This window comes from Pavona decussata, unplaced genomic scaffold (genome assembly GCF_977016875.1).
Source record: "Pavona decussata unplaced genomic scaffold, jaPavDecu1.1 SCAFFOLD_322, whole genome shotgun sequence".
NCBI classification, from domain to species: Eukaryota; Metazoa; Cnidaria; class Anthozoa; order Scleractinia; family Agariciidae; genus Pavona; species Pavona decussata.
The window spans coordinates 1,352,856-1,424,944 of NW_028145712.1; the positions used below are offsets into that span (position 1 = coordinate 1,352,856).

The 72,089-nt window shown below is 40.2% G+C and overlaps 2 protein-coding genes, 1 long non-coding RNA gene and 1 pseudogene across 5 annotated transcripts in view; 3 read left to right on the forward strand and 1 right to left on the reverse strand.

The window, feature by feature from the left end:
- Positions 1 to 727: 727 nt before the first annotated feature.
- LOC146453874 (androglobin-like) lies at positions 728 to 47,425 on the reverse strand. 2 transcript variants are annotated; one of them, XM_085096108.1, is made up of 34 exons: positions 47,281 to 47,425; positions 41,722 to 41,845; positions 40,754 to 40,804; positions 33,042 to 33,140; positions 31,456 to 31,536; positions 30,592 to 30,873; positions 29,768 to 29,907; positions 28,915 to 29,004; positions 28,008 to 28,225; positions 27,488 to 27,600; positions 26,206 to 26,474; positions 24,907 to 25,084; positions 23,820 to 24,165; positions 22,910 to 23,198; positions 22,123 to 22,186; positions 18,934 to 19,234; positions 17,590 to 17,864; positions 16,638 to 16,790; positions 15,346 to 15,667; positions 14,767 to 14,995; positions 13,890 to 14,043; positions 13,277 to 13,464; positions 12,550 to 12,631; positions 11,959 to 12,076; positions 9,024 to 9,172; positions 8,010 to 8,087; positions 7,105 to 7,216; positions 6,237 to 6,361; positions 4,987 to 5,046; positions 4,813 to 4,908; positions 4,185 to 4,308; positions 3,709 to 3,823; positions 1,942 to 2,128; positions 728 to 1,390 (listed from the first exon to the last, which is right to left on the reverse strand). In XM_085096108.1, exons 1-34 carry the CDS (start codon positions 47,349 to 47,351, stop codon positions 1,181 to 1,183), a joined length of 5,493 nt encoding a protein of 1,830 aa, XP_084952234.1. In that variant the 5' UTR covers positions 47,352 to 47,425; the 3' UTR covers positions 728 to 1,180. The 2 variants fall into 2 exon arrangements, with proteins under 2 accessions (XP_084952234.1, XP_084952233.1); XM_085096107.1 differs by having other exon boundaries at positions 8,010 to 8,090.
- LOC146453875 (uncharacterized) lies at positions 34,810 to 36,655 on the forward strand. Its single transcript, XR_014859404.1, has 2 exons — positions 34,810 to 34,929; positions 35,233 to 36,655. It is a non-coding gene; the product is annotated as an uncharacterized LOC146453875 (long non-coding RNA).
- A 9,899-nt stretch (positions 47,426 to 57,324) lies between the features above and the next one.
- On the forward strand, positions 57,325 to 65,187 carry LOC146453876 (snake venom 5'-nucleotidase-like; annotated as a pseudogene). Its single transcript, XR_014859405.1, has 8 exons — positions 57,325 to 57,345; positions 58,243 to 58,624; positions 60,570 to 60,778; positions 61,305 to 61,513; positions 61,956 to 62,218; positions 62,842 to 63,046; positions 63,625 to 63,780; positions 64,348 to 65,187. The product of XR_014859405.1 is annotated as a snake venom 5'-nucleotidase-like (transcript).
- A 1,419-nt stretch (positions 65,188 to 66,606) lies between these two features.
- The window catches only part of LOC146453877 (snake venom 5'-nucleotidase-like), a 9,409-nt gene continuing 3,926 nt past the window's right edge, over positions 66,607 to 72,089 (forward strand). The window contains exons 1-4 of the mRNA XM_085096116.1: positions 66,607 to 66,979; positions 68,288 to 68,496; positions 69,431 to 69,639; positions 70,518 to 70,780. Of these exons, the coding sequence (XP_084952242.1) occupies positions 66,635 to 66,979; positions 68,288 to 68,496; positions 69,431 to 69,639; positions 70,518 to 70,780 (1,026 nt within the window). The 5' untranslated portion in view covers positions 66,607 to 66,634. The remainder of the gene's footprint in view (positions 66,980 to 68,287; positions 68,497 to 69,430; positions 69,640 to 70,517; positions 70,781 to 72,089) is intronic.

Consider the following 72,089-nt stretch of genomic DNA (forward strand, 5'->3'; position numbering starts at 1 on the left):
ACCAATCATTGTCATGCATTTTATATTTTAAATCTTCTTTGTAACGATCCTTTTATGTTTCTCACTTTTCTTTTTCGTTCAGCCCCCGAGGAAGGTTTGTATTGCAAACCGAAATATCGGGCAAAAATTTGTTTTTTTAAAAAACAAATATATTTCAGTTATTCTAGCTTTTGTTGTTTGTTCTATCAAGCTCGTCACCTCCGCCGTTGGGATCAGTCTGCCGTTAATATTTTGTACCCAGATCTCAGTCGGTTCGGGGATGTCGAAATGACCGTGGGAGAGCTGGGTACGAGATTAAGGCGACACAAAATGAGGGAGGATTGGGCCGATTACGCCTACCACGCAGGCTATCAACAAGTATAATTAGGGGACACTGGTATGTACCTCTTCACTGTCTCGATCCTGTTGTTCAACAATTTAAAGCGTCCAATAAAGCAAATTACTCCCAACTAGAGATAGCATGAAGGGGACTCCTGTATAGTGAGCACAGTGCTGATGCTGATAGTGAGGGCAAAAATTGCATTTCGGGGATAGGTAGCACACAACCACAGCTTATTATACTCACTCAACTACCCCACCCCCCTCCCCTATTTCGATCCCTGGATGTGGTGCTCCCAGCAATTTTTTCTGATACTCCACCATTCGTGCACCAAGGAAGGGTGAATTCTGGTGTAAGGCCCGTTTTTAAACTTCGCGTTACCGTCGTAATAGAAATGTAGACTTGAAATAACACTTCTTTGAAATTCTTTTATTTCAACTACAGCTATTTGACTATTTACACAATTTCTTTAGTGACCGCTGTACAAATAACTTAGTTCTGTATAAAAATAACCATTGCACAATTCCAATACTGCACGAATATGTGTATTTCAGAATTTTCATTGTTCACGCGGGAAGTGCGTAAAATATACAATCGAACCAATTTTACTACAGGTTTTAGGCAACAAAGCCCGCCGAAGTGGTTTATGTAAATAAAGAGTTTATTCAAAGTTTACAGAATGTTGCTCTCGGACCTTGAGTCAATTCATGTTTCTTACTTTAAGTCCGTAGCAATTTGTGGATAAATTCTAAATGGTGAAAGTCCTTAAGCAGCACTTTCAAATAACTCTGTATGTTTGTCAAAGGAATATTTTCCATTTTGTTTTCAATGTAAGACTTTTAAAGTATCTCTAGTGGTCGATTATTTCTTCTTTCCTTTGGAAGGTGTCTTCCTTCCTCCCTTGGCTGTAGACGCACTCTTTCGGCTCTTGCTGGGTGATGGCGATCTCTCTCTTTCTTTAGCGGCTTCCGCTGCTTGTGCTTCTTCCTTCTGCTTTTCAGCCTCCAGGAACTTCTGTCTGTAAGCTTCTCGTCTCTGGTTTATCTCGCTTCGGGCTTTGTCCAAAGCGGCCTGGTAAAAGAGAAATGAGAAAAACAAGTTTCCTGTTGAAGGTTCAGATAATCGTTCAAAAATCTCATTGGTAGTATATACTTCGCGTAAAGTCCCATGCAACTTGTCACTGAACAAATTGTTCATAATGCGTTCGGTCTTGTGGAAGCAAAGTGGAAGGAGGGAGGGTGGTGGTAATGGAGAGGGTGGGCCAGGGGGGTTGGTTAAGAAAACACTTGGTTACGGAATGATTGCGACAAATATCTTACATATAGAAAGGATCACGTATAAACAGCTGCTGGCTATGAGCAAGCGTGCCTTGACTAACTCCCAACAAGTAGGCTATCGACTTTTATAATGTATCAAATATTTTCGCTGGTTTGTGATTGGTTAAAATGTGTCGCATGAATCAAAACGCCCCAAAGAAAACAGGGACGTATCGTACGATATTCCCCAAGTGCTATCCGCGAGTTTGCAAAGCTTGATATCACCAATTCTCAGACCGATAACATTTATGGACCGTATACATGCAATACATGAAATTCCGGCTTCAAAGACAAGGCTGTACATGCCTGCATTTCTTCAGCTTCTTGTAACTGTCTTTCCTTAGCAGCGTTCCTGTCCATTCTGTCTTGCTCTCTTCTTTTCTCCACTACCTCTTCACGCATGGTTTTGAATGCCCGCGCTAAAGCCGCGCGCTCTTGAAGCCGCGCTTCCTTTTCTTCCTCGTCCAGCAATACGGGGACACCGTCACGTGACCTGAAAACGAAAACACAATGGGTCAGTTATTTAATAGTTTAGACGGTGTTTAACAAAACCACGTTCTAAGCCATTTTCAATTTTGCCAACAATCATAGCTAAACATTGTCTACTGCCAACGGTAACAAAAAGCCTTGCATACCAGACTAGAAAACTATTTATCTACTCAAAATAAACCACTAATAAACAGATTTGGAGGCCCACTGATTGTCTTAAGCCGCGGCCTAAGTTAGCCTCTGTTTAAATAACTGGTCCAAAGTTTCAGTTGGGACACCAAGGAAATCGGTGGTCCGAGGACTTGTCCCAGTAACTCAAAGAGCTTATAAGGTCTCTGCATCTTGTACATCTTGTCGTATCCCAGATTAGGCCGTGTATACGAGAAGATTAAGCTGAGGCTTGTTCAAAGAACGAACGGGGCAATTTATACGAGCGAAGCTTACGTAAAACGCGAAGTGTTCGTACAAATGGTTGGCGTTTTAATAAGGCCGCACATTGTAATCGAGGCTCCATGTATCTGGGAAAAAACTTCTTGGTCATTCCAACAATATCGGACACGGCTGAAACCCAAGTCGCAGACCCTGAGTGCAATAAGGCCACGCCTGAGAGTTTCTCGGATATTTTGCTATCGATTTCTTTCCTCCACAAGCTTCTAACGCGGTGTTCCCGATATTGATCCCGTCTCATAAACGCTGCGACCAAGTCGCAAATTATCCGGCTATAGAAGCACTTTTGTGTAGCCGCGACTTGGATGAGACCAGCTCAAGCCACAGCTTATTTAAGCCATGGACTGTTTAGGACGCAAACGAGACAAATGTACCATTTATACGACCCACTTCGACTATCAAAACACCAATTCCCCCCACAGTTCTATATACTTTTCTTAGGATACTATTACGGAGAGTTTGTTTGAACATCAAGACATTTTATCTTCGGTGATCATTTCCCTTATTCTCATCACCTACATGTCTGATCAAGTAGTAATATAGTTAAGAGAAATCAAATGCTGGTCTCCATTGGAGATAAAAGGGTTCATTTACTACAAGCAAACTGCTCATGAACTGCTATCAAAATACTGTGATGAACAAGCTTGCATTGCAGGCAGATCAGGGATGGTGCAGTGGTGAGAGCACTCGCTTCCCACAAATGTGGCTCGGGATCGATTCCCGGACTGGGCGTCATATGTGGGTTGAGTTTGTTGTTGGTTCTCGTCCTTACTCCGAGAGGGTTTTCTCCGGGTACTCCGGTTTTCCTATCTCCTCAAAAACCAACACTTCTAAATTCCAATTCGATCTAGATAGTGCCCCCAATTAGTGCTCTGTGCAAAATCCATTGACACTTAAAAAAAGTGATACAGGTACTCCGATTTTCCCCTCTCCGCAAAAACCAACATTTCTAAATTCCAATTCGATCTGGAAAGTGTCTGTGTTTAATACATTGACACTTAAATAACGTGATCTATTGATTTTATTCTTTGAAGTCTCGATTCTTTTACCAACTGAACTCAAGTCCATTGCATTGTTAACCGACTTGACTGTCCTGCTATGACAATTTTTACTTGAAAAGAGATATCATGATCTAACCTGATGGTCTTGGGCGGGGAAAGAGGCTGCAGTATCTGATCTGGCTCCTTGGGGGGTGGTACTAGGGTCAGCTCTCCCTGGTCCGCCTCTGATTGTACTGGTGACGTCACAGTAACTGTAACAAGACAACACTAATTGGGACTGTCTTCTCACACAGAAACCGTTTGATAAATGTATGAGTAACAACATTTGATTTGTAAAAGTTAGCAGCTAACAGCTAGCAGTCAAGCAGGGCGCATGTCACACATGAACCTGATAAACCGCCTTGCACGTCACCAGTCTCCCAGTAACCAAGTGGATGGAGCAACCGACTGGTCTACGAAAAAACATGGGTTCGATTCCTCTCGAGGAATTCTTTCTTTTTCTTGAGTATAACGCTCGAAAAAGACTGAATAGAATTTACTTTACACAGTAATTGTACTCAAAATTAACTCGTCGAAATCAGTCCTATGTAAAGCAGTGTATGACCCACTCACATATTTCGCTGGACGAAGCGTCTTTCTCCTCGTGTTGTTCCTCGTCTCCGTTTTCTTCTTCGATTGCATCTTTTTCAATTTTCACCATGTGCTCGTTTAAAAACTTCTGGCGACTTTGTTGAGCCTTGGAAGGAAAAGAAAAGAGCTTCAACGCCACTTACAAAACGCAGAAATCGGTTGTATCAATTTTTGTAAGAAGAGAAACCAAAACGTCCTTGAATCTGCCAATAAAATTCTTGTCCAAAAATCACTGCATCTCTTACGAGTATTACTAAAACTCAGACCCAACGACCACGCCTCACCCCACTTCCCTATCCCCCTCCGCTGCCCCCCTCCCCCACCCTGCCAGAAACATACAACTCAATACAGTGCTGAAACAAAAAGTGTCCACTTTCGGCTTCCATTGCCTTCTAACACTCGTAAACACAATGAGTGTCATACCAGAAGTTTTTTTTAACACAACATTGCAACAAACACAGCTACCAGCCAAACTCTAAGGCGAAAAACTGGTAGTCAATAGATACTGTAACTTTGACACGACCTGCACACGAACGTTTGACCGCAGAGTACAGTTGGAGTTTCGTTGGGTTAGGGTTATGAATGACAATTCACGTGTGATTTGTTCTACCTTGGCGGCTCGGCCTGGTTCAGCGGCTTCCCACGCCTGTTTCATGGCCTTTATTTCATCTTGTCTTTCTGTGTCCTTCTTGACCTCAATTTCTTCCTGTAAAACAAATTGACCGACACATGAACGACATTCCACAAAATTCAATCAAAACACACACGACAGACTCACACGTACCCCACTGGCGTCTGACACGATCCTCAGTGTCCAATTAGGTTTACTGGAGTCAAATTGCTGCTGAAAAACACAAACAGAACGGATATAAGTATTGCTAGTTTCGAAAATATTTCGAAAAGGTTCACTATAATTGGTTGGAAGCTGTTTGGCAAACCTTTCGAAAAGGTTCGTTCTAATTGGTTGAAAGCTGTTTGGAAAACCTTTCGAAAAGGTTCACTATAATTGGTTGAAAGCTGTTTGGGAAAACTTTCGAAAAGGTTGGCTCTAATTGGTTGAAAGTTGTTTGGGAAACCTTTTGAAAGGTTCGCTCTAATTGGTTGAAAGCTGTTTAGGAAAATTTCAAAAAGGTTCGCTCTAATTGGTTGAAAGCTGTTTGGGAAAGCTTTCGAAAAGATTCGCTCTAATTGGTTGAAAGCTGTTTAGGAAACCTTTCGAAAAGGTTCCCTCTAATTGGTTGAAACCTGGGTCTCTACCCTTTTAGGGAATTATGGGGCAGGCCAGCATGACGAGCCGCATCCTTGAGGAGGTTAACGACCAAAAGATGTCGTCCTACTCACAGCCATTCACTCCAACACAAGTGGCCGCCATTAAAGAAAGTGAAAAAAACATTTTCCGTGTTATCATTAAGTGACAGAAAAACGATGAGGTCTTTTGAGAGATCGAGGTACTTTGCGGCAAATCAATGAAACACAGCTTTCAACCAGTCAAAGAAAACGAAGGGTTTTTCTATCAAAATGTGTACAAAAACAGAAAACTTCGATAGGATATTTTTCTAAAGGAAACTTGAAAACAATAGACGAATCAGAAACACTCGAGGAAGATTTGTTAAGTTTACACAAAAAATCAAGAAAAATAAAATCCAGGGCTCGGTTGTTCCTAAGCCGATTAACACTAATCCCCGATGAAAAGTTAACCGAGGTTTTCAGCGCGGTCGTTAAAAATGTTTTTAAAATCTAATTTTAAGCTAATGGTAAGGACAATTCTTAAGTCAAAACTGAGGGACAAAAATCTTTGGAAGAATATTTGATGAGTAGTCATTAAACTCGAATGAAACTTCACGTTAATCCAGGATAAACTAAATTGGGCAGTCGTTCAACGAGTGGAAAACTCTTTCCAGGGGATAAGCCGCTATTCGGCGGAAAAATGCAATGGCAATACACTGATTTTATCCGGTGGATAGCGACTTATCCGCTCTTTCAACAATCGAAGCCAGAAGGATTCATAATGATACAGCGTTTCTGCTGTGATACCTGTGAAGAGGGTCTTGATCCCGTTTGGCCTTTGCTTGATCTGCTCTCTTTGCCTTCCTTATTTTTCTTGCCTTTAGACACGCTTGCAGACAGCTTGTCCCCACGAGGAGCACTCTCTGCAGGAACTAAACAACAAAGCATCAGTTGACAATTCCAAAAGGAAGTTGCAATATACCTGGCCCCAGTTGTTTAAAGAGCGGATAACTCTATCCAGCGGATGAAACATACTCCAACCAATATACTTTATGCGCTAGATAAAGTTACCCGCTCTTTGAGCAACTGGCACCTGGTCAGTAAGGGGTGGTTTACTTGCATGCGCGATGCAAGCATAAAAGCACAGCAAACCTAAGCGAAACCCGATGCAATGCAAACATAAGCGCGTTATGTTTGTAACATTCTTGCATTTATTAAGGACGGTGCCTACTACTAAAGAAGCATTTTTGTGTGGTTTATGACTATGCGGGGAAAGTAGATCTTAGCAAGGGCTATTGAAATCCAAAAAGAAAATTAGGGGTAGCCACGCATTTTTTAGAGATAATTACGCAATAATTATTCTAAAAAACGGCAAAATACAAAGCCGCGTATGGCGTATTTTTTTTCCAAATTGAAGCTTTATTACCTCTGAAAAATGCATGGTTACCCCCAATTTTCTTTTTGAATACCGAGAGCTCTTGCTAAATTCTGCTTCAGTTTCTCCGCATAGTTTTAAACTGCGCAAAAATATCCCTGTATTAGTAGGCACTACCCATGGGAAACCCGAGTATCTCGAGATGCGCAGTACGTATGCGCAGTAACAAAAGTAGGCATTAAGTCTCGTAAATTAGATGAAACGAGTTAGTAATGTGGTGCAAAGAAACTGATGACATACCTTCTACATCCAGCCGATCAAGACTCTTCAGCATGGCTACAAAGTCCCAGGCGCTCTTCGACAATGGCCAACTGTCCCGCAGAACCTGGGCCTGAATAATGTACTTGTGAATCTGCAGAAAGAACAAGAAACGATAATTAAAGGAACTATGTCAGATGGGGCACATGCGCAGTAGAGTCCGGTTGAGACTAATTTGCAAACAACTCGTCGCGGTATTTTTGCTTTTCCACCATTGTAAAAGCTTTAAAAATATAGCAACAAACAGCTTCTGTAACTACTGAAGAACGTTTGTAAATAAAAAAATTCAGCTAACTTTCCGAAAATGAACGCGATTCAAACAGATGAAAACAGCTTCCTGAACTCTCCGACGGTATTTGAAAAAGTTGGGCCAATGATTTCAAAGTGCCTCTCATCAACGCGTGCATGCACCTGAGGTGACATAGTGCGCCTGTCTGGTTTCTTTGGTCCTGATATTAGAGAGCTCAAGCAACGACGACGGCAACGGCAATGAAAACGTCACCAGAAAATATATCTTTATTTTATTTGTGCTACTTCGCGATCGTTTCAACTCGCTCGACGTTTACAAAAAATGGCGAACTATCCGGGAACCAAATTGATAAGAGTGGCGTACAAGTTAAGAAAGAAAATGAAAAATTCACCCTCGTCTGTTGACGTTCTCCACAAAACCTTAAATGTGGTCATTTCACGTTGTTATTTTGCAGAGGACGGCAAAGAAACGTACCAAAATGTAAAACGCACGTGCAGAGCGATTGTTTTTGCTCATTAAACCTATTGTTTTGCGGCGTTGTCGTTGCCGTTGCTTAAGCTCCCTATTAGGTGTGTTGCACCTACACGGGAGGCGGGACGGGAGGTTCAGAAGTACTTGAGTTTACACCAATACAAACCTTGATTTCTGGCTCCGTGTCCTCTGGCTCCTCGTCTTCTTTTTCTTCGTCATCATAAAGAACAGGCCGGGAACCTTTCTGCTACAGGAAAACACGCATATAAAACAACTTAATGCAAACAAAGAATAATGAAAGTTCTGACGATTCCACCTACGCTCAGAAGGGGGTTGGGGGGGAGGGGGAGGAGGGCGTCAGAAGGGAGAGACGGGCAGTGTCTTTAAGCTTCCTCCTAGCCACATAGCAATGTTCCCCCTTACTGTAAAGGGTATGCTTTCAGAGCTCGAAATAGTATACATATTTGGAATTTAACCTGGCAGATCTGTCAATTCTTAACCGAAATTTAACGAAGTGGCTATTACTTTTGGTAATCACGCAACTGCTTTGACACTGATTACAAGAGCTTCAACACTTCTGAAAATCACGATTGTGAACTTTTACGGTGCGAGTTTTGGAACAGGCTTTTAGAATTCAGCGTAACTGTGTGCATAAGCAGTGAAAACTTTTAACAACAATACTAAACAGCTTGCCACGGCTACTGATTGCAGTGGCAGATGTCCCAGGGCATCGAGCTTCTGAGAGTCACACTCAAGCTTTGAACGGCAAAACTAGACAAAATTCAAAGCTAAATTCTATGTTCAAAAGAATTATACGCGGTTGGATAAAATGCGTGTGGACTGTGAACCTTGGTAAAATCTCCCTGAAGGCCAAGTAATACGGGCAAAGTTTTCTCGCAACTTGTCGCGCATTAAATGCTGCGTTGCAAGTTGCGATTGTTCGTTGTGGGTATTACCACCTATGCACTCAACAACTGAACTGTCATGTTGTAGAACGTAAACGCTGTTTCTACTCTCTGCAACAAGAACGTTTGTTGCGCACAAGGGTGGTGATACGCACAATAAACAATCGCAACTTGCCATACGCAACACTTGCTGCGCGACAAGTTGCAAGAAAATATTGCCGGTATTACTTGGCTTAAATTCATCCCTTATCGAGTAAAGGTTCTACGTCACTGACCGATGATCCTGGCCGAGAGGAGGAAGTACTGGACTCCTTGCCGCTCTTTTTGCCACCTTTGCCTTGTACTGGAGATGCTACCGCTTTGCGGCTCCCTGAAGGGGGCCTCTTGGCCGAGCGGGGGTGGGACGAGGTGGGAGGGCGAGAGCCTGTAGGGAATAACAATAAAAACAGTTAAGGGAACTGGTCATGACAAGTTTGTTCACAGAGTATCCACCTTGTCTGGGATAGGGCGGTTATTGAAGACACTTCCTGTCTCATGAACATTACCAGCAAAACTGTATTGGCTTTAAAATTTCAGTTTACACAGGAATATTCAGCTAGCAAGAGTCAGCATTGCTAGATAAACAAGAAAAGTGAGGTTTGAATCTCAATGCCATTTTTTACTGCTGGAGAGAGGGGTGGCTATGCAATAATGACACCCTCTTTTAAGGTTGAGGAAGGGGTTGCAGGGTCCTGTTCGAGTATAGCAGTTTTGACCTAAGTATCTTGTTTGGTTGATATTCTCGGTTACCAAAATCTCAAAAATTTTGTTTGGAACGACCACGGACCCGTTTCTCAAACTCCCTAATTTAGACATTTCGCGCCCGTTAAGTATCCCAAACAAGCACGGTGTGTTCTTAAAATCAGCCTTTAAAATCAGTAGTGGGCATCAGCCCTGAATGTTTCAGGAGCATTCTTAGCGTTTAAGGGAATAAGGAAAAAAGAAGAGGAAATTTTAACAGCCACTTCAGTTGGATTACCAGTCAATCTGAAAACGCCGTTCCATTTTGACAACAGATATTAAAGGGAATTCAATAGGCCTTATCACGGTTTTCGACGCCATTTTGACGGGTAGGCAAACAGGCTTGAAATAACAGTGTTTGTATGGAAATCCGATGTCAAATAATTTTCATAAAACATCGCTTCTGAAAAATTCATGAATTGGAAACTTTTGGCATTAGGAAAAGAATTGTAAGAAAAAAATTGGAGGGATGTAGTAGTGCCAGAAAGCGTCCAGTTATGTTTTGAACTTTCCATACATTTCCCTGTATTTTTTTTCCCGCGATCTATTTTTAGTAGCAGTTCACGGCTGGTTCGCTATACAGACAAATGCATGGAAAATTCAAAACACGACTGGACGCTTTCTAGCAGAGCTACATCCCTCCAATTTTTTTCTTAAAATCCTTTTCCTAGTGCAAAAGTTTCCAATTCATGAATTTTTCAGAAGCGATGTTTTATGAAAATTATTTGACATCGGATTTCCATACAAACACTGTTATTTCAAGCCTGTTTGCCTACCCGTCAAAATGGCGTCGAAAACCGTGATAAGGCCTATTAGTTTCTAAAGAAACTGTGGTGCTTGCTAGGGGGGAGTGGAAAAGAAACTTTAGTCTTATCAACAGAGTTGATAAGGATCGCCCTGACGAATTGCCTACGCTCGAAACGTTAACACTCGAATCTGTTTACAGTGGTCAAACTATCTTATCAACCAGTCAGTCAAACAGGTTGATATAATAAATAATCCGTCTTATTATATGGCAAGGCAGTCTTGAGGTAAATCCGCGCGTTCTGATTGGTTCTTTCTTGGTCGAGATTTTACCATACGGACCGTTTCCGTGGAAACGGTCATAAGCCGAGTATTTTTGTTTAGGACAAGCGGCAAATTTGAAAATTTGCAGCTAAAACTGCGAAAAGAAAATCTGAAAATACTTTCATTCTTTGCAAAGAAACTACCCAAAAGACTGATTCCAACATGGACGAAAAAGAATATTATTTACAAAGCAAATTTTACTATCCCAAAGATCTAGAAACCTCTAAAAACAGGCATCAGCGAAGGCCACGAAGCCATTGACGATTTCGTAAACAAACAGAGAAGTGAAAACGCAAAAGGAAGACGTCTACTAATATGATCACGCTACTCCGTTTTATTGAAGCTAATGGCTTAAATAGTCAAACAATTGAAAGCCTAACTGCGTCCGAGCTTGGCCACCTTTCGCCAATTTCTTTTATGAACGTACGCAGGAAAAGGCGAATACGAGCCAGCAACATTTTCCCGTTTTCAGCGCAATATACAGCGATACTTACCCGAGAAGAAATATCCATTCAACATACTCAAGGACGATGAGTTTGAAATATCGAGAAGAGTTCTAGCTGCAAATCACAAGTCACTAGTTCACAACTGAACACGACAGAAGAAACAAGCTGCAAGCCGCTCAGGCGATTGACGAAAACGAAGAAGATGCTCTTTTTGAACCAGGAGAATTCGGCGACTCCAATACAGTTGCACTCCAAAGAACTGTGTGGTGGTTTTTATCCCTACACTTGGGTTTCCAAGCCAGAGATGAGAGCGATGAGGACGATTGACTTAATGCTGCTTCTTTTAAGGTTGAATGTGATTTTCACAGCAACCTTTTCTTGATCCGTACTTTGTGATGGGCTAGTAAAGTTTCGACGAAACCAGTTTTGTGAGTTTCAAAAACAAACCGCAGTTGTTAAGATTTTCGTCAAATTCCGCTACAAATCGTTCTTGATGTCTTTTCTATAATCAACATGATTACATGTAAACGTTCAGTAAATTTGCTTTCAAACTCGTGGTACCGAAGCTTGTTCTTTCTGGGTTGCTCGCGTCATCAAAAACACGTCACGCGGGAAACCCTTTGAATTCAAGTGACCGAAAGTGCGTTTTTATAAATAAACAAGTTTGCTCCGAGTGCCATATAATAAACTACTTACTAACCTAGCTTGCTCGAGCCGTACTGGGGAATATTGGCCCTCGGTCGTTTTTGTACGGACCTCGCTGCGCTCGGTCCGTACTGCCACAACCTCGGGCCAATATTACCCAGTACGGCCCTCGCGCTCGGTTAGTAAGAGGTTAGTATTAAGTAAGCTTAAAATCCTGACCGACAAGCCTAACACTTGTCACTAACAATGTTTGTATTTCTTATATTCTCACCTCGTTTCCCCTGCTTTTCGTCTTCATCTCCTGTACGGTCACGGTAGAAAGTAAAGGCTGGAATCACTGCGTGAGCTTTTCCTGTCGTGCTCGCCACCTCTTGTTCATGATCAAGAATCTACAACAACATAGATAAAACAAGGTTCGCAAATAAACTTCCAAACAAAAATTCCATGAAGGGAGTTTAAACTCCATACGAGTCTCGATCTTGTATGGCAGGTTGAGAAAATACGAAAGGGACGGCGAAAAGGCGATTCTGGAGAGAACAAGCATGATTCCGGTTTGTACTTAAGGTCCTTCATACCTCCACCCCACCCTAATTATTTCGCTTACTACGCTGGCATTAAAAAGTTTGGAGAAATTTAACTGTTTTTTGTTTTTTTGCCTTCTACTTAGTTTACATCCAATTTTTGCCTCCCGTTTGGGTCAGAACGGTGATACAATTATCCTCAATTCCTAGCATTTCCATAACTTGAAAGCAAATATCAAAATTCCCCTCACACCGCTAAAGCTGCTTCTGGTACTAGTCGAAGAAATAATGACTATCCCGAGAGAAAAGGCTGTATTTGACACTCAAGAGGCGTCCCATACCTGCAGTTTGATGTAGACGTCTGATTTAGAGGTGCCTAACTGAAGGCTGGCCATGTGATCTTCCGTTACTTTGACTGTGTACCTGGTAAGGCAGAAATGTTAGCACCCATCCACAGACCTTCATCAATAAATGGCAGCCGATTTATAATAATAGGCCATTTCTGAGTTGCTGTGAACCTCAATATAAAAGCGAGGCTAAGTGCAAACCTTTTCATGTGAAAATTAGTTTTGTTTGCATATGAATGAAAACTAATTATCAAGACAAAAACTTTGCACTTAGCCTCGCTTTCATAATAAGGTTCAAAGCAACTCGGAAATGGTCCATTCTTTTCGATATATGTTAATTAGCCCTACTAACCTCATTTCGAGTAAAAATTCTATTGAATTTTGCATTAGAATAATTTATCGCCGCCATTTATGAATAAGGTCTATACGAATATATTTTCGCTCGATGTCATTTGGAAACGCAGATGTTCACAAACAAGTTTTCAAACCATTTTCCACCAACATGCATGCGTTTTTACTCGCTTTCGCTGTACACATATAAACGAACGAAAATGACTTGTCTCCATCTTACTTTTTTGGTTTTTTGATTTGATTTTTTGATTCGCGACACGAAAAAGAATTCGAACACCGGCCATTTCTAGACTTGTGGCTTCACGGCACAAGTAACAAGCGAGGCCTTTGTAAAACACTTATCTATAACAATTGCATTCCGGCAGCTTACCTGAAAATGATGTTGTACTTGTTGGGGATGTAATAGTCTCTGATCTCCTTGTTTATAAAGTGACTATTGACCCCGTCCCGTCCGGGGTATGGTAAGGGCTCTGTGGAACCAATCACACGCAGCCTGAACTTCCCTGGGGGGAGGATAGCGTTTGAGGTTCTGGCTTCAGCGACAAATGTGTAACCACGCTGATAAAAGAACGAGAAGAAACTTAGTAGTTATCATTAAAAGAAAACCAACGTGATCACTCTAAGCCAATCACAATAAACAAAACCAATACAATGAACCAATCAGAACTCGAAGCAAAACTGCGCGGGAAAACTGGTGCAATCAAGCCACGAGTGGTTTTGGGTTGCGTGTTTCTTTGATATGATAACGATTGAACCCAATCCATATAACAAATGCAGCTGGTGTAAGGCGCGGGAAAACACTTGCAAGCCATGCCTGCTAGTGATAAAAGACAAACACAGAGCTGCGGAAATTGAAACCAAAAAACAGACATACAAAAGAAAGTTGATAGGATGAAGGGATTAGGGCTATTACTAAAGGGAAAAAAAAACAAGGATGTGGAAATCAGCTACATGCACATTTTTGGGCGAGTAAGCAAATATACCTTGTTCTTCTTTAGGTTATTTGGCGCTACTTTCTGGAAGACTCTTGTTAATTCTTCACCCGAGTCATTGTCCACCACTCGCAGCAAGCACGTTGGCAGGGTAACGTAAAGTTTGGGGACCATTAGCACTGGCTCGTCTACAAAGAACACTTCCCTGCGAGTAAAACAGAAGGATGATAATGATGATGAAAACTGTAGAGTTATGTAAGGTGTTACTAACTTTTGAGTTTGTGGGTGAATCCTAAAGTGGCCGACAACTCAAACGTAAGCTGTTGAGCAGTAAACACTGTCTTGGTCTTTTTATGCTGTATCAAGTACTTTCACCGATTGAGTTTGGGTTCAAACTATGAGTGCTCTCTTAATTTTCTTAGGAATACTAACGCTAGCGATTAACGCGAGCGAGCGCGAGGACACACGAGGTCGAGGTCCCGAGGTCGCGAGGTCCCGCGAGGACACACGACTCGCGGGTGACGATTCTCGCGCGCACTTGCGTATTCTACTCGCTTCACTATTCCTGAGAAAAGTAGTAACTACTCATTGTCTAGTTTGGCACCCGACAACCAAAATTGTCAAAAATCACATGCAAACGAGTGATAAGTTTTTTGCTGTGGTGTAGGTTATGATGTTGTGCAAAGTAGTTTGACCGTCTGGGATCTGTCTATCGAAGTGTGGGTAACTCTAAAAATAACAACAAATATTTATATGGAGAAATTTGTTCCGTTTTCAGTTTTTCACAATTTGAAAAAAAAAAACCAAACAAACAAAGGAGAAAACAAAAAATAACAACAGCAACAAAACCGAAAAAAATCATACTAGTTTTCTAGTGATCATAGAGGGAAATTGTACATAGATCCAGAAACATGGCATCCTTTCTTACCTGAACACCACAAACCAAGAATTAGGCGGCTGTTCAGGGTATCCTCCATTGTAGTCAGTATATGCCACTCTGCTCCATTCATCCTTGAAGAAAGGAAACAATGGAAACAGTCCCGGGTCACGCTTGAACATCAGTCGGAAGATCTGAATTGCAAACCCCTCCAGGTTGGATTCAATCACACTCCAAGCTTTGGTTAAAAGTTCGCATACTTTCAGCTGCTCATCAGTTCCTGCAGAAGAAAATGAAACTGAATATTACATATACAGCCCTGGGAAATGGAGAATCGTGTCCCGTGAATGGCTCCCAGCTATTAAGCTTATCAGCTTGAATGTCCGACAGGTAGAAAAGTCATGTATATAAATGACAGTTAAAAAAAAAGTACCTTGAAGCATTTTTAGTGTAAACGACCCTATCAGCAATGCAGATTTGGATTATCGTGTATAATTATATAACTTAAATAAAATGCATCTGTCACAGTAAGCAAATTAACTTTCTCAAAATCCAGGAAATGTCAGTCGCATCCTATGACCTCGTGTATATTCAATTTTGTAGAATACATGCACTTGTTAAGAAACACACCTTTGACATATGCTCGTGCTAGTTTCCTCAGGAAGTAACCCCTGAAAGTGGCCTGGATCTTAGCTGCAGCGATCTCCTCTTCATTGTTTGACGTGCGATCAACCCAGGTGGGTGGAACCGCTGACGCACTCTTCAGCCGGCGCTTGTTTGTCATTGAACCAATTCTGGTGATCTCTGCTGCTGACAGGGGCCTGTGACCCACCCGCTGATGCAGGCAGAGGGACGCCTGGAACTGGAAGGCTTTCCAAGCAAAATGCATGGCTAAGTCATAGGAGTCGGCAAGATGGAATCTGACTGTCTTGAGGAGGCATTTGATAAACAGCTGAAAAAAGGAAAGTGATTTACGTTATAAAATCCAGCAACCCCTGATATTTTCAATATAGGTTAACCTTTATCCTTCACCTTCATCCATTTACGATACAGTTAAATCTGGATAACGGTAGGCAATTTAAAAGTTTAAGAAAACCGATTAAAGTTTTGAATTTGAAAACATGTTTCGACAGCTCTTCCGTCATTTTCGGTTTTAAATCGCAAAGTGCAAAGTTGAATTTATAATACGGTAAGCACATAAAAATGCCAACGAGAAAACAAAAAACGGTAACCGAATGTCTGTAGGGATAACACAGGGATCTGAAACAGACATGATGGTCCAATACCAAGGAAAACGCCGTAACAACAACAACAAACAAATATAGTCACATCATTTGTAGCTACCTCACAATTTTTCCAATTGGTGCTCAGTGTTGGTACAGGAAGTAAATTTGTAAGGGCAGTGTCCAAGTTCAGTTCAGAAATATTCCTTCCCGCATTCAGGTTGTCAATTGAACCGTTTCACGTTGTTGTCTTGCAGAGAACGGCAAAGAAAAATACTGTCATACACAACTCATATGCAGAACCATTGTTTTGCCGATTAAACAATTATTTGTTTTCGCTAATTTTAATACATACATAATGGTAACAAATTGAAATGCCAGTAAACTTCTCAAATATTGGTTTTAGGCTGTGGAAAAACGTAAATGACACGGATGTCGATAAGGGCTGGCTATCGGGGAATTTCACCCTCTAAAAGAGATCTTACCTATCACCGGCAGAAACTTCAACAGAACACAAATATTTGCGACTCATTTTATTTGGGGTGCAGTCCAAAAGAGCCGGCTGGGTTTATTAAGGAGCCTCTTGAGGTTTTCCTCGGCTACAAAGACTAAAAAGCCGGGGACAAGCACGAATGGTCAAATTTAGACAAGATTAAGATCGATTTTATCGACTTAAAGCCTGTCTTCTGGTGTTATCACCTTATAGTGTTTGTCTTGGATATCCTTTGGTTGATCCTTCAGCCCTAAATTCAGATCAAACTTCCTGTTTAATGGTGGATCAGCAAATGAGATAACAAGATTCCCTACTGACTGAATTACGGCCAGGGCATGCTCCAAGAAACGACAGCTCTCCTGTGGATAGAAACAATATGAACACTCAATGTCGAGAGATACATGTCAAGGTCGGGCCAGGCGTACATTTCTTAGAAGTCCCGAAAGCATTTCGGGCCCGGAAAACTATTTTACAGGGACAATGTTTATTCTGGAAAATTAAATTTCTAACACTTTTGGAAGCTAAAACGTTGAAAACTTTACAAGACGAAGAAACCCGTTGGGCATGTTTGCACAAAAACTACCGCCAATCAATTAGAAACGGATCAGAATAATACATATCCGGCCAAAGTTTTGAAGAACGCATGTCTGCTGAAAAGACATGCAGGCTGAAGGTAAGAAATACTTAGTAGTGGCACACATGCAGGCTTGGTTTAGTGGCACATGTACCATTTGCCAGAAAATTACGGACGGTGCCTCTTAATACAACTTAGGTATTTGTACTGATGACTATGTGGGAATGAGCAAGCGCTACTGGAATACGAAAAAGAAAATTAGGGGTAACTACACTTTTTTCGGAAATATTTAAACAACAATCATTACAAAAATGACATTTTCGTTTTCCACATTAAAGCTCAACTATCTCTGGAAAATACGTGGCTACTCGTAATTTGTTTGGATTCCAACAGCCCTTCTAAGACAAGCTTTTCCAACATAGTCATAAACCGCACAAAAACACCATCCCAGGGTTTTCCTCCCTCCATAAAAAACCAACACGTCCAAATTCTAATTTGATCAGGAAACAGTGGATGAAAAGTCATTCTGTGGATATACCACTGAAATTCCCATGTATTAGTTAAGTACAGTTGCAATTAAATACCTTGGTGAGACAGGCCATCACCGTGTCCTCATCCCCATAGACAAATGCTGTCTGTGACGCCATCTCTACGTGATACCCATGAGGGGCCTGTATAAGGAACCTTAGAACATGGCGCCCTGGTGGCAGGGTAAGAACAGAAGCCTTAGTTCCAGTGGAGCAGATTCTTAAGATGGGCTGGCCTGTCACAAGGCTCTTCCAAGAGTATGGCTCAGCAACAAGTCGGCCTGGGCTAGGTGGGACTGGCTTTTCTTCAACTTGTACCGTTTCCTTTGGCTCTGAAGACAGAACAGTAATTCTTCGATGAGTTAACGCTAGTAACTTAGTTGGGTAGTTACAAAGAACCCAGAAAAAAATGGCCGGTGGGGGTGGAGTAGGAAGAGCTTTGTCAATAAACTTTCTGTAGAAAACTAGTAAAATGCGCAGCATTCTAGAAAGGTGGAGAGAAAAAGCACCAAAATGTCTTGGCATGAAAATTATAGAAAAATCTAGGTGAACCAAAATTTGAAGACGTTTCGGCCTTCCTGTGCGGACATTAATATATAATGCGGTAATACAGAAATTGAGCCCGACACTTTCTTAGTTTGGCAAAAGATACCTTAGAATTTAAAGGAAAAAACACTAAATTCAAAAATACTCGTAAATTGAAGTAACGTTATTTCTTTAAGCGTTAATTTCCGTGTCCTTTACAAAGTGGAACGCTAATTTCAATTTCCGTTACTACGTTAACTTACATGCTGATTCCTTTACTTATCTAGGGTTAGCGCAAAATGAAAGGAAATGAAATCTCATTTGTCCGATATTTTCAGGATTTGGTTTCATCGTTTTCGATAATTCCAAGTAAAGTTCTTGACTTCAGAGATGACTGCTTTGACATTCCAACCACTGTTGTTCTCAATAATGCCCCTGGAATCAACACACGTTACAATGACTTTAAATTGTTTGCACCTGGAGTCATGTCATAGGTATGTAAATTATAATCATCCGGGAGCTGGAGTGTAGTCCTGAGAAGGACTGTTTGAGGTGTCAATAACTGATGTTTCGACAACCTGAGTGGAAGTCATCAACAGAGTCAAGTAAATCAGTGTGGAACGTCGGGAGAGGGTATAAATGTCTCTGATTATTGACCTGATTGGTCAACGGAGTCGAGATGTTATTAGTCATTTGTCAGGACTTCACTCACCCAGATTATCATAATTTGCATACTTATGATACTTTAATACGTTTCTAGTATACCAGACCTCCTCACTCGCATTGATTTCCTTCATTTGGAAGGTTTTCCTCCTCTTTCGCGTTGCTTTCCTTTAATTCGCTTTAATTTCTTGTAATAAGGTACCCCATTCTCACCTGTTATCACACTGCTAGAATCCTTTTCCTTTTCCTTATCCCTCTCTCTGATAATAGGTTGCGGGGGATCTAACCATCTGGAGAAAGCAGTAAAGCTCACCACAATCTCTATGGGCTTCAAGCTGTCTACAAACAAGAACGGCGGAGGGGGGTCTTGGTTCTGACTCGGACCTCCATAAGCCCCATGGTAAGGGGAGGGGCTCAGGGCTGTGGCCTTGCCAGGGGCAGGAGTGGTTGCTGTGACAGAGGACGCTGGAATAAGGCCTGACTTCTTGCCAACATGACTGGTCATGGCGACATTCTAGAACAGAGGAGTTACGCTAAATTTCAGAATACAACGTTGTGATTGATGTCAAGTAAAAGTGATTTGTGTTGTTCTCTGTGAGGTGCACATGGTTTTGTGGGCAACATAAATACTTCACAGGTTAGCTCCGTTGCCTTACAATCCCATCAGAATCAGAAATAAATTAGGTGGACAACCATCAGATTAACTAAACTTCTATATCTTCCGATAACAACAATTTTAATTGAATTCAACTTAAACTGAATGAATCAAGTCCATTGGGTGTATGTGAGAATGCAGCAGTGTATTAAACCTTGTACCAATGAACCAAAATACTAATACTTGCTGAAAGATGAAGGGTTAGATTTAGTGTTGGCCTTTCTTATGAGCAGGTGATCTGGGATTTCAGTGTGTTTTCATCTTCAAAAGAAAAATTGATGCGTTGCAAGCAAGGAAAACCAATTCAAGCACAGGAAAGTTGCCAGCAGTAGTGCGCGAGAGCTTCAAGTAACAGAATGCAAAGTGCAATTATCGATGAGCATCCGAGGTGAAGTGAATTGTGATAATGATGATGATGCACTCACAGATAGTGACAATTCACTGTCTTGTCGTTTAAGTCTACGTCCCATTACAGAGGACGTCTTCCTATCAGGTACCACACTAGCACCACCGTGAAGATTGATTGGAATGAAAACCCACCTCTGACAAATTTGAACTGTGGGTTAGAACTAGAAATAATGCGAAACATTACAATTTGTTAAGGATTAGTATTTGACATTATTATAAATAATGAACTGTGGATTAGTATTTGACATAATTATAAATAATGAACTGTGGATTAGTATTTGACATATCAAGTATAAATGATGACCTATTACCTAATTTGTGGGTTAGCATAATTCTAAATCTTTTATATTGAAAAAAGCTTCAAATATTGATAATGTTATAATTTTTGCAGTGTCAGATGTGGTTAGAATCATTAATATTCGGTCAAGTCCAGTCAAGAAACTTTATGGTAGTTAATTTTAAAGTAGTGAATAGCTGGCCAGTGTTTAATGAAATGGTATGAATTCAAACACAAAGAAGGAATAGAGAAGATGGTTGAAATTAACAGCCCATCAATGTATATAGACAAATTAAAGAGTGAAGTATCAAATAGACAGGTACACTGTCTTGAGGCAGTAAATAGTTTATGCATGTTTTGCTATTTTGAAAACAGTGTTTGCACCAAGGAGTAAAGAAAGCAATAATTTTATACATAGACTGAAGAAATAATTATGTACATTAGAATTAAAGTCACTAAGGAAAAGTTTTTATTTAGAAGCTTGTGGGTACCCTTACATTTATTGACCACAAATTGCACAATGTAAAGCTCCTTTTTTCAAGAAACAGAAACACTTTTTCAGGATAACTAGTTCCAAGAGTCCCGATAATTACTTATTCCAATGTGAAAGTTAGAATTGTGGAAAATTTAAACACACACAGAATTATGTCAGTATGGAGGAAAAAACTGGATACAAGGAAATTATTATTTTTTTATTTTTTTTTTTTTGATCTGATAACAAGTAAATAAGAAAGTAAACAGTGAGCAAAAGGAGAGAAGAAAGAGTTATACCTCCACAGGACTTGTGCAAGTTACTTCCTCTGGAGTTAGAGATGGAATTAGAGAAGGACAACACTTTACGATGAGAGGAGAAGAAAAATTGAAACTGTTAGAAATTAGTGCTGATTATCAGAGAAAATATGATAGAAGTTTAATTAGAACAAAAGACTGTTATTGATACTAAACCCTTGTAATAAGTTAACAAGATAATATATAGATAACAAAGTGGATAACAACAGCTATTTAAACATTTAAATTAGTTAGAAAGAAATACATGTACAGTTATGCACTGTAGAGTGTTTTCACATGACGTCACGGCGGCCTTGTTGGTGTCCCAAAACAAAGAAATGGCCGCCATTCTGAGTTCTCCCAACAGGATTCGAACCTAAGACCTTCCGATTACTAGTTCGGATGCTCTACCACTGAGCTACAGGAGACTCAGGGGAGCTATTAGGCCATTCCACTATTGTTTTGTTGCTGTTGCTGTTGTAATGTTGACTCAGATATATGAGTGAAACAGTGAAGAAAAGAATGTTCCCAAGAAAGAAATGAAATGAAAGAATGACTTTTGTTTTTGACAATTTAAATGACAAGGACACATAAAGGAGAAGATGAACAAACAAGTACAGACTTCAAAAACATCAACAAGAAACCATACAACCAGTGAGTGATTCACAAGTCAAGGGATATCCTTCAAGTTAATCATTGTTACCTGTTCATTTATTCAATACACCAACCAACATCTTACAGGGATATGAAAATTGACCATATTTTTAACGGCAACATAACAAAAGCCCACCAACAACTTGCAGACAAGTCACTAACATTTTTACCGACTGCTGGCCAACTGCCAGCCAACACTTCATTTTAAAACAAAGTTAAACTGTTAGTCTGCCAGCTGTTTGTCGCCAACTGTTGGTCATTTGTCAGCCGACAGGTTTATTGGGGATCTGTTCTTTAATTGTACCCAAATTAAATTTAATGTAGAGTAAATAAGAAAAAATTTGAAGAAATGTGACCCAGGCAAAGTTAGGTAGAGGTAAAGTAAAAGAAAGACTACTGTAATACGGTCTGAAAGTAACCCTTTATTCTTAGGAATTATCAGGATCTTATTTCTCCTTGCAATATCAATACATGATCAAACAAACAATTATTAGGTTATGAGAATAAAGAACATGTTCACCAGAGATGAATTTCATGACCTTCCAAAGAGTACCATACAAACATGGGGAACAGTAAGGCAAATGTAACCACTGATATTGGGGATTAAACTAAAAGGAATAAATCACAGTACATTCATTACCTTTAACTCAGAGTTTCCTTTGGAATAACTGTATGTGTTAGGCTTGTGGAACATGTACAAATGTCTGCAACATCAACAAAACAGAAGGTTCAACACAAATGAAGCTAAACCAAAATTGCTGGCCCTGGCTGTTATGTTGAGTTTTTGTTTCTAGATAATGTAATTTACCTGCTTAAAGGGTACAGCGTAATGGGCCAAATTTAGAGGGTTAATTTTATAATTTTGATTTATTTTACCACAAAATGAAGTAAAGAACAAAAAACATACATGTTTACATGAAAGAAAGAAAGTGGTGAGGAAGCCTAAAAGGGAACCATAAGGCTTATATAATTGATAGGTTTTTTACACAAATAGAGGGTTGCCTAGACGCTCATTGTTATGACTTTCTTTTGCGGTTTCCTGGTACCCATTTGTACACTCAAAATAATTTTGGACCCATTTACATAAGCGTGGAGATGAGTTTAACCTGGGAAGAGTGTTATCCCTGAAGGAAATATCATTCTGGTGGTTTCATCTTGGGATGATATCTCACCCAAGACAAACTTCATACCACCACAGGTGACACTCATCAAAAGGATAATTCTAAATACTGTCCAATAAAGATGAGAATAACACAGATGTGAACAGGTTGAGTTTCCAGGTTGAATTAGAATATTTTGGAATGTTGGTTTTTGTGGAGAGAGGAAAACTGTAGTACCCGAAGAAAAAGCCTCAGACCAGGGACAAGAACACAGTACAAACAAAATATTATGAATATATTATAAATTTAGCTACAACTTTTTCTGACCTAAAGCATTTACAGAAGTCAGCATACTCCATCCATATTTTCTTCCCTTTATTATTCTCCTCTTTACCCTTGTCGCCATCTTCTGTCTTGTCACCTTCAGTCTTTTCATCATTCATTTCTCCGTCTGTTCCGTCACCTGGAGTCTTGTCTCCATCACCTGTTGTACTGGGCAGATCAAGCACTGGGATTTCATCTTCACGAATGGTATCTACTTTATGTGAAGAATCTCTTTCTAATTCAACCTTAGCACTTTTCTCTACACGGGACATTCGTCTTGATTCAGGAGGTGCTGTGAAGTTGAAAGTCAAACATGAACTAACATTAACAATGTAAGGTAATTCTTGGAATTCTCAAGTATCACAGAGAAGTGTGGGTGACAAACTTGGGCAAATTATGTGCCATGGATGCCATGTTCTTGAAAGCATACGGTTTCTGTTTTACAGCATGAAACTGTCAAAGAACAAATTCCAATGACCTTCCATGGAGTGGGTAGGGACTTTTTCTGGAACTGCACATTGGAAATTCCAAAGGGAGGTCTATCAAAAGCCAACGTGTTCAAAGCAAAGTAGGTTAATTGGAATTTAAGGAGGGGTGGGTAGTCTAAACCAAAAAACCTTCCAGGGGAGGGGTGAGTACCATATTTCATTGAACAAAATTTGAAGGTAATGACTCTATAGGAAGCCATCTCCAGATACTGTAAGAAGCATCTGTGCAGTGTCTGAATAAAAATGAATGACACTGTAAAAGAACTTCATGAATCACAAGAAGAGAATTAAAAGACAAAGTTCACCAACAGATTACATGTAGAAACTGATGCTTTACTCTCTGGGGTACCATGCATTATCATGTAGCAGTACAACTTTGTACTGAGTGGTACATGTAGCTATAAAATCATTCCTTAGTTTCTTACTTTTTGCCAACAAATCTACACCAGGTCTTTCCATTCTGGACATTCTTCTACCCTTTGGTGATGGTGCACCAGACTTGTTCCTGTCCAGCTTCTCACTAACACTCAGCTTGCTTCCAGATCTACTCTTATCGGCCTTCTCAGCAGTCTTTGGTAATTTGTCCTTCTCTCCCTTGTCACTTTTTGCAGACTTCTCTCTATCTTTTAACTTTGAAGAATCTTTAGCGCTGCGTTCTCGCAGGCTTTCACGGCTATCTTTGCTTTCTTTCAAAGATTCCCTTTCTTTGTCATGATCTGCTTTGCCATCTTCACCTTCCAATCTGGGAGTTGGCGTCTTAGATTTCTCCTCCTAAAATAGTTGAAAAGTGTTTTTAAAAATATAAGCTATTTCTCTTGCAGTGTATAGATTTTGCTTCTAAAACATTGTACTGTATGATAATTAGCAGCAATAGTACTTTTCTGTGCTACAATGCTCATTATGTTCTACAAAGCAGATCTAACTAACTTTTGACTCTGCAGGTAAAATTCTATAATGGGGCCATTCAATGAGAGCCACGTGTCCAAATGTCTCTGACTTGCTTCTGACTCTGTTTCCAAGGAAATTAGAATATGTACACTGCCAGTATGGTTCCAAAAAGCATTCATACCCTCCACAGAAGGAGGTCTTAAAGTAGCCACAGTTAACAAAATTAATTGAAGGGCTCAGAGCATACAGATTTAACTGACCCATTGATAGTGCTTTTTGGACCACTTTTGGTTGTTTTCGCTCAGATTTGCAAGATTTTTTGCACAAGTATGGACCTCGATTCCTTTAGAAAATGTTGCCTCAAGATTGTTTCAGGGATGCAGGCCTATAAGACCTGTAGCTACATGGAAGAAAAACCTCATCAGGCTCAGTAATAAAGTAACCCAGCCGGTTCTTTATGTGCTGTGCACCATCAACTTAAGCCTCAAGTAATTATTGTGTTCCGTTGAAATTTCAACTGGTGATTTCCAATGTGTAGGTGGCCTCCAAACCAAAACCTCTGTGCACGGGCTAAAGATATTTTCTAGAACAACAGATTACAAGAGGCATGATTCCAAACAATACCTCTTTTACAACTGCAGGCTCTTCAGTGACCCCCTCTTTCTTCTCCATGGTAGCAAGGTTGTCAGCTCCTTCCTCACCCTCTCCACCCTCCTTCTTTTCTCCATCAGCTTTGTCCCCTTCTTCCAGTATTTCACCCATTGGCTTCTCAGGGCGAAATTTAAGCCACCTTACTGGAGTCCTAAAATTCGCAATGACCATTTTTCATTAGTTTATTTTCCATTTCAATCTGTACTAGTACTCTCATCCTGTGTAATAATATTGAACAGTTAACCTTCTCCTCTTCCAGAAACAAGGGGTCAAAAATACTAATGATACAAGCAAACTTTGTCTAACTCCTTCTTCCCAGCCTATCTGCAGCTGAGGACTCTAGATCTAACTCATGGTAGATTCTTGATCAAAGTGAATGTCATTTAACATAGGGGGCATCTGCCTCTTGCAGCTACCGTTACTATAATATTAGTGAACTTCAGATCAAAGTACGAATACGAGATTGAGTACGAGTACGACTTTCACATTTTAAGCCAGTCACAATTCACCAACAGTATCCAAACAAGATCGGTGTGACAAGTGGTTATCAAAACCATGCAAACTAGATTAGACAAGTTGTACTCGTAACTCAATCTTGTACCGTCTTGTAGTCAAGCTGAAAGTCCCTGATGTCTATCACTCTCTGATCATCACTCATCACTTAAACGACCTTGTTATTTGTTATGTCAATTGAGAAACAAAGCCTGATCTGGTAAAATTGCTTTGGTGCCTTGTAGTTTTCTAAACAACCTTGGAAGGTTTCAGTAGTGGAAGACCAGGGTCCTGTGTTTATTTGACAGGTTCCAGTTTCCTGAAGATCAATCGGGCAGGCCTCATATTAAGACTTTACAGGAGGACAAAGCTGGCTCCTTCTGCGATGCAGGAATGTAACTACTATTTCCAACAGGTTTCATTATGTCAATCACAGGTGGAAAAATTTGGTCAAATAATTAAAAAAAAAAAAAAAAAGAGTAAAACCGGGTGCTGTTTTTCAGCCACTGGGAGAAACCCAGCAACTAATACTCATGTAAAAATCAATATGACATTTTCAGTTAACAGTCCATTTAAAACTTATTTGCTGTGAATTTTAACCACTAGTGTAAAATTACACTGTACCATTTTTAAAAATCCAACATTGTAACTAACAATGATGGAAAATCCAAATAAATTGATGTTTCAGAACAATGAGAGCAATTTTGTAACATTCAATTTTCCTGCTTCTATCTTGACCAAACTATCCCAATGTATAAATTTGATCTGACTTGGCTATACCTTGCTCTACTGACAGGGATGGGGCTGACTTTATGGTTAAGAAATGGAGACACTACTTCCAAGAACTGTGGGTCCTTGGGGGGCTCAGGAGGAGTCAGAGCTGGTTCTACGGGCTGCTTCTTCTTCTTCTGCCGGATAAGCTTCCACCGGGGAATCTGGACAGGAGGTGGAGGAGGTACCAGGGGACAGTCTCTTACTGTCGTCAACATGACAGGGTGGGGGTGATTATGAGACAAGCCAGACTGACGCAGTTTCTCAGATGCATCCGCCTAGAAGGCACAAAATGAAAACAGTAGCTTAGCAGTTACAGCATTCCACTAACATAACTGTCATTAAAGGGGCAGTATCATGGGAGATCGATTGGAGATATCATGATTTTTGGCCAAAATTCACTAAATTTAAATTTTGAACACTGTGTTAATTAATTTCTCAGTCGCTTATTTAAAGAAATATTAAGTGATTCTAAGACGAAAGGTTGATCCAAAATATAGTACAACCGGCGATTTTTAGTGCATTATAACAGCGAAATTTGAAAACGTCCGCCAGACGTTTTCAAATTTGAATCCTCTCTATCTTGGTCATCTGCCAGCGAAAATATCCTTGGATAGTTTCTTTGCATTCTGATAGTCTTTTAATGGAATTTTGTCATTCGATGTGTTACTAAAAATAGCATGATACTGTCCCTTTAAGGGCCGTAAACTGGAACACCTGTTATGGCTGAATACCCCTGAGGAGACTCATGTTATGGGTGATCTTGACAGTTGTGGTTTTGTTTTACCCACAAAGCAGCAGAATTGTTCCAGGTGAGAGGTTGCAACACGTGTCTTAAAACTTAATGACAGTCCCACACCGTCAAGGCTTGGGATTTTCTGAATTACAGTATATTTACATGTATGGACTTCATATACATGACTGAGCGTAACCTTTTACTGTAAGCACTGATATCAACATGGACATTCCCTACATTGTTCTTCACACATGTAAGTTTTTTTATGGAACAACTTAAACATCACGACCAGTGTTGAGTACTCTATCAACTGAGCATTCAAACCTGAACTGGAAGATGAATTCAGTAAAAAAATAATACAATAAAAGAAATAATAATAAAAAGAATCAGAAAATAATTGAAGGGGTGCAGGCAAAAAGGCCCAAAGTGACTCTTGTATTTCAAGTCAAATTTTCCTTTTGTTTCACAAGCAAATACAATTTGGAAGGAGAGTCTGGCAATTTATCAGAAGTCAGTTAGGGCTTTCCCCCCTTCAATTTTAAAATCTCCACTCACCATTTCTTTGAGAACAGAATGTCTCATTGGTGTGTTTGGTGGATGAGAGTAGCTGGCAAATATGACAAACTCAGGCTCCTTAGGGATTTCCACAGGATATACAGCTGGTGTGGCTGGAATGAAATGATAATGCTCTTAATAGATGCAAATAATTAAACTGTACTTGTCTAGTAATAACTTGCCATACATTAAAACCTAGCCTGAAAGCAGACATCCAAAGAGGACTTCAAGTCTTGATATCCTTGATTACAAATGGATAACATGATCACTAACCACAGATAAGAATGATGTAGACCAAATCAGATTTAAACATATGAGCACAACTAAGTCCCAAATTAGTATGTCCTCTGTGGCCATTTGAAGGGGTACCTGGAACAAGGCCAGCGGTAACAAAAAAATTTGTAAATCCGAGTGACAAACTAGAATGTCAACGACAGTGAGAAAGCATTTACAAAAAGCCACTTAATACACAAGCACATACAATAAGTTGGTTATACACACTGAGTGCTTCAGCTGGTACCTTTGTCTGCCTTGTCCTTATCTTTAGCTTTGTTATCTTTTTCAGCCTTTTCCAGCCCTTTGTCAGACTTGGTTGACTTACGCTCCTTGTCTCTGTCATCCTTCTTCTTGCACTCGGTGTTTGGCTGTTTCTTTTCTTGGGGTGGAGGTGTGTTCTCCAGTTTCCACCGCGGTAAAGCTTGGAGAAGAAGCTTCCATATCTCACCGGTATGACCACACCTAACAACAACAGATATCAAGAAACAAGATTATTGTTAGCGTACATTTATTTTTTAGCCTAACTATGATTAATAAAACTAAGTAATATATTTTTAAGATTTACTGTAGCTCTGCCTTTAATTTTGGTCCCATGTGTATACTTTGTTCTAATTATTTAACTGAGGGAGCCCATTCCTCATAAGCCTGGTGGCTTGACCCATGGGCTTCTTCACCATTAAAAAATAATAATAATTTGCAATTGTAAACTTTTGTTTTTTGGCTAAACAATAAACTAAACTAAACTAAACTAAACTAAAACTACTTGCAGCGTAAGGTTCAATTTGTGATGAGCACATGCAGGTAATTTACTGCTGATAGTTTTCATTGTAGAGGCAGTTTCCCACACCTTGTGAGCGAGATTGTACAATGATAAGAAAAGTGTTTTGTTGATTTCAGTTTAGGATCATGCACAATAAGTTTGAATCGTTCATTCTTGCTGTTCATTCTTGTCCCAAGAGATGACCAGTGTAATTCATATGATTGTAATTTGATGTCAGTAATTTTTAAACAAATACAAGCTATTGTATAGAACAGAAGTCTACATACAGTGTATAGTATAAGAGGCTGAATTTCATATGGATCAGAACATTTTTTGTTTGTATGTTTGCTTTTGTCTCTACAAATTCTATCTGGTACATGCGTACTGTTACCTTAGTGGGATAATCTCGGGTAGCCATCCAGTGAGAGCGTGAACTACAGTGAAATCTCCAAATTCACTGGCATTATAACCACCAGCATAACTGGAAAGGAAAAGAAAGCAAGATGACATAACTTACATGGTATGGTATACTCAAATAATTATTGTGATTGGCTTCACGGTTTTGGCCTCATTTTGGTTTTTCCATGCACCACTAATTAAAATTAATTGCCAAAAGCGCAGAACTACACTTAAGCCCTAATTTTGGATTTTCCATTCACTGAATTGCCAATATCTGCCAATTGATCAGACCTAACCTTATTGAGAAATTTAATATTATTTATTTTAACACATTTATTCACTTACAATTTTTGCTGTTGAATAGATTGGCCACTGGGTTACAATGTATGTGCTATTAATTGGACTGTTTTACTCAACTTTGGTAGTTGACAAGGACCTATAATAAACTATTCTTTATATAATTTTTAATTATTTATTTTTAATACTTTTTTTTTTTTTTACCGTCAAACCACGTCATAATATGGACCATTGGGACCAGAAAAAGTGTCCGTGTTATGGAATGTCGTTAGCAAGTTAATTTTTATGAAAATATATGGGGAGGGAACAAGAATACTATCTGTAATATGAGGTGTCCATAAAGGGGGGTTCCAGTCTGAAATTAAAATGTTTTGAAAAAAATTACAAATTATTCAAAATAATATTCAACAAAAGTTGCCATTCAAAACTTAAATGGTAAGCTGATTAATGAATGTACAGTTCATGTTTGGTTAAATTTCTTCAGTGTAATTCTTTAGTCAAGATTACTACATGTAATAAGTTTATTTGAAATACTGAACATTACTTACTCTAATGAAGCTACTTTGATGAGAGCTTTAGAAAGTAGCATGGGCCACAATTCATGTTCATTTGGAGTCGCAGGCAACAAAAGATTTCCCTCCTCATTGAATGGCATCCAGTCATCAACTGTGACTTTCCTCCAGGTACCCTAAACAACAACAATAATTATACATGTTCAAGCGGTTTTCAGTCAGCGTGACAGATAATGCGTGACTCTCGCATTTTACATTCATTAACTTGTGAGGCCAAACAAACTTTAAACCGAGCTTAAAATCGAGATCTTTGGAGATGAACGTAGACCATGTAAGTTAAATCAACAGGTACATGAAATTCATGTAATAAAAGAAAGATTTGAACATGAATCTGTACTGTACTCTAAACAACATACTGTACATGTTAATTAAACCAGCTGTAGAAATTAAACAAAGTAATACTATGCCTTCCACATAAACAGAACCCTTATTTGCTTTGAAAATATGGCTGCTTATTTGCTTTGGATTTTATTTTGCTTATTTGATTTTGCTTATGGTTGCTTATTTGCTTTTGAAAATATGTGGTTCAGACAGGTGTGAAGAAAAACTGACATAAAAGAATGACTGGGACTCAGTTCGTGCCAAAGTTGTCAGGTAATATTTTGCTCAGTCCATTTTTGAAACCTTTCACACTTTTAAATCATTTGACACTTTTCCATCATAAATTACTTCTCACAATTGTCATTTTTATAACCTTGAAAATAAAGTTATGATGACTTCAAAACGTTGGATTTTTTTTTCTTATTTTCATTATTAAAAGAATGAAAAAATTACATCAATCTACAAGCAAGCGAGCCTACCATCCAGAACACCCTGACACAGTATTTCCCTCCAGGGTTATAAACAGGCAGAGGAGAGCCTTTTGTCTTTTCTTTTGGCCATATGTGTCCCCATGGTTTCCAGGTATTGTCCTCTATCAGAGCATCTTTGTCTTTCTCCTTGTCTTTGTCCTTGTCTTTATCCTTGTCTTTGTCTCCTTTGTTGCTTTCCTTGGTTTCTTTTGCGCCCTTTACCTCCACTGGTTCCACTTTGAAGTGCTGTTTCCACAGGCAAGTCACCTGTCCGATGATCCACCTAAGCAACTGAATATAAGAAATAAAGAAACATGTTATTCATTATGGGTCAGACAAGTAACTCTGCAGTGTATGTTAAAGTGCTAAAGTAAACCCACGAATTTCCCACGGCGAGAATAGAACCCATGACCTCTGGATTTGATTAGCCGTTTACTTTATTTTCAACAACTACGTGACTGCACCACTATGTGACTGTAATATTCTGGGCCCATTAAACCAGCCAAAGTTCGATAACACAACTTCTTTTAATTCTAACTGTGGACAACATGTTTCATAATCTGAACTGTTCTATTGGAAAACTACTGAAGGAGCAGTTACACAGCTCACAACTTTCCATAGTGAACCTGTATACAGCGCTACGGAACTTACATGTAGTATAGGAATGCATATGATGTTTGGTTTTACAGATTGGTAAAATGTTTTGAAATCAGTTTAAAAATCGTTATGAGAGAAAACTTTACAACCTCTCAATTTGCTTCGTACCTGGATTTAGATGAACCCTATAGTAAATTCACTAATTTTGTACAGTTTACATGTATGTAAGTTCTGTTATTTTGCTTAACTAAATTAAAATTTCAAAGACCTGTGTACCTCACTGTGAGTCAAGTGATCATTTGCAGAAAGTAGATCTATTTCCTCAGTCAAGCTCTTTGGATCAACAACCACTGGCGCCTGAAATGACAACAATAGTATAGTACATGTATAATGTGTGGTTCCAGAAAATATCCATACCCCCACCATGGAGGGAACTGGAAATTCCAGAGGGGTAGGGGGGTCAATGGCCCAGGAAATTCCAGAGGGGAGGAGGGGTGAATGGTTGGATAAGTTTCCAGAGGGTCAACTTCACGTTCATGTCAGACATAAATGTTCAAAATTGTAACTTACCAACTTTGCAACTTCGTAGATCTTTCTTGAAGACATTACTTTGTTTAACTGTTTTAAAGAAACCCTTGCTACATTAAAAACATGTTTCTCTTCTCCGAAAAGCCTTTTTAAGCGAAGTACTCCAACTGAGACAAGAAATCTATGTCTGCGTTGCGTGACTCAGTTATTATGAAACTGTTGTTTGTGAAACTTTCTTGCGTAGAAAATATCGTTTACTGGCAACAATTGAATTTGTATCAATTTTTAAAAGGGAAAGTTTTGTATGGCTATAAAGTGAAAGCCCCAATTTTACATAAAACATTGAAATATTTGTGTGTTATATTTGTATGCTGTGTAGAGTTACGGGCAAAGGTCAATTCCCGCGGTCAGTTATAACTGGTTTGTCAAAACTGACCCGTGTTAAAACTTATTTTGTCCAAAATATTTCAACTTAAAGTCCAAAACTATTATCGTAATTTCTATGCCAAAATTCAACATCCTGGGGGGTGGGGGGTCCTTTGTGAAATTCCCTCCATGGTGGGGGTATGGATATTTTCTGGAACCACACAATATAACTTATTATGGCATTAAATGCATGACTTGTACAATGTATGAATTCATTTCCTAATAATATTAAATCATTAAATTAAACAGTCAAACCTCCATACATAAATTTTATGGTGCACCAGTTAATGCATTTATTTAGACAATTTAGGAATTTGAAAGTAGATTTCATCTGTCTTTTGTCTGAACGGCAATTAGTCACATCAACTACATGCAGGTGTTAAGTGGACTTAATAAAGACAATCATGCTTAAGGGTCAATGATGGTGATGATGTGGATGATGATCATGCTAAGAAAAATAAAATTACGTACACATAGCACTGTCAGGTCTGTCATCAGCAGTGGACAGCTCGTAGCTGCCGACTGTAGCCAGCAACTACAGTAAAGGGTAGCCGATTACACAGAGTATGAAAACAGCAGGAGTGGGACACTAATGCCTCTAATGTTCTCCTTGTTTATTACAGGCTATTAAGTGTATTCTTGTGGAGCTGGCTTCTCCTAGGATCAATGATTGACATCCCTGTTTGTACATGTATGTGCAGCCATACTGACTTTTGTCTGGGCAGGAGATAAGTACTGAAAACCTTGCATTTGTTAACTCTGATACAAATTCAATCAAAGTAAAATGCAACTGTTGCAAGTCAACAGGTCAGCATAATTTATATACATGAACATGAGTCAGGCTGCAATAAATGTGAAAGCAGATATCTTCACACTCTGCCGTCTGACTTGGACTTAACATTGCATACCTTTTCCATAATGAATTCCACAGGCCTCTTCCAGTGATCAACTTGGCATTTTATTGAAGCTGGTAAATCTATCCTGCCTTCAGGGTCTTCATATGGGTGCTACAAATCAACATGACAAATTAAATATAAATAAATCTAAGAATTTTCAAATACAGCTTCAAATATTTGCAACTCCATCAACAAAAAATAATTACTTCCAGATTTCTTGGTTTGATTTTTGATTTCGCAAGAATCAGTCTGCCATTTGTAACGACAGGCGGAAAGACACAGAGTCCGCAAAACACAACTTATTTATTCTGGTTGAACAGCGACAACAAAACTTCAAGATGGCTTCCTACAAGCTCGGTCACGTGACACGCAAGGCGGGAACTAGACTTGTACTTCATGTAACCATACTCGTTACATCTCCCTTCCTAAGTCTAATAGTTTAGTTTATGCATACAGAACGTTAATGATAATAAAAAAGCAATAACATAATGTTCAAATCTGCCTTAGAAAGTCTCCTATATTAAAACGCCCCTGCAAAAGTACGTAATAAAGCCAAATTGAAAAAAGGGGCAACAAGGCAGAGTCAGTGTCTTATTTCAGCACTCATAATCTTTTAACCACACTGGGGGGCGGCGGTCCCGCACTGGACGACCTTCAGTATGAGGCCCAGAAACCACTGGTGATGATGGTATCATTGCCTGTGGCGGCTCAGCAGGACTTGACTCTACCAGTTCCATTGGATTGGTCATGTCGAGGTTTGTCTCCACTGACTCCGGTAACTCCTCGGGTGTTGCTCTGAGCCATTTGCGGTTCCGACGATAATGCTTTCCGTTCACTTCAACCAAGTAGGAACGGGTCCCCTCCTCTCCAATGATGCGCCCCAGTGACCATTCCTTCTCGCGTGGCAATCGCATTCTAATGGCATCACCGTCAAGCAATTTTGGCAGTTCATGTGAGTGACGATCATAGTACAGTACTGTGCAAAAGTAATGAGAGCGAATTTCGACGAATTTCGCCGAAATTCGGCGAAAAGTAGCGAAAAACAGCGAAATTTCGAAGGACACGAAACTTGAACGAATCTTCCGCGAATTTTCGAAGCCGCTATTGTTTTGACACGATCGAAATTACGGCCTTGTCGGCGAAATACAACTCGAAAATTCGTTCGAATTTTCGAGCGGCTATTCGAAATTTCGGAAGGTCAGTCTCGAATTTTCGAAGAGGAATTCGATTTTTCGAGAGAAAGGTATCGAATTTTCGGCAAACGATTCTCTTAAAATGACGCTTTAAGTTACAGTAATATATTCAATTCACTCGAGGTTTCATCTCAACAACAATAGATGGATACGTAATCATGGCAACCGTGGTTCAGGTAGTTTGTTTGGATCGACCTCGCATATCTATTACTAAGTCTGCAATCATGCCGAAGGTATCTAGCTATACACGAAAGCGGATTCATGCTCTCGATGAATTTGGTCTTCAACCTATTGCAATTTTGAAACAGTTAGTGGATGAAGGTCTCCGAGTTAGTTATCCGAGCGTAGCAAGAATAGTCAAGAAAGTGAAACTTACCGGATCGATCGATAACCTCGCCAGATCTGGTCGGCCGAGAAAACTGAACGAAGCAGCCAAAACCTTCATCGACGTTCAGATGAGGGAAAACGATGAAACAACTAGCCACCAGATCCAGAAGAGGCTTGCCAGGCGTGGTGTAACAGTCCACGCATCAACAGTCCGAAGATCGCGCAAAGAACAAGGATGGACTCTCCAAAATACCAGCCAACAGCAATGGCCCTTCGTCTCAGCGACAAACTCTTCTCCAAGGAGACTCTCGTTAAGTCTACTGTGCACGGAACCAAAGAATTTGCTGCCCTGGATCCAAGTGTCATTGCTGCAATAAAAGGTAAGCTTGTTAGCATATAAATACATTGCAGTGATATGTTATGATGTCCCTAATACTGAAACATTATGGCATCTTAGTTTCTTCTATAACTTTCGGCGGGAAACGTCTTACCTATCAATCACGCTACCACTGGATTTATGCGTGTTTGTCGATTTCAATACACCTTTAAAATTGAGTAATTGGCAAAGTAATTGAACGTCATTGGTGTGCTCGAATAGTGGTCTCAAATTCAATGTTAATCAGACACTATAAGGTATTTAGAAACTTACCCTAACTTTGTATTGTTGCTGTTTTCCTTTTCAGCGGAAGTGACATCAGCCTTTGGCTACATGTGCAGAAATGCCGAAGATAAAAACAAGATCTGGGAGGCGTGCAAGATTAGTATCGGCAAGCGATGCCAAAACCTTCGAAAGACAACTAGGCAAGAATAGACGTTTGAAATTTTCCATGTCAAATGCATCAAACAAGATAGATTTATTTTCAGATCAATTCATGTAATAATAGGGTAGCTTCAATTTTTTCAGTTTCTTTTGTCATGTAAGTTTGTTAACCAATAAAAGGTAGAAAGATTAGAACTTGCTTTCTTGCTTTCACATTCGAACTCTCACAAAAATAAAATGGGAGCAATCGAACCCCATCGAACTTTGATCGAGTTCGATTAGGTACGATGGCCGAAGTTGGCATACATTCGATTAAAAATGATAAAGTAGTGGGTTATAAAATGATGTTTTAGTAAAGCAACATCAATCTATTGTTCATTTCACCTAATTCAAAAGAATGCGCCCGTAGCAACCAAAGCATTTGCGAGAAGAGAGGAGTCTGGGCACCATACCATCGCTCACATAAATGTAAACAAAATGTCACGCGGTTTGTTTGATTCCGGTTTATCTGAGGATGATTCCACATCTTACCAACGTGTTTGGCAAACTTTAATATGAGAAAACATTTACCCAGAACAGAAATAGAAAGTCCACTGGATAAATTTGCCGTTGGAGGTGGTAAAATTGACAATGCACAGTCGGCCGTTCGCTTCACGATTGCTTTCTTGTGTCGTCGCACGTGGAACAGTGCTTCAGCGCTTTTTGTTTGTATCCTTTTTAATAACATCTACCAGATTATGTGTCCCACATCCCCGTCAAAGTTCATGCGCATCCTGATTTTGAACCCAAATTGAATACCTTTACATAATTATCCGCGTTTTGCGGTATTTGAGTCGACAAAGATGTCCGATTTGAAAGTCACGATCTTTTGTCAGATTAAATCACATTCAACGAAAATGATGTTTTTAGCCGATGTGAAGATTATCTCTACATGTATGTATGTCCCAAAAAGCTTTCATACTGTAGAGCAAAAGAAATATGCGTGGTAAAATAAAAACGAATACAGTACATGCATGTCACCGCGTAGGCTTTGGATGATACAGTGTAATGTTTATCTTACTGCACGTCACGAAATTTCCATGTTCCTTTCGTTATTTCGAAAATTCTTCGATGTTTCCTCTTGCTTTTGCGAAAATTCTTCGCTATTTCGCTCTTTCGAAACTTCGTTTCATCGAAATTTCGTTAGCTTTTTCGAATTTTCGATTGACCACGCAACATTTCTTCGAAAGTTCTTCGAATTTTCGAAGAAAGATCGCGAAATATCGTTCGAAATTTCCTTGAATATTCGTGAGAACAAAGGACGAATTTCGACGAATTTCGCTCTCATTACTTTTGCACAGTACTGTAGTATTTCTGCTTCTGCTTTCTAATCTTGATCTTTTCGGGGACATCAGTTATCACCTGTGGAGTTAACAATTGCTTGGCTACTGGGAGACGGGTGCGTGTTCCCCTACCATATAGTAGCTGAACAGGAGAAGCATTCATACCCTCAATTGGTGTGTTGCGCCACTCAAGTAACGCCAGCAGAGGATCACACTTATCAGCTCGGGCTTTGGTCAGCAATGACTTGCAAGTCTTAACTGCATTTTCCACACGACTATTACTTTGTGCGTGATAAGGGCTTGATGTGACGTGGTGAAAATCCCATTCCTTACTGAAGGTCTGGAAATCTTCACTGCTGAAGGGGGGCCCATTGTCACTGATGAGAGTCACAGGAATACCATGCCTGGAAAACCACGCCTTTAGAATGGTGATAACACGGTTGCTGGTGGTGCTACTCATATCTTGCACTTCAAAATAGCCAGAGTAGTAATCAACGGCTATCAAAAATGATTGCCCATCCAGCACGAAAAGATCAACACCAACTTTCTGCCATGGCAAATTAGGCACATCATGAGGCTTTAAAGGCTCATTACATTGTTCGGGCTGATAACGGTTACAGATTCCACACCTTGACAAGTGATCTTTGAGCTGGGCTGCGATTCCAGGCCAGTAAACAATGTCGCGGGCACGACGCAATGTTCCTTCTATTCCAATATGTGATTCATGCAGGCTCTTTACAACACCAGAACGCTCCTTAAATGGTATCACAAGGCGATGACCCTTGTATACCAATCCATCTTCTATGGTCAGCTCATCACGGCTGTTCCAATACAGCTCAATTACTTGCCCCCGACGCCGGTCATATTTGTGAGCTTCTGACAGGGTCTCTGGCCAACCCTCATGAATAACATCAGACAGGGTCTGTAATTCTTCATCCTGAGCAGTCTCCTTGCGCAGCTCTTCCAGGCGAGTGGGGGAGACACTTAGATCTTCACCATTTTTAATCTGCTCTAACTCAAAAGCGAACAGTCGTTCTCTGACAGAACGGACGTCACTGTCCTGGGTCTGACTCACTGGTTCCTTTTCCAAGTAAGCGCGACTTAATGTGTCAGCCAAGAACATGGTCTCTCCTTTCTTGTATACCACTTGGATGTCATAGTTCTGTAAGCGGAGACGCATGCGTTGAAGGCGTTTTGGCGAACTGTGGATTGGCTTCTTGAATATGGTTTCCAACGGCTTGTGGTCTGACTGCACAATTACATTGCTCCTTCCAAAAATGTACTGATCAAATTTCTCACAAGCATAAACTATGGCGAGTAGCTCTTTTTCAATCTGCGCATAGTTTTGTTCCGTTTGAGTCATCACACGAGAGCTGTAAGCCACTGGGTGCTCCTCCTGTAGCAGAGCTGCACCAAGTCCACTTTGGGAAGCATCGCATTGAATGACCACTGGCTTATTCACGTCATAGTAGGCAAGTACAGGTGCAGATACAATCATTTCCTTGACATGGGCCATAGCATCAGTATGACTTTGCAGCCAACACCACTCAGCATCCTTTTCAGTGAGTTTTCTCAAGACTTCTGTTTCTTCGGATAGACGTGGGAGGAACTTTGCCAAGTAGTTCACCATGCCCAGGAACCTACGTAAGGACTGGACATCAGTCGGGTCTGCCATCCCCACAATTGCCTCAACCTTGTGTGGATCTGGTTTCAGTCCCTCACGGGTTAGAATGTGTCCGATGAAGGGAACTTCTTGCTGTCTCAGTCGGGCTTTCTTCTTGTTCAACTTCAGGTTTCTCTCACGGCAACGGTCTAGGAAGGCACGCACATTCCGGTCATGGTCTGTCTGCCACTCAGCAGGTGTGTTGCCAAATCCAACGATCACAAAATCATCTGCAATTACTTCTACTCCTTTAAGCCCCTCAATGTGCTCTCGCATTTTGCGCTGCCAAACTTCCGGTGCACTATTGATGCCGAATGGCATTCGCTTCCAACGGTAGCGCCCGAACGGGGTGTTAAACGTTGTTAAACTACTAGACTCATCGTCAAGTTCCACTTGCCAGAAACCATTACTGGCATCAAAAACACTGAACAATTTTGCCCCATTCAGCCTAGTTGCAATCTCTTCAATTGTCGGCATCGGGAAGTGTTCACGCTTTATGGCAAGATTCAGATCCCTGGGATCCAAACAGATGCGTAACTTGGTTTCCCCCTCAGCTTCGGTGGATGGCTTGGTCACCACTAGCATACTGGATACCCAGTCAGTAGGATGGTCGACTTGTTCGATTATGTTAGCAGCTACCATTTCTTCGAGTTTCCGCTGAACTCGCTCAGTCATCGCAACAGGTAAACGCCGCGGAGGATGCACTACAGGTCTGATGGACTCGTCTGTTACAAGTGGTACTGTCCGTCCAACTTTCCAAGGCCTTCAAATACATCGTCATACTCTTCCAGCAATGGTTCTGTGTCGGACTTCAGTACATTGACGCGTGGATCTCGGTCACTGTCTAGAATCTTTATCAAGTTCATTTCCAGCATTGTCTGCTTAGACAGTATGGGCTCATACCCATGGCCCCTGACTACATTGACTTCAATTTTGTGTGCGTTTCCTTTGCGGGAGACATACACTGTGGCTTTGCCCTCGATGGGTTGCTCATCTCCATTAGCTAAAACCAGGATTGACTTGCCGCGTGCATTGAGGAAATTCAAGTGCAGATCGCCAGTCACCTTCTTGTACACATCCAAGGGCAAAAGATTGCATTCAGCCCCCGTGTCCATCAAGAAGATTACATCATGACCTGAAAGGGGGTTAGACTCTTTTGATACAGTGAGGGTAACCATCTCACGACCTCCGTTTCCAACACCTGCGGCACTTAAATAAAATCGCTCTTGGACAGAAGACACCTTGCTTTTTGCTGGGCACTTGACAACAAAATGATTCCTTTTTTTACAATATGCACAAATCTGGCCAAAGGCAGGGCAGCTACGTCTTTCGTGGTTCCTGCCACAGAATCTGCAGTCCTTGATCCAGCCACTGCTGACAGATGGGACATTTTCTGACTGCTCTTTCTCTTTCTCTTTCACAGCACTCAATCCAGACTCAGCAGACATAACTTTCATTTGAACAGCCGTACTCTCGGCGGCACGAGCGATATCTATAGCTTTCTCAAGAGTCAATTTCTTCTCTTTGAGCAAATTTTCACGTACCTTGGCAGTTTTGGTACCTGTCACCAGTCGATCCCGGAGAAGCTGATCGGGTGTGATTGACTCGAAATCACAATTTGCTGCAATTTGGCGAAGCTCCGTCAAATATTGATCAACAGTTTCAGATTCCCGCTGATCCCGCGTAAAGAAAAGAAAATGTTCGTAAATAGTGTTTTCCCTGGGAATCCAATACTCTTCGAACTTGCTTACAACCGCAGCGATTTTCTTCGCGTCGTCTGGCGAGGCCCACGTGAAAGTACGAAACACCTTGTTCGCTTCTTTTCCAATTACGGCCAAAAGTGTTGCTACTTGGCGTGCTTCTTCCTCTTTATCTAGCTTCGTAGCCAGCCTGTAATTATTCCAAGCAGAAACCCAAGTTCGCCAATTGGACGCTGTCGAACCATCGTTAAGCTCGAGTATGTCAGGAGGAGGTATTTGGAAATTCGCCATGGTTATCAAACTTGAAGCCGGACTTTCGCTATCTTTAACACTGGTTTCAGGCATAAATTCGGTAGCTTCTGCCACAAATCATTCCTTTTCGTGACGTGTGGATCCGGGAAACTTCTGACACCATGTAACGACAGGCGGAAAGACACAGAGTCCGCAAAACACAACTTATTTATTCCGGTTGAACAGCGACAACAAAACTTCAAGATGGCTTCCTAAAAGCTCGGTCACGTGACACGCAAGGCGGGAACTAGACTTGTACTTCATGTAACCATACTCGTTACACCATTGGGCAAAAGCCTGCAATTCATCTGTTACCTGTTATGGTGTGACTAGCTGAGGTTGTTCTTACCACACATGAATCACAAACAGTCCTCTATTTAAAGCTCTTACTTATAGAAAATAATGTACACTGTACTTGTAAACAAATAAACAAAAGGATTGTCATTCATGACTGTACAGGACACTTACTGGGTTTGGACTTTTACCCTTTTCTTTCTCCTTTGCTTTGTGAGCTGTGTCCTAAAATTAAATGATGAAATCCAAAGTTAGAATAATTTTTAAAGAAATTGAAACAATGCTGTACACACAGAACAAATATCATAAATGCCAATACACTGCCGTTTTGGCTAACTACTGTCACCATTGAGCAAGCACGACACCCATCTTGAGAGTTGGTATAATTATATTAATATAAATGTTGTAGGTTAAAATGAATCCCAGGTTAAAATGATTTCAACCTAGGTTGATTTGCATTTTCCTTTGTTAAGGTCGGGTAATTTACATCTGAAACAAGGGAAAATACAAATCAACCTAGGTTGAAATCATTTTAACCTGGGATTCATTTTAACCTACAACATAAACACGTTGAAAGCAATGATAACTCAAAATTTACAAACATTTTACATGGCAGAAAAAACATGGGAAAAGTCAGATTAAAAACATAACCACTTCCTTGTTAAATTATGCAGGTAAACGTTTTGGATTGGTTCAAAAAGTGTTCCAACAGTTAATGTACAATGTACAATGTACGACAAACATTTCATGGGTTTAAATGTAAATTGGCATCAAACGAGCATGTGGAGTCATACATGTATGGGAAAAAAAACAGGAAGCAAATTTTCCAAGAAATAATTTCTGTTTCCATGGACAATTTATTTAAAGATTTGTGCACTATGCTTTTTTTTTAACAGAATGACAAGCTTTATCCATTTCATTCTATTTTGCAATCACAGATGCCCATGTTAAAGAAAAAATGGCATGGATAACACTGCCCATGATACAGAAATGACGTGACATTTATTTCTTTTACGTTTCAAAAGTTGCCCATTAAAATAATTTCATGTACCATAAACTGGTATACTATTTTCTTTTTCTTACATACTGTGGTGTACACAGTAGACTAAATCATTCCAAATTGAGTGCAATAACACCCTTACCCATTTTTCCTGTCCAATATCCTGTTCAGTCCACTCAGGCCAAATGACAATTGGCTGCTTAGCTTTCTTAGCTTTCTCCTCTTTTTCATTCAGTGAGCCCACAACACTTGGTGCCACTGATTGCCTGTAAAAAGGAACAAGTTGGAGAGATACTTAAGAGCCATTCAGTTATACTGTGTAGCAATTCGGTCTAAATATTCAGTTTATTTCTTACAGTAGGTTTTTTTTTTGAGAGGCCAGGCACAAGACACATTGGATATCTGTAAAAAAATAATGTAATTATTGCTGGCTGTATATATCTTAACCCTTGTTAAAGACAATGATGTATGACTGTTCAACTGCCACCTGAAATTACTTCTTGCTCACTTGCTTTAAAACTTATACATGCTATTATAAATGAAACTCCCTTAGTGCTACATACCAGAAGAATATTGCCAGATCAATTAAATTATTGTTAAAACGAAACAGTACTGTCAGTAGAACTTTGCGACTTCAGACAATTGCGCATTAACTTTAAAACTGATCACACTGTTACAGAACAAAATTCACTGAATTTAAAATGTAAACAGGTCAATAGAGCTCATACTTTCTAAATGTTCTTGTGTTGCCTGGACTTAGCAGATTGCTCATTTCAGTTTGGTGGAAACAAAAACTGATTATAAAAATAAATCTTGTTCAGTGCAGGTAACTCCAAAGCCAAATTATCAACTGCAGATTTTACAACAGTGTATCTTAGCAACTCAAATATCCAAAAATTGATTAAAGAAATGTTGACACTAGAGATGAATTTGCATATAAGTTGACTGTAGAAGCTTCAGTGCAAAAGAAGGTGTACTCATAATCATAATAGAAGTGAAGAGATCATCTCTAGAAGAACATCATCCCGTAAGTACTTTAAGAGTAGTGCAAAATCATAACTCACAGGGGCACTCAAAGGGGCACACACTAAGCTAAGGTGTAGACAGACACTTCAACAGACAGTAACATAAAGGGATTTGGCAGAATTTAACACATCACAATCCTGTGTTGCTAGACAAGGCCTGGTTAAACAATTTCACTTTTGTAAGATAGTAACATTTCATTCTATAGTGTAGGCCAAGCTGATTGCTAAAATCAATTTAACTCTACCAGGTTTGAGTGTTCATCGAACAATTGGCCACCAATCTGATTTGTAGACCAGTAGTAATCGAAGATTATAGTGCGTCGACTTAGGCCCTAAGGCACCCTACTGGGTTGCATTAATCATGTTAAGATTACAGGAAACTGTAAGTATAGTTGCAAAACATTAGCTTATTTTCTCGGAACAATTGTCAACAGCCGTTAGAAACGTTTTATGCTACCAGTCCCAGGTGTTTATAGGGCATCCTACCAAGGATGCGGCGAATATTTCAGAAAGAAAAGGATCTTGCCTTGTCTTGTACTTTACGTTTTGTACTTTTCGTAGCAACCACAAGGAACGGATGAAACGCACGCGGGACGTTAAGATGCTATTGTGACGTTTTTATAATGAACGGTGAAAGAAAAGTTCCTCGGAGATGCATGACATGACCACACTGTAGAAACTGTGTTTTTTTAAACCATTTTTGCACTTTTTGATATTTATTTTTATATCAATCATATCCGATATACAACCTTTTCTAGATTTCTCGCGCTTGATAACATGCATGTGCACAGAGGTAGATTCTTAGTACAAAAAGCGGTTTTCTCCACACTGAGCAAGGGTTATATACCCGAAACGCGCGCGCGCGTGTGTATGTGTGTTTTTTCAAAACATTATTAATATCTATTTTTATATCAATCCCATCCGATATACCATCCTATCCGATATACTACCTCTTTTCTCGATTACTCGCGCTTAGGAACATTTACAGCGGTAGGCTGCTGCCGCTGAACATTTACAGCGGTAGGCACTGGGTACGAAACGCGCTGGGCATGATGGACTGTCATGTTCATTATGCTATTGTGACGGTGCGATTTTGCACTGACATATTTTCTCGATTTTTTGCGCTAAGGAACACGCGCGCTGGGCATGATGGACAGTATTGGGACGACTCAATTAGGAAGTGTCTCCTTCGTCGACGCAATAACAATTATTAAAGTTACTTTTGATCTCAACAGCAACAGCAGGGTACGCCAAATGCCAAATCTGAGTCCCATTATTATCAAGTCTCTGCCTTAAAACAACTAAAAACTAACTGTCTATAGAATCAGTGTTTAACCCTAGACAGATGCAGTAGTGAAAGGAGTGCTTTAAAGGCACATAAAATAATATCGCTTATTGCTTAACTCAAAATTTGTAAATGAGAGTTTCACCCTAAAAACTGTGTGTCAAACTATGTTTGGCATTCTGCAAAAAACCCGCACACATTGACAAAGTTGTAAACTCTGAGTGACCACAGAACTATGGGCCAAATTATCTAGACCACAATTATATATGCCACAGCTTGATCAGAGTGGATATACATGTACATGTTAGATCGATGATTAACAAAAATCTGCAACCTACATGTGTTTGGCATGTACCACATGTACTGTAAATATTCTGTTCTATCTAATAACATTATTCACATATCCATTGTTTCATTTCACAAAAGGCTTGACTTATGTAACACTTGTTACAGCCGAATACTCTTGATGTTAATCACTTTACCTGTAATTTGTGGGTGCACCTTATGCACTGGAGTATCAATGTTAAGCCCCAGGGGTGGGGGGTAGGGTATATATCAATCATTCCCAGCAGTACCCACCTACGCCTCCCAGGCTGACCCCTGGGTATTAGGATTTTTTGAAAACAAACTGACAAAATTAACGCCTCACAGCAAGGGAAAACGAGCTTTTCATATGTCCCATGTTAAGGCTAAAAAATTAGCTGATTTACCTTACCTTCATTCTATTCAAAGCTAATTCAGGCCAAACTAAGTCTCAAATACCTCAGGTATTAACAAACATCTTTGTTATTAACATAACATCTTTGCCAATGAACTTATCATTAAAGAAGTGACAGTGCTGTGAGGTGAAAATTGCGAGACTGTCAAATGCCCGGGGGTATATACTAAGTAATGCTTGGATCCTGTGGACGGACAACGCAGGAGACCTGCACATTTTAAAAGCTCTATTTTTACTGGAACTTGATAACCTGCAGCTGTATTGATTTTTAGGGTTGGGAGCATTGTCCTGTTGTTTGTTTGTTTGTTTTTTTTTTTTTCCCAGTGGAGAGCGGGGGGATGGACACTGATGGGATTGACTGATGTATTACCCCTGGGAAATTGAATGCAGAGCAATATTGTTACATGGTTAGAGTTTACATCAACCTTGACTTCCAGAATAGGAATTATAATTTGACATACAGTTAGCAGAGAAAAGGTTAGTTTGGTGCTCAGGAATCTGACTCCGCTATCCTAAAAAATGGAAAAATCCCCTGGGTCTGCCCCCCCTCCCAACCCTAGGGCATGACACTGATAGGTGTTATAAATTTAGTCACAAAGCGACAAGTTCATTACAGATGCACATAAAGCTCAATGCAAGCTGTAGTCATTTCTCAACTTACTGGTAATTAATAATCAACCCTGGAGCTACACTTAATGATGGTTATTCTACTTTGGACATCTGACAAAATTTATGAAAATAACTTGAAGTGTACTTTAGAAGAAGACCTGTGCATAGTAATCTTTTCTGGAGCATAGTGCTGCAAATAATTTTGGTTAATAAAGTTACTGTTTAGATGGATGGTAACATCAACTAATTTTGGTTTAAAACATTCCCCGAAGACCAACTGTCATTTGCAGCTCCAAGAGTATGAATTTTAAAATTGAGCTATCGTGTTATTCTTTGTATTCATGAAAAATATCCTCATGTACATATTTAATAATTTTTTGTGTTTTTGTTTGCATTATAACTAAGCTTTTGGTAAACAATGATGGCATTGATATGACTAATGCATTGTGTTTTCACCCTGGATCATTAATAGAAGTTAATTCAACATGTCAATTCGGATTTGCATTGGAAATATTTCAAACTTATATTTTTTTTAGTCAATAACAACTACAGAGTCCTAAATTAAATGTCTGTCGTTCATATGCCAAGTTTTCTTGAACATTTTACTCTGACTCATATTATGGAAAAACCGAAAGTTTTGCTGTATTATGAGAGATTAGAGTAGAGTCATGTAAACATCAGAATCTCTGTAGCAATATAGGCTTATTAACACTATTGTGGCCGGTGTAAAGTTTTACAAGCTTGGAAATCGATTGGTGTCTAAACGGTATGCCACAAGTTTTCTCTGAAATACGCACCCTAAATACATTTTCCTGTTCGTGAAGTGAACGGGTTTTCGATTAGGCTTATTTCACTATAAAATACGGAGCTGTATAAAGGGCACACATGAACACTTCAACAAAGGGTCAAAATTACAACATTAATCCACCAAGAATTTGTAGCTGATTCCGTGACATGACACGACAATTTACACAAATATGCTTCAATTTACATTTAGAGTTACATCTACGTGAAGATAGGCTAAACAGTTGCTAAATTCTAGCAATGAAGGGATTAGTAAGACTTGCCTAAATCTGGCGGAAGACGTCGTTGCAAGCCTCAACTCTTTCCAAGAAGGCGGAACTTGTCCTTTCGAAGACATCTTTGAACACGCTTCGACGAACGGTGCAAAATATTAACTTTCCTTGATTAGCTTTAATAAACTTTGCTAGTTTGTTTGCAAGCTCGACCAACTGTCTTTTCTTTGGTAGAAATCATTGGCAAACGTGCCAAATCCACTTACAATCACTAAACCATGGTCCTTTTGTGTCATTTCGCTTTATTGTTCTCATGGAAACGAACTTGCTGGGAGACCTAAACCACTTTCTCGATGGAAAGCAATATAAGACCGCAAACCTATAATTAGCGGGCAACGTCACAAAACGTTGAAAGATACTTATATGGTCGGAAATTTACTACACAAGACACCAAGAGATGTCAAAATACAGCAATTTTAATTTGTTTTTGACCATGAAATACTCAGGTAATTTTACGAGCCGGTGGAAAATGTACTGCAAGACCAACTTGACTAGAATTAGAAGCTAGCACAGAAAGTTGCAGCTACATCTGAGCTAGATTTTACCAAGCTCATTTTTTGATGTTGATATTTCAATCAAGATTATGTTCCGAAGAACCTAATTAACATGGTTTGTACGTTTTTGTTCCATTGTTTTAGCATTAGTACCTTTATAAAGTGAACTTTAAAAATCAGCCAAAATTTTGTTGCCCCACGACCTATTGCGATCAACAGCAATTTTGGTTGTACTCGACGACGAAAGCGACTAAATACATTTAGCCTGCAATAAGGCAAAATGTTCGTTACAAGGCAAATTTGTAAAAAATTGAACAATGTGTTAATGCAAGGATGCAATAACTCAGTCACATAGATTCCAGACATGCACCTCAAACTGCTCAAAGCAGAAAGAACTTGATCGCCACTCCATACGTGGAGATCCCGCCATTTCCCGCCATTTGAGCGCGAAATTTTCGCCGGTAGATGCTGAAATACTACTCAAATTCACTTACTCTGGTATGGTTCTAGCTGCGGAAGCAACCCTCTCTTTGGATTCTTTCTTTTTCATCGCCTTGGAAGCCATATTTGCTAAAATTTCGAGGATTTTCAAAGACAAAAGCTTGATCTTTGTCAAAGCAAAGCTTTGTTGTCACGTCAACCGATAATACTCGCCCCAGTGCACCTCGGCCATTTAGCGAAAATGCTCAGTTGGAAATTCAGGAAACTTTCAATATGGAAACGCTTCTTCTCCCATTCTTTCCAAACTCTCAAATATCTTATGTCATGGTGCAACGACGGCGCAAGAAGACAAAAAATTGTGCAAATGGTAGGAATATTTTCGTTCTAACCGGATGGAACGGAAAATGGAGAATGGTATGACATTCAACCTCGACCGTCCTCCGAAGGTCGTCGATTTTTTTATCTACATGTTGCACTTGTACTTCAACCTGTTAAACCAATTTTTTTTCGCTTACTCCACTGAAAAAGACTTTCAAGATTTATAACTTTCGACAATCGCTTAAAATCAGATTGTGGTTTCCCGTTCAAAGTCTATTTTTTCGCGGCCTTTTGTCCCATTTGAAAACGGTGGAATCCGAGTCTCGGATAATTGTTTTTATTTTTTTTTTATTGGCAACAAAAATTGTTACAACGCAATAAACTACAACATCATGTTACCCTCATCATAGTCATCACGATGCATAACAGAACAGGACAATTTTACTACGCAGTATAACATTTTACTAAGTCAAATGTTGAAAATGTGTAGGCCCGATTCGAGTAAAAATAGGAATCCCCAAAGAAAGGGGCGAGGGGGGGGGGGGGGGCTGTGAGGAGGTAGGTAGCTGTCCCGTTACTCTACTCAGATTGACCTTTGCTTTGCTCGTCAGTGATAATTATAAACGTCTTGGAGAATTGCAAAAGTACCGGATCCGGGTAGATCTAGCCAGGAAAATTTTGAAAATTCTGGGAATAAACTAACTTTTATAATTTAAGACGCCAAAAAACAAAAGACTGATATCAGTAATATTTTAAGGAAAACATTATAATTCAAATTAGAGCTCATTGCGGGAATCATACGCTTATAAGTAAACAAGATATGGCATGAAAGACAGTAAATACACCAAATATATGCAAAGCCAAATCTCTTCCTACAATCATACCAAGGTACGCTCTGACATGAGCTTTGCGTCACGAGATGAATGCCCGAACTCTTATACATGCAATAAGTTCTATATCGGTAGGTAGATGATAATTGGAAAGAAAATGGACTGAAACTGCAGTGTGTCTAGAGGAAGGGACACGTCTGTCAACTGCTCTTCAGTGTTCATTAGATCGGTCTTTCAGTCTTCGTTTTTTTTTTCTCGCCTGTGTACTCGGTTTTTGTTGCAACGCTGGCAGTTTACAATGCAGATGAGATTTTTAGAGTTTCTCTTGGTTGTAGTTTTTTTTTTATTCATAGCAACGACACATACAAACAATACTACGTTACATGACTATTTGAGTTACACTACTATTACTACATTACATTACATTGCTTGACCTACTTACAGAAATTGTACTTACATTGCTTGTATTCTTTTTAACTAATTACGAAATAAATACACGTGCTACGTCATCCTGCATACGATGCAAACACAACACACACACAGACATACACACACACGCACCCCACCCACACATACAAGAGATAATAAAAGATTCCCCTTACTCAACTTTCATACTTAAAGTGCTTCACGCATCGTAGTTGCTGAGAGTGGTCCACTTAGCTCTATATTTTTCGTAATTAGAATTTCTAATGGCTATTTGTCTTTCACATTTGATCTTGCTGTCTAGTAAGGCAAGAAAGACCTTTAAATTTGGAGTCTCAGACTGGTTTCTTGCCTGTGTGCTCGGTTTTGTTGCAACGCTGGCAGTTTACAATGCAGATGACATTTTTAGAGTTTCTCTTGGTTGTAGTTAATGTGATCACGAATGGGTATTGTCTAGTACTAGTACAAGAAATTATGTAGTCATTACGTCCATCATCAGTCGGATGCACTTCAGTTGGAACTGGCATTTCCATCGCGCATATGCCACACATGACATTCCAATCCAAGCAGTATGCAGGATTTTTGTCCCATGAGCCTAGTTCATGCTAGTTTAAAGGCCTTAGCTCAGCGGTAGAGCATCCGAACTAGTAATCGGAAGGTCTTAGGTTCGACTCCTGATAAGAGCACTCGCATTTTTTTCCGAGTATGCCTGTGTCATTTACTGAATAATACATTACTCTCAAGTTACACAGTTGTTCCTGCATATGAAGGATGTGGACTACGATGATCAGATGCGATATTGATGATGATGATGATGATGATGATGATGATGATGATGATGATGATGTTGATGGCGATGATGATGACGATGATGACGACGCTTGTCTGATTTTGTATGAGATTTTGACGGTTTCACATTATCAAATATGGAAGAGCAGCAAGGGCCGTTGAACAGGGATGAACTCGCACCAGTATGTGTGACCAGCAATACATAAACAATTCCTCTGCAGTAACTAGCTATGATAAAACATTTCCACTTACACTAATTTCCAGCTTGGTGACAGTCTTGAGCTTCCAGGAACACTGTCTCTTCTCCACTGCGTCAAACGACTTTTTAAGAGACTTTTTCTCAACACTTCAGATTGTAGATTACTAAATGAAGGAGTTAACCGAGGAGAAACTGGTGAGCGAGGGCTCCGCGGCGAAGACTTGTCCATGATGGTTGCACTGAATACCGCACGGAAAGTTGGACTGAGGGAAATGAAAGCTGCAGAAGAAAATAGTGCTATAACTTTATGAGAACTAACACGCTAACAATAACGGTGCTCTAGAGTGTGATGTAAAAGTGCGCTGCAACATAAAATGACTATCAACTATCCAAGATCAAGTAAATTATTTTGAACCCCTTGCATCGAACCTGTAGTGTTTACACTAGGAGATCGGACTGGTCGCAGAGACTTGTCCCAATAATAGATTCATTTGTTGGAAAAGCATCTGGGCGCCTGGCAGTCTTGAAGCGTACCGCGGAAAACTAATCAACGTGAACAACGCCTTCGTTCAACCGTACTTTCACTATTGTAGCCCTGTATGAGGTTACATCGGCAACTGCCAATCTGAGACTCCAAAACCGACAAAATAGGGCAGCTTGCTTAATTGCCAATTCAGAACTGTATGAAAACTAATCAACATGAACAACGCTTTCGTTCAACCGTACTTTCACTATTGTAGCCCTGTATGGGGTTCATTGGCAACTGCCAATCTGAGACTCCAAAACCTACAAAATAGGGCAGCTTGCTTAATTGCCAATTCAGAACTATATGGCTTCGTCATCTAGTCTTTGGAGCAAAGCCGGCGTGCCAAGCAATTAGCGGTACATAAAGTGGTGTATAATCTCTTTCCGACTCGGCTAAGTGATTTTCACAAGGACTTCGCTAGTTCACTCTTTCAACTTGAGAGGCTCTGTGAACGATCTCTTCATTCCTAGACCACTTAACACTGAAGCAGGGGAAACGCAGCTTTCACTATCGAGATGCTAAACTGTGGAACGACCTCCCCCGTCTGAAACCAAAAATCAGTCCTCTCTGACCGGCTTTTTGTTCTTTCAAAGCTTCATTGCTAGCGTTGCCTTTGTCCCCAGACTCTCCTTGTTTTTAAATTAGAACAGCTTTTACTAAATTTTAGTTGTAATTTCCCATTAGGAATAAATAGTTAGCTTGTTTTAGTATTAGGTCTAAATCGTTATTTAAATTTAAATACAAGGCTCGGCGATGAAACAGCGTATTTTATGAATTGATACCGTTTTGAAATAAAGCTCATATACGTACAACAATACACTGGCTGGCGACTGGCGGATAATTGATTAGCACCGGATCACGACTTAGAACTTTGCCTCATATGCATCAACTTCTGTCCGGATGTGTTGTGGCGAAATATAATTTCACGAATACATGTAATGCCGCTGAAATTCCACTATCACTCGACTGATATTTAAATCAATCTCAAGTGCACTTCGGATATATTTATATATTTCCATCCCAAAATACTACACTAATATTCTCGAACTATCGTATCGTCAAACAATTAACCAAGCGACCTACCAATTTTATGCCACTGTAACTCGATTCTGATGCTATAATCGAGTATGTGACTGTATTATTTCACTTTCAAAAGATCTTACCTTCATTCAGGTACAGGGGAAATTCTGTCTGTAGACTTCAACTTAACAACCCAGACCTGATTCGGCGTACCGTAAATTATTCAACTTCGTTTAAAGTTGCTGTAGCTAGCGTTTCATCCTGGCCGCTGTCACTAAGGTGACAAGTGTATAACAAGTCCACCTGTCCGGGGATTAAATTAGCTTTCAGAAAGCTGATTACGATTATGTCAGCCATTTTGACGAACAGAAAATGGCGCAAAGATTTCTCACTTTTATCGATGTGGATTTCGCCGACACAAAAAGAATTATCGGGTTCGTTGATTTTGCCAGTAAAAAACATAAAAGTGACCGTTTCATTGTCTCATTTTCCCTTCGTTTATGTGCACTTTTTGACAGATGAGAAATTCATTTATTTTATTGGTATCCGTAACGGGGGATTTTAAATATAAATGATCAGCTGTGCACCGCATAAGATTTTTAACAAGGTATATTTTTTAACTGTATCAGGTGGTCAATATTTAATGACTGAGCACTGAACATTTTTTCTCTTTGTCACTATAATACCAGGTAGTTGTTATTAACGCAAATTATTATATACCACATAGGTTTTTATAATTATAGGAGAATATTTGCGGGTATAATTGTTTACATTTTGCCTCACTGGTAGGATTTAACAATTATCCTGCGAAATGACTCGACTGATAAATGATATCGACTGATGCTAAAATCAGGGGATATTCCACAAGGTTGAGCAGGATAATTGTTTTATTATTCAACACATTCAAAGCACAGCAACAAAGCACAACAATTAAAACACAGTTTTATGATCTTTTATTGCAGAAAAGCTGGAGGCGATCTTAATTTTGCTATTTTTCCCCCCGACACACGAAGTTACGTATATCGCAGGATACCTGTTGTATACTAATATTCAATACACTATCGGGCCATATTTGGGAATTACAGTAAAAACCCGCAACTAAGAACCTACACTTTTGGGAAGTAGCTTAAGGCGGGGCTCTACCTGAATTTGAGTGAAATTTGAAAAGGTTTTAAGAATGGATAGAAGAAAGAAAATGATTTTTGGAACACTAACAGACAGTTGATACCCACGCAAGAGCACCCCAGGTTTCTAGTGGACTAACTTGGTGTCCGTCTATTAATTATTAACTACAAATTCTTGTTTTAAAATATCCCTAAATCTTCAACATTTCTTATTTCTTTTAATTTTACCAATCCTTCAAGAAAAATCATTTCCTTCCAAATATACCAAAAAATCACTCAAAAATTCATAAAACACCCCAAAACATTGATTTGTGTAATGAATGGAGGGTTTTTGTATTGCTTGAAATGCAAACAAGATATTTCCATTTGACCGATTTTAAGCGGCGTGAAAACGGCTTTCAGGTGAACCCCCGCCTTAAACAGGTTCTTATATAAATGGTAGTTAACACAATTTTAAGCTACTTAGGTTCTTAAATTAGGTTCTTAATGCTGTGTAAATTTACATAATGTGTCGCACTCTTTTTTATTACAGTAATGAGAATCTGCTTTTTTCTTCAAATAGGATTCTTGCACTGCAGCTGTAATGTACTAATATGATTTTAGAAAATAAGAACCTGTTTTCAATTTTTAGGCTTAATAGGTTCTTGTTTATAGTGGGTCAGTATAAAATCCAAATTTTAGGCTAACAGGGTCTTAATTTTCTGGTTCTTAGTTGCGGGTTTTTACTGTATAATTGTTACGGTGTGTTGAATAATAAGTCACAATCAATGAACAGCACCACTGCGAAGTGCAACACGGCCGTACATGGACAGTGTTAAGAACAAAAGGACACTGATAAACTAAAAGAGCAGGTCAATCTTGGTAATCAGGGTGAAAATTTAGTGCTACGTGTTGAATATTCTGGGAGAAATGAGCTTTCAAAAACTATGAAAATTACAGAGAATGCATGGCTGGGTGGCAAGAGGGCAAGAGTTGCTAGCTATTGGGAGGGGGGGGAGAGGGGGATTGTTCAGATGAAATTCGAACGTTTCCAAATGTTGGAATAAATAAATAAACTCAAGTTAAAAAGTCATTAAGCCTAAACTAGAGAAGCGAATGATGACTGCACAGAAACCTCAAAAGCTTTTATTAGTAACAACTTTAATTGCTATACCTTGCCTTTCAGGACTCCAAGTACGGTACAACATGAGAGAGCTTTCTGGTAACAGAGTGGTGGAGATCAAAGTCCTCTGTGCTGCCTGTCAAATTCCTGTTTATGAACCACTCGGAGTATCCGCTGTCTACAAAGTAATTCTGTCATCTTACATCGCTCGTGGCGGATCGGGCTCAGTGCCATCAGCAAAAAAAAATTGTCCCATCAAGGTGGAAACATTACAACACTGAATTATTTCAAGGCCAAATCTCCGATTACGACCGGAGTAGAGAACAGGATCTCCTCTGTACATAGTGTCACGTTAGGAAATCGCCCCCTTCCTTAAACTAAGAAAGATTTAGTGATTTCACTTGGAACTGTACAACTACACTCATTTGAGATGCAGAATAGTAGACAGCGATCACAATATGTCAATAGTAGAGCACATGTAATTGCAATAGAATAGCCTGCATGGCCAGCGTAATTGGGGAATGGGAGAGCCGGAGCGAGGGAGGTGGGAAAAAATGAGGGAGGGAACCTCTCCCTCTCCCCTCTCCCCAATCCCCTCATTTTTCTCTCCTCCCTCGCTCCCCCTTCCCTTCCCCGGTTACGCTGGCCACACAGGCTAGCAATAGATTCTCTAGTTACGAATAGAACACTATTAACAGTAAATCACAACGGTACTTTCAATAGATTGTCCAGTGACCAGTGGAACACTATGTACAGTAGAAATATGGTCGCTATTAATCTAGGCAGTATATTTTGCATTTCAATAGAACAGCTGCTGACGGCCCGATGCTTCCTTTCTACATTTACGCTTTCAATAGAAGAAAATGAGAACAAAACTATCTTATGAGGAAAGAAACAGATGTACACTTTTACTTCTACACAGGCCTAGAATTTATCCAATCATCTCTTTTGCATATCTAGTTTATCCAGTTTTGAGGATAAGTTGCCTGTGACATTTTGCAGCACAGGACCCGCACAGGGTTTGAAGATGTTGCTGGCCGCACTTGCCTTAATATGACATTTATTCTTGAAAAATCATCTGAACATATTAGTCCTTTGCTCATGATTCACGCTAGCTCTACATTTAGTGAAGACAGAAAGAGGAACGCTCTTCGAAGGCTGAAACGCAAAATAGCTGGTTAAGTAGTCCCTAAATGCAGTAAATTTAATGCGTTTTATTGTTTTCATCGTTTAATGCTTCTGTAACACAAGATACCGTGTTAATAATGATAATAATAATAATAATAATAGTAATAATAATAATAATAATAATAACAATAATAATAATAATAATAATAATAATAGCAATAATGATTTACACAATCAATAATAAATATTAACTATATTATTGTTCAGTAGTAAGTTGTGAAGACTTGGTACTTTTGAGAATAAAGTAGTTTGTGCTGCTTGGTCACGGATATCTTTTACGAATTTAGTAATAGCGCTTGTTTTTATTTTGCATCTGGTTACTATCTGGAATAAAGGGCATACGTTTCTTGTTTTGAAACACAAACGTAAAAACAAGCAAAGAAAAATAAATAAAACAAAAAACACAAACACAGAAAAGCCTTTTCGACAACACATCTACCTTCAACACTTCTTATCTCGACTTTTCTTATTACAAATGTATTTGCTGATAGAAACATTTTTAATTTTCATATTCTTTAGCAAACAGCGAAATAACTTGCTATGCAATCTTTCATACCCAGTAGGCTTGCTTTCAATTGTATTAAGTACTGGAAAATCATCTGACGAAAACGGAATCGAAAAAAAAAAATAGCTATGGCTACTGACTTTCAACAGTAAGACACACTCAAACCCACCCTCGTTATTCCATGGCAAAGCGACGAGGTTCGCAAGGATTCTCAGCACCTGTTTCTCCTGTCAGGTTGCCCTTCGGCGTGGAAAGGAGAGAGGAAAGGGACCTCACAAAACAGCACCTAGGCTCTCCAGATTGGGAGTTAACATTTTGAACCGTGCCTTCATCAGCGATTCTTCACTTGCGCAAACAGTGCGAACTTTTGACAACTCAACTTGATTTAATTTGTCGCGAATTTCGACTCATTAATTGAATCAGTTCTTGCGGTTGTTTTTCAATTGAGCATGGCCTGTTTGAGATTGGGCACACGTACCATTTTACCATGCGCTCGGTTATATTCAGATAGCCAGCGAGCAAGCTCTCTTTTAGAGTCAGTCAAGAGAGGATTATCACACTAGCGGTGAGCGAAGCGAGTTGTAACAATCACGAAGAAGTTTCAGTAACATGAATATTTATACTTTCAAGTGAAATTTTTGTTTGCGTTGTCGTCGTGGTTGCTTAAGGTACGTTAAGGTCCATAATAAACTAACCGGTGATCTCGTGACTGTTGTTTTGTCGCCAGCTCAGATTGTATCTGGTGTAAAAAAAAATAATAATGCAAACGCGAAAATGAAAAGGTCATTCACAAAAAGAAAAGAAAAGGCTGTCAATGACTTGCAAGTCTCCTGGGGGCTGTCAGTTGAACATGATACAAATCAGTTACCATCAGATATATTGGGCTAATGGCCAGTTGTCAATTAAATTTTAGTCATTGTGTCATGTTTCGGGATTGATATTCGTTCGAAAATACTGAGTCCACAATATGCCGACGGCTGCATGTACTCGGACCGAAAACCACCGAACGTTTGTTTCCGGGTTACGTTTGGGGTAAGTGCTAATCCGTCGGACATCAAGTGCTTCATCTAAAGATCTTTCATTGATCGCGGTAAGTGAAATCGGTTATAGTTTGCAAATAGAAACATGCCAGCTTTCACAGTGTACACCAAGCCCTTCAAATGAGTAATGGTTGGATATATTTTCAAGTCGTGACAGAACTTTTTGGTCGACAGACAACACACGAACGTGTACACGTACAGGTTTGAAAATTTGGTCGGCCGAGAATGGTGAGAATGTCGCGGTTGGTTGTGTCATATGTAAGTTAAAGGGGTGTAGCGATTCTGTTGGAGTTTTTTGGTCTGGTTACAATCGTTTTGCTTAGACTGTAAGAACACTTATCGCGTGTAACGTCGCACGCAACGTTTTGAAATCTGACGGTGGCCACACGAAGCCGCATTACGTGGAACTTTTCGTCTCATTCTGTTTGGAATGGGCTCGGTGAAGCAGTTATAGCATTCTGAAGATTTAATTACATTTAATTTATTTTTTACTGTTGCTGTAATTTGAGAATTTGAACAAAACACATCCGAGTGGCTGAGATTAATTATTATTTATACAATAACTGAGATTCTGTTACGCGTTATGATTGGCCTTTCTCCATGATCTATAGATGACGTCATTGTTACGGTGACCAGCTCGCGTGATCAGGGTCCAGAATCCAAAACTGATCAACATAGTTTGCATTTTTTATAAACCATTTTGGTCCTTCGTGAACAACTGAACGTTGTTATTAAAAATAACAAATAGATGCATAAAATCCAATTCGTTTGTCCGTGCAAGTCAGTAAGTAAGGTGCATTTGGTCAGTGGTTGGTAAACATAGAAGCCGTGGAGAAAATGGTTGACCGAAATAGGAATTGCGTCACGCTGTTGCATGCGATCGCCCCAGGGTCTTCTCCGATTTTCACTTTCGGGGAGACCCTGGGACGAGGTCGGCGATCTTGCCGATGGTGGACACACGATGCTATTATTACGCGAAAGTCATAGAAGAAGAAAAAAAAGATTCTTCATTGGATAGGTGTTGTGCACAGGTGTTGCAAGGAACAGAATCAAGGTGAACACGATTATAATGTTGCGTGCCGTGCAATGTAGCATCTTGTATCCAGGGCTTTGACGCTGTTTTTGTTTTGGTTTAAAATGAGTGACAGAAAGGTATTTTGATTTAGACCAAGGTGCCAAAATTAATAGACATTTTTCATAAATGGCGGCCGATAAATTATTCCTTTGTTTTCATGAAAATTAGCCCTACTAGCCTCGTGAGCATGTGCAAAATTCAAAAGAATTTTTACTCTGAAATGAGGTTAGTAGGGCTAATTAACATATATTGAAGAGAATAATAAATCGGCCGCCATTTATGAAAAAGGTCTATTAAGATACGCAAAAGCAATAGTTAAACTCGGTACTGCAATGAGCGCAAATATATATATGCATCGACACTTCGACCCAATCTGTACAGGTATCGTACCCCCTTCACGAAAGGATGAATCGTACATTTTTCTTCGTTGATCGACTGAAGTCTGAAGTGATGTAAATGTATAAAATAGAGAGCTAGGTTAAAAATGACGTTTACGGCGAACGGCAAACGTGAGATGGGACCACGTGACCATGTTTATCCTTCATTTGCAATTGCAATTGCTCGCTGTTTTAAATAGTAAAATTGAATAGTTTTGCGATAGCGTCAAAGGCCAGAATTGTTTTGTACTATTATCAACTATGCACTCATTTTTTCAAGAAAACATAAACGCGAATCTCACGTTTGCCGTTTGCCGTACGCACGATTGTTAACCCCCCCCCCCCCCCCGTTTGTTCTCCCTTGAATTTGTTTGCAGTACCACTGGAGTTGAGATTCAGTTTGTTCAAATGTGTTGCAAGCAAACTTAACGTTCTTGTCGTTTTAAAATCATGAATTATCTTTTACGCCATGGTTTTGGTCGTTCCCGTAATTTTTCAGGGTCAAGAGTCAGCTTGCATCACCATCGGCCATTAGAATGGAAGTAACGCCATTCAAAGCAACAACACTTGTGTTCTTGGTTTCACTTCTTTTCCCTTTGGCAAACGGATTTTCATTTACCCTTCTGCATACAAACGATAACCACGCGCGTTTTGAAGAAACCAACACTTATGGCTTCTTGTGTCAACCTCAAGATGCTCAAGCTGGAAAGTGTTTTGGAGGAATGGCGCGCAAAGCAACCATGATCAGGAGAATTCGCTCGCAGGAGAAGAACGTGCTGTTAGTGTCCGGTGGAGACGTGTTCACTGGAACACCGTGGTACGAAGTTTACCGCGGCAATGCCTCGAGGTTGTTCATGAACGAGCTGAGATACGATGCTATGGTGAGTGACCTAAAATCAAACTTTCAACAGGAAGGCAAACTTTAGCTCAATGATGAGAAAAAATTACATATTTAGACTGTTTTTTACACCTATGCAAATACGCAGTTTTGTTTGTGCGTTCAGTTTGATTACTTGGGAGTTTAAGCAGCTTGGGACTTAATGAGAAAGGCAATAGCCCTGAACGTGCGCTATGAAATTTTAATTGGTATGCATGGAAGAAATGACATGTTATCACCTTCGCCGTACTCGGTGAAACAACAACGTGAAATGACCAAATTCAACGTTTTATGGAGAACGTGAACACATGACGGTAAATTTCTATTCCGTCTGTCTTAATTTGACCGCCTTTAATTTCCTTCCAATCCACTGTACGGAAAAAAGATGGCGGCTGTTCATTCTACCACAATACCTTGCGCACCAACCACAGTCAATAAGCACATGGAAAGCTATTTTTTTGCGAAATTCGTCCCTGTAATAACATTATAATGGTATTTATACATCACATTTTCTTTATACATATTCAAATGCGGTTCATATTACTTCAGTGCAAGGGTGAGATCGGACATCAGCATATATAGGCGCCGCTGGTAGCCGCTGTCAGTCCATTAGCGACCTCATCTAACCCACCCAACCCATCATTCACGAAATATTACAAAGACCAGACCAGCACACCGGGAACTCCATGCCCTACTCTTTACGATTAGTGTCTGGGTTCTTTAACGTCCCACAGGGTTATGAACATTGAAGTGTTGTGAGACGGGGCCTACGGTTTATCGTCTTTATATCATAACAAAGGCAGCACTCCTCAGTTATTTAAAGACCTTGAGTGTTGGTCCGGTCGGGGTTTGAAACCACGACCTTCCGCACGACCTCCCACAACACTACGTATGCTGGGTTTGAAGTTTTCAGAACTTTTCTGTACGTTTTTATGAGCGTTTTTAGGGTTATCGTACGCTAAGACTTATGGGTAAATCTACCAGTCACAATCTTTTTCGGTACGGCGGATTCCGTTCCTGCTCAGACTCTCACTTTGAATAAGTAAGATCGCGTGTTCAATAGGTTATGCATACATCCGATCACATCCACCATAAATACTGTCAAGACGGAGGTATAAGCACTTGGGCAGATCCTCCCGCAAGTGTGAAGATCCCTCGCAATGCGAACGTAATGCTGAGATGACTACTCCACCCGCCTCCCTCGGGCAAGCCTCTCGTCATTCACTTTCTCTGACGCAGGAATTGGTAAATATAAATGCCCAAGGTGAGCTTCTCAAATGGCTCAGTTTGCAGAAAAGAAATATTCTCGATCCCACCCGCTTTGATCTCTTTTCCTTGCCCTCCCCCCCCCCCCCCCCTACCCATCTGCCCCTGGGTCTTCGTGGATGACTCTTCACCTTCGACCTGAGAATATACACCGTAATTGCCTGGGGGGGAAGGGGGGAGGGGGGAGCCCACGCGCAAATGACTCTTATGTTAGGAATGATATAAGACGGCTCGTGGGAGGGGAGGGAGGAAGAGGTATTGCTGCAACTGACTGACGCATATGCTTCCAACAGAAACCGCTGTTCACGGGTGACCTGAGAGTTTTTCTTGACCAACTCCTAATCTATCATTACAAAGGCGTAACACATTTTGATTCCTAATCCGCAAAACACCGGTTAATCCCGATCGAACGTTGTTTGCGTAGTCTGTGATTTGGGATCCAAACCCTTCGAACCTTGATCTTATATTCCTTAGATTTTTATGTCATTATTTACAGCTCTGAGTAAATTTGAAGATTGGCTATAATGCTTATTTTAAATATTAATGTTTCCGTAATATGGAATATGGACGTATAAGGACATCGGCACTCATTGTAATGCTTGTACAACGAGAACAGTTTTCTTTGAAAGCTCCCCTACATAACAGTGTAATGATGAACAATGCTCTCACTTTGACCTCAACAGGCCCTCGGAAACCACGAATTTGATGACGGCATTGATAACTTGGTATTCTTCCTCAGACGATTGAATTTTACAGCAGTGGTCTCAAACCTGGATGTGAGCCAGGAACCAAAGTGGCCCAGCTCCCCTCCCCTGTTAGTCAAGTCCAAGATTTTTAATGTTGGAGGCGAGAAGATTGGTGTTGTGGGATATGTTACGACAAAAACTCGATTGTAAGTGCTGTATTGTAAGTTTGCAAAAATAGGCTAGTATATCAAGCTGACTCTTATTGAACAGGTTTCGGCTGGTCTACAAGAGCAGTGTTGACAGCGTTCTCGTCCTCAGAACTGCCACGGATGTTGGCCAAAAGCACCAAAATACTCGAGCCATGGGCCACATAGATTGTGGTCCAAAGAATCGCGGCTCAAAGGAGCGAGAATATGCTGAAGGGTATACTGTAGGCCACAGGAGATAAATCACGAGTGGGCTTAAACACGTCAAGATAAGGTGGTAAGTTTCTAAAAAAAACTGTGTGATGCGTCGGTGAGGAGTAGAACGGAATGTTTGGTTTATCAACGGAGTTGATAACGTATTCAGTTGGCCACAATAAAGAGATTTGAGTGTTGACATTTTGAGGAATAACCGCTCTAAACGTTAGCCTTGAATCTCTTTAAGGTAGCCGAATTGCTTATAAACTCAATTTATAAAACCAAATATTCAATACACACGTTACAGCTAAGAAACGTTGATCCCCTGTAGGTATTCCAGGCCCGGGCCTGGACCCAATGTCAAGTTCCTCCCGGAAGTGGAGTCCGTGAGAAGTGCTGTGGAAGAACTCAAGAAGCAGAACATCAACAAGATCATTGCCGTCGGTCACGCGGGTATTGAGATTGACAAGACAATTGCTAAAGAAGTGGATGGAGTAGATATAGTGGTGGGAGGGCACACAAACACTTTCCTTTATACAGGTAGTCCATTTAAACTTCCTTCTTTTTATATACAGCTGTTTCGAGTAACGTTATCGGAGCGCCTGCTCGACGAGACCGCAGGGCGATAAAAAAGGCTAATTTATATAAAACTTATATTAACTTAAATTCAGCTATGGCTCATTCCTCCAGAAAAATAATGCTATTTTCTTCCATCTTTTTATACTGCTAACCGTAAAATCGCAGCCAAATTACAAGATTTTATAACTTCCCATACTACCTTTCGGTCTCGTCGCGTAAGCCGGTGAGCTAGGCTTTAAAACAGTAATTCGACAATTGCAATACCCCACTAAACTGGAATAGACTTTTTTGTCTTTCCTCAGTTAAAGACATTGTCTTTAACCATCTGCCTCACTAAAGAAGCCCCCACCCCACCCCCCCTCCCCTCTGCAGAAACTTAACTTGTTTCTTTCTTTTCATTTAGGTAAACCCCTCTCTTCAGAAACGCCTTACGGTCCATATCCCCTGGTTATCACACCAGACAGCAACCCAGAGTCCAAAGTGCTCGTTGTGCAGGCGTTCGCTTATGGAAAATATCTTGGGCATCTGAAGGTTGATTTTGACGATGACGGTCACGTGACTTCGTGGACTGGCAATCCCATATTGTTGAACAGTTCAGTTCCAAAAGACCCAACAATCCTTCAACAAGTTCAGAAGTTGAAAGGTGAAGTGACCAAGTTTTCAGAGGTGAGGACAGTTTGTCTACAATCTTACTGACATTCCGTAGGCTGGCGTGAGCGAGAAACAACGTTATGGGAATGAATGAGTCAGTTTTGTGATGTCAAGTTTGCACCGGAGCACGAATCTTGGGAACGAGCCGTGTTTTCGGCAGACCCTTGGGCCCGAAGAGTTTCTGATTATAAACTTGGATCAAACTCGTTCGAAAACGCAGCGAAATTGTCTTTAAAGTGAGCAACTGCAAAAGCCACAAAAATGAAGATAAATATGTCTATTTTTTTAAATATTCGAGATATTTCTGTCGCTATGATATGAAGCCCCATTTAAAGAAATCTCTAGCTCCCCTCTTCAGAAACTGTGAAAAGCCTGGTTCCAGTAAGAGATTGTGGGATAGTTTGGGTAAACAATTGACTGCCGAGAAATGCACTTGTTTTCCACCCGTCTACCCAAACGATCCCATAATCCCTCACTGATACTAGACTGCCCGTAGTCTCAGTAGTGGGGAAGTCACCCCCTAAGCTTGCTGTGTATGGACTAACAAAACAATAAGAGTATAGCGCTCAGTTGGGAGAACTAATATATCGATCTAGGGGCCGATAGAGGTTAAATCTGCAAATTGTTATGTTTTTCAGGTCAAAGTTGGTTCCAGTTTTGTGTTCCTTGATGCAAGAAAACCTGATTGCATGCTCAAAGAATGCAATTTAGGAAACGTTGTCACCGATGCGTTTGTGTTCCATTATGCCAATCAGTCAACAAGTGATGCACAGTGGACGAATGCAAGTATTGCAATTCAGAACATTGGAGGCATTACTGCATCTATTGCCGTCAGCGGAAAAGGTAATATTATAAGAGATGTATGTAGACTAGTATGTTTCAATGTGCAGGGGAGCAAAGGAATCCATGTGTTCGAGTTTGCGTATACAGCTTTTTTCAGGTTTTCCATTTATCGATAACTATTTAAGTAACGTGAAGAGGTCCAAGTCTGTGAATAGGCCATTTCCGAGTTGCTGCGAACCTCACTGTGAAAGCGAGGCTTTAATGTGTGGCGACCAATTAGCCTCCCACGCAGTCGGTTTTGGGGAGTCATGTTACCCTAACATAATAGTCGACTGCGTGGGAGGCTTGGGACCGAGGGAATATATGTGTTCGTGTTTCAGTTCGGTTTACTTGGGGTACGAGTTACGGTAAAATAATAAATACTGATTTTAATATTAAGCATGGAAGTCGTTAGCCCGCGAGAGCAGATGCTTTTTTTTTCACCGACCGCGGTTAATAAGTATATATAAGGTTCCAAAGAAACTTGGAGATGGCCCATTGAAGACCACCATTCACGTGGAACAGTGGTGGTTTCACGTGAAGGTATTGTCATTCTCCGAGTCTTTCAAGCTTTTTTTATTTCTTCTCGTGATCAACAGATGCTGTCACTTATGGTCATATCGTTAACAGCGTCCCTTTCAGGAACACAGTGGATCTTGTAGAGCTGAAAGGCCAGGACCTCGTCCAGGTTTTTGAGCAAGTGGCTTCATTGTACGATGAAACTAAACCCAGAGATTCTTTCCTGCAAGTATCAGGTATCTTCAGTCTTCATTCAGAAGACGATCGCAAGACCGATGCACACGCACGCAAACTAACAAACAGACAAATATGCAAGTAAACAAAAAGCAAACAGACAAGCAAGACGTGAGCACACAAGCGAGCAAACATACACGACAAACAAAATAAGTAAGCAAACAAACAGGTAAAGAATCCCTTTGAAAGACAAACAAACAATGGAATAAAAAGACAACACAAGAAACGAACAAGAGTGAAACAAACAAGTAAACAACCTGAAACAAACAAACAAACAAACAAATAGGATCTTTGTCAGTTATAGCATGTAGTCTAGTATCTGACCTGTTAAAATGATGACTTACTTTTTGCTAAGCTAGTTTTTTAGTAAATAGATTTAAGGCGCGTTTTATCATATTAATATGGAATTAGTGCATTATACACTTAACATCATCATCATCATCATCATCATCATCATCATCATCATCATCATCATCATTATCATCATCATGAAAGTTATTCACAGTTAAGGCGTGCTGTGCATGCGTGCAGACTTCAGTCGCTCAACTTAGCTATACCTTGCCTTTCAGGACTCCACATTCATTACGACATGAAAAAGCCTTCTGGTAACAGGGTGGTGGAGATCAAAGTCCGCTGTGCTGCCTGTCAAATCCCTGTTTACAAGCCACTCGAGGAATCCGCTGTCTACAAGGTAATTATGACATCCCGCATATCGCTCGGGGCGGATCGGGGCTTAGTGTCATCGGCGAAAAGAAATTGTCCCATAAAGGAGGAAACATTACCGACACTGAAGCGGTGATGAACTACTTCAAGGCCAAATCTCCGATCATGACCGGAGAAGAGAACAGGATCTCCTTTGTGCACAAGGACGATAAGTCACCTGTGACATGTGCTGGCACAGGGCACATACAGGTTTTGAAGATGTTGCTGGTCGCACCTGCTGTAATGACACATTTCGTCTTAAAATATGTCATCTAAACATTTGAGTATAGTCCTTTGCTCATGATTCACGTTTAGCTAAGGCAGAAAGAGAAATTCTTAAGTCGACATAATCAAACAAGGCTGAAACGCCACAAAGCTGGTTAAGTAGTCACTCAATGCATTAAATGAACTGTATTTCAAGGAACGTTCAAGAATGTTGTATTGTAGCTAAAAAAGCTGGTTAAGTAGTCACTCAATGCATTAAATGAACTGTGTTTCAAGGAACGTTTAAGAGTGTTGCATCGTAACTATATAATTTAGAGGCTCTCCGATATTTTTAACAGTTCAACAGTGAAGCAGTACGTTAAACAGCGTATTTAGTAAAGTGGTTGTTTGCGCTACCTGGCTTGCAACACAAGATACTGTACTGTAATAAGTTGTGAAGACTTGCTGCTTTTGAGAATAAACTAGTTTGTGCTGCACGGTCACCGACAATTCTGTGTTCTGACTAATCACCTAGTTTATCTTAGTTACGAATTTAGTAACAGCGCTTGTTTTTATTTTGCATCTCGTTACTAGCTGGAGTAAAGGGCACAAGTTTCTTGTTTAGAAACGCAAACGCAAAAACAAGCAAAGAGAAATAAATGAAATGAAAACACAACAGTAAAACAGAGAAACAAAGAAAAGCCTTTCCGAGAACACATCTACCTACAACACCTCTCATCTCGATTTTTCTTGTTGCAAATGTATTTACTGATGGAAACATCTTTATTTTTGTTATTCTCTGGCAACAAGCGGAATAACTTGCTATGCAATCCGCACACTGACCCAGCAGGGTTGTTTTTACTTATAGCAAGCACTGGAAAATCATCTGACAAAATTCATTTATACTCGGAATGCCTTCCAACAGTAAGACACACTCAAACCCACCCTCGTTATTCCGTTGTACAACATCAGTCCAAGGCAAAGCCACTAGGTTCGCAAGGATACTCAGCACCTGTTGCTTCTGTCAGGTTGCCCCTCGGCGTGGAAAGGAGAGAGGAAAGGGAACCTTACAAAACAGCACCTAGGCTCTCCAGATTGGAAGTTAACATTTTGACGGTGCCTACACTGGCAGTGATTCTTCATAGAGCATATACAATGCGAACTTTTGGAAAAAGCTGCGTCGATCATATGCGACAACCCAATACTTTTATTTGTCGCGAGTTTCAACTTGTTGATTTTCTTGCGATTGTTTTCCACTATACCGCGCACTCGGTTATATTAGAAGGCTGATACTGCGATAACCAACTTGAGCAGTAACACTTCAAGGCATTAAAGAGAGGAACATGACTGCTCTTGGCTCCCCTCAAAGAACAAACCAACAGATGCTACTCAGAAGCCAAGAAGTGCAAGGTAGTTGAAAACAATTTCCATACAATTAATAGTCCCCTTCATCCGTCTTGGACAACGGCCATTAAAGCCCAGAGAACTTATTTTTAATGCTCAAGTCTTTTTCTTCAATCTCCATTCCTCCACTGAACGTGGTGACTTGTTCTAAGAACGTACGAAGGCAAAATATGTTGATCGCTCTCTTGATAACACAAAAGTTCGTCACGTCATCTTTTTGTAATCAGTATACAACTAACGATCGCTAACAGTAACATGTACACTGACTGCGCTATTACGCCCCCAGGACTACAAAAAACGGTTTTGTTAACGGGATTCCATTCTGCATAGGAAATGTTTTGTCCTATTATACACTGTAGTTTTGTTATTTAAATATTCTTTATTTGCTTGCTTTTTTGTCTTGAGTGACGCGTACCTTGTATTGAGTAATTTTTTTCGGCGCGCCTGACTTGTTAATCCAACCGTGGCGTCGCGTATTACATTTGTTTTAATACCGGGTCAAGTAGCTTCAAGTGTCAGCTTGCATTGCCATCCGTTGGAGTTAAAATGGAGGTAACGCCACTCAAAGCAACCGTGCTGTCGTTCTTGTTTTCACTTCTCTTCTCCTCGGTCCAAGGATTTTCACTTACCCTTCTGCACACAAACGATAACCACGCGCGTTTTGAAGAAACCGATGCATACGGCTTTCTTTGTTACCCAAAAGATGCTCAAGCTGGGAAGTGTTTTGGAGGAATGGCACGCAGAGCAACCATGATCAAGAGAGTTCGTTCTCAAGAGCAGAACGTGATGTTGTTGTCCGGTGGAGACGTGTTTACTGGAACACTTTGGTACCAAGTTTACCGCGGTAATGCCACGAGGTTGTTCATGAACGAGATGGGATACAATGCTATGGTGAGTAACTTATAAAAGCAACAACGAAATTTTAACCGTGGTACATTTTTCACGAGACCATTTTGCGGTCCACTCTGGGGACCATTTGCGGTTCAATTTGGGAATCATTTCAGGTTGGCGATCATTTGCGGAAGGTAACTTCTGGAACTGAATGACACATACGCTTCTACCACAACTGCTGTTCACGTTTGACGTTCAGCTTTCTATACTTGCACAGTCTTTCAAAAGAAGAATATTTTCCAATCAACATGCCCATCATTTGTTCTTGACCGATTCCTCATCCGTAAAACACCTGTTGATCCCGATCTCCTCGTTTGTGTTGTTTGTGATTCAGGATCCCAGCCCCTTCAAACCAAACTCATTCCCAGGGTCCTCGCTTTCCTGGGAACGAGGTTCCTTTGAAACCTGACCTTATATTCCTGATCCTGAGCTACGTCAGTTGACCTCTTGAGGCATTCATTGCAGGAATACGAACAGTCTTTTATTTTTCTCACGAAGAGTAGAGAGAACGAAATACGCATGCGCGCACGAAAATCGCCGCGCTTCCCGTGACACAGCGGCAAAATGAGTGCGCATGCTCAGGAGATTTGTGATTCAAGCTTGAATCGATTACGAATGCTCCACTTCAATCGCCAAATTCACACCTGTTACCACAATATTTTTTTTGTTAAATAAGATATGTGATGGAGGAACTTCGAAGGAACCTTTCCTGAAAGCGACAACCTTATCTATTTCGATTTGGGCTTATCCACGCGAAATGAGAACAAGCGATGGGAATTTCAAAAATGCCCGCCATTTTTGCCGAGTAAGATTGCTCACGTGTGACGAGCATGCGCACTCATTTTGCCGCTGTCTCACCTCCCGTCAGTCCCTTTCCTGCGTTGCAAGGGTTTCAGTGGGGTTTTGTACTTTCTTCGCTCAGTTTGACCGCGCGGAAATTGGGACCAGAGAGAAAACCCCCGCCTCAGTTTTCTCGTTCTCGTCCCAATTTCTGCACAGTCAAAAAGCGAAAACCGGACAAAACCAAACGCTTGCAACACAGGCTGGTCAGTCCCGTGTTTTGTTCTCTCAACTAGCCTTGAGCAGAATAAGAGTCTACCCAGTCCAACATTCGTTGTAACGCTTGTTTTAGTTATTTCTGTAATGTGGACAGTTGCCTTATTTTTAAAAGACATTTAATCATTTCTGTAAAGCGAACCGTGATTGCCACTGAACGGACATCCCAACTGAATATCAATTCTCGCGGCCTCTCCAACTGATAGAACACTAACAGTGTAATAAACAATGCTATCCCTCTTGCCTCAACAGACCCTTGGAAACCATGACTTTGATGACGGTGTTGATAACCTGGTGTCCTTCCTCAGCCGATTGAATTTCACAGTAGTGGTCTCAAATCTAAACGTGAGCCAGGAACCAAAGTGGCCCCGCTCCCCTCCCCTGTTTGTCAGGTCCAAGATTTTTAATATTGGAGGCGAGAAGATAGGCCTTGTGGGATATGTTCTGAAAGACACTCCATTGTAAGCACAGTAAGCTTATATATTAAATGAAATATGAACATCTCTTTAAGTTTCGCTGTACAAGACCTGTAGTGCTGACTGCGTATACCCAACCTCGTTTCCAGGGTCTCTCCTCTTCATGCCCTGGGACGTGAAACGGGGAGACCCTGGGAACTAGGTTGGTGTATACGTTCAAACCAGTATCATTTTCCACTCTACCAGGAGCCAATGACTAGGGGCTTCTATCTCGATTAATTCCTTGAGTCAACCCTTTCCCGCGGAGATTTGTTTTTAGAACTGCTTTTCCCGCCAAAACGTATGACGTATGACAATTTAATTGTCCGTGCTCTTCTTTGATTGGATGTTTGAACTCTGAGCATTCCAAAGATCCGCTGAGACACCGTCTAACAATGAATGTAGTTGGGAAAGGGTTCAGTCAAAGGCTTACTATGAGAGAAAGAGGCTATGGGTCACAGGATCCTGACTCTGCTTATAAAGGTAAAAGAAGGGCAGCGCCCAGTTGTTCGAGGCCCGATAAGCTAACCCTGGGTTAACGTGAACTTTGAATGAAGGCTCTTCAAAAATATTTTTGTTCCTCAGCTTTCACTTGTACTTTTCTCTACCACTAGTTTAAAATTAGCTTTTAAAAACATTTTTAATACGCAAGATGAAAAGTTCGGATAATTTTTAATCGTGGATAAACGTTTATCGGCTCTCGAATAACTGGGCCCAGTACTCTAGGGTAGCAACTGGAAAGAAAAGAAACCTGCCCGATAGCCTGCAAGCGAGCTCTCCAATTGGAGTCTCACGCGAGACATGTATTTGGGGCGCCAGTGGCGAGCGAAGCGAACCGCGAAAGCAGCCCCGCCCCAATCCTGTCGCAGCTGACCTTATAGAGACCTTGCTCGCAGGCTACCTGCCCAGCCTAGAGAGGTACATTCTTTTTCCTCTATAGGTATTCTAAGCCCGGGCCTGGACCCAATGTCAAGTTCCTCCCGGAAGTGGAGTCCGTGAGAAGTGCTGTGGAAGAACTCAAGAAACAGAACATCAACAAGATCATTGCCGTTGGTCACGCGGGTATTGATATGGACAAAAGAATTGCTAAAGAAGTGGATGGAGTAGATATAGTGGTGGGAGGACACACAAACACTTTCCTTTATACAGGTAGTCCTTTTGTTTCAATTCCTTTTTAAATATCGTTTCTTACTAAGTTACCGCGTCGAGTTGCGTGAGCGGTCATGCAACGCTTACGGGACTACTTAAACAGCGGCTAGGGTTGGGTGGGTCGGATGAGTAGAGAGGGTTTCTGTTGATTTGTTTTTGGGTGCTCATTTTCGCTCAATTGAAACTCGATTGTACTTTGGAGGAGTTTGGCAATGCTTGTAGTCAAGAGGTTGCCTTATTCCTAGGCCTCTCTCTGTCTTTCATCTCGGTCATTCCGCTTTGGGTCACGTGGTTCGCCCGAAACGACTTGATCGTGAGAGCCTGGGAGAAGGCCGTACAGGGTGAGGCAACTCAAGAGTGATAAAAACTGCTCTGAGTAAGTTCAAAGAAGGAAAGAGTTCGGATGCACATATATACGATAAATAGAGTACAAGATAAATAAGATATTCTCTTCTTGGTACCGTCACGACGCACTTGTAAGACTGTCTCCAGCCAAAACTCTCGATTGAATTAACAAACATTTTGCCAATGTTAACTGCACCTGTAAGAGAAATAAATATTTCCTTCTGAAGTCTCCCACCCTTCAAAACAATTCAATAAAAGGAAAGTAAAACAAGACAAAAGAAACGAGCAAACAAACCAAGAAACAAAAGGTATACCCTACGGAAATTTTCTCTATCGCGATCAAGAGGACAAGTAGAAATTTGTCTTCATTTGATTTAAGGCTCTCGGAATGTCGGTCGAATGGACTATTTACGCTCCATTAATCTCGTACAAAGTTTTGGTCTATCGATTGCATTTTCCCCTTTGCTTCATTTAGGTATCCTCCCCTCCCCCCAACCTCCAAAACTTAACCTCTTCCTTTCTGCTTCATTTAGGTAAACCCCCCTCTACAGAAACGCCGTACGGTCCGTATCCCTTAATGATATCACCAGACAGCAATCCAGAGTCTAAAGTGCTCGTTGTGCAGGCGTTCGCTTATGGTAAATATCTTGGGCATCTGAAGGTTGATTTTGACGATAATGGTCACGTGACTTCATGGACTGGTAACCCGATAATACTAAACAAATCAGTTCCAAAAGATCCAACAATCCTTCAACAAGTTCAGCAGATGAAGGGTGAAGTGACCAAGCTGTCGGAGGTGAGGACAATTTCTCTTCAATGTTACTGATATTCGCTGGCTCATTATGACTGAGAGGCAAAGTTGTCCTACCATGTATACCTTCCGCGGGTCTGAAATTTAAATCAACTAATCCAGTGGTCAATACCGGGTCAAAACGTTATTGTCTGCGCTCTGCGATTTGATGTGCCAAACAAGAAAAATTATATGAACCCTACATTGAAGGTGCAGGGAAATTTTTAGCATGGCGCGAAGTATAATTATTTTCATGTAGCCGACAATGAAATGTTACTTTTTTGGTAGAGGGTTTGGATGACTGAAAACCAGTTCTGACTGCTGCTCGTACTGTGGCCATCTGGTTTGCCTCCTGCCAGTTGGGAGTTTAACATTTTATGTTCGATTTTATTATTATTTGTTTCCTGAGTGGAATGCCTGTAAACTAGCTTTGGGTAGCTAAGTGCATTCCCACTATAAACAAAGTATTTGACATTTGACATTTGGGTTCAACCTCCGTATGGCAGAATGGGAGAGTCAACCTGTGACGTCACATTTGCGCCTGAGCACGAGGCTGGAGGACGAGCGCTGTCTTTAGCAAACCCTGGTGTCGAAGTGTTTCCGATTTTTTATTGTTCAGTCATAAGCGTGTACGAGCATTCTCATCCTCGTTCAATTCTTCCAGAATTTCACGTCACTTACGCACTGGTGACAAGTGTGAAAATTATGTATTTCAACGCACCGGCTGAAAGACGTTGCTTTCAGATCAGATATTTTGAAGTGGGGATAAACGTGAATTTGAATGGAATTTTAAGAGGTTTGAAGAAGAGATAAAAGAAAGAAAATGATTTTTAAAACACCAACAGACAGTTGATAACCACGCAAGAGCACCCCAGGTTGCTAGTGGACTAACTTGGTATCCGTCTATTAATTATTAACCACAAATTCTAATTTTAAAACTTCACTAAATCTTCACTATTTCTTATTTCTCTTAATTTTACCAATCCTTCTAGAAAAACTATCTCCTCCCAAATATACCCAAAATTCACCTAAAAATTCACAAAACACCCCACAAAATAGCTTTACAGGATAAGCAGAGAGTTTTTGGATTGCTTGAAACGTGAACGAGATATTTCCATTAAACCGATTTTAAGCTGCGTGGAAACGGCTTTCAGGTTTACCCCCGTCTTAAGTCATTCCACCCTTTTTGTACGAAATATCCAATTTGAATTTAACAGCTATTTTTCTCGGGTCTTTCTTTATACCTCCGGTTAACTAAACGAGAAAATTAAGCAACATTTACCCGATAAACCTTTAGAATACGTAACAATTGTGT

Coding starts and splice junctions, on each gene's coding strand:
- LOC146453874 (XM_085096107.1), bottom strand. CDS start 47,351: ATGGCTTCCAAGGCGATGAAAAAGAAAGAATCCAAAGAGAGGGTTGCT. Junction 23,199..23,819: donor TGTAGATTTGTTGGCAAAAA/GTAAGAAACTAA, acceptor TCAACTTCACAG/CACCTCCTGAATCAAGACGA. Junction 6,362..7,104: donor TGATCGGCTGGATGTAGAAG/GTATGTCATCAG, acceptor TTTGTTGTTTAG/TTCCTGCAGAGAGTGCTCCT.